Raw genomic sequence first — 72089 nt, 5'->3', positions numbered from 1 at the left:
GCGTCTGGAGTGTTGTGCAGAAAGGTTATGGCTACGGATCGTAGGATGTCATACTGCCCCGGACATTCACCATCTGTGATTTCTTGTTCTACCCAATAACACCCCACACTACAATGCCTTAAGTTGTCGCTGTTTAAGTCTCGTGCAAATTCAGTCAGTATAATGCCACTCCCCCTGTCTCTGGCGGACCAAATGCGGCCATCATTTTCAAACAAACAGAATACGGATTCGTCTAAAAACACCATGTGATGCCATTCCTGTCCCCAATGACGTCTTTCCATTCGCCATTGCCATCTTGGATGTTCCCTCGCAGAGAGGAGAAGACATTGTGCTCCAGATTTTTTTTCCACTGGCACTCTAAGCAACGTCTTTTTTTCGAGTTTCCATAAAGCTCTATAAAGTGAATAACAAATTTATCTTGGAGATTGTTATTTGCATGGCCTGAATGTTACTGCGTGTCCAACCAGGGGCCGCGACTAAACCAAGAGAACTTCCAGCGTAGATCATTTCAGAGCTGCCGTAAATGTTGCATTCCTTCTGAAATTGTTTTGAATGACTGAGGCTTCTCAAAGACCTCTGCACGCTGAGTGACAACACCACTTGATTGCTCCCTCGGTAACATCCTGTCCAAGGTGAACGTGGAAACTCGCGAATTTTTATGGCCGCCGACCCTGTTCACAAAGGGCGTTTACAACACTGTCGTACCACGCTGGCTGGGAGATCTAGATATCTATCGCTCCCGTGGCCTCTGCTGTGGTAAGAGGCGCCTTACAGGTTGGTCCATGTAGGCCGATCAAACACATTGAAAAATGCTATTTGAAGAAGAGCCACCATAAAACCCCACATGCATTAACAACGTGCACGCTTCCATCAATGCGTGCTCATGCTGATAACGCCCTGCTATCTCACAGACACGGTGTTTTGATCAAAAAATCAACATTAAATTGTACCCCTGAATGCGTAGAATAGTGAGCGACTCGTCCTCTCAAGATCCGGATCCTCGTCAGCTCTGGTGCGACAGTGGAACAGTGTAACACATCATAAACTATCGGGGTGACTGTCCATCGCTCTATACTATGGCTTGGATTACGTGCGCATCATTCACTTCCTTGCTTACCTTTGACGAATGTCTAGAGTAGAAAACAAGCAGCCCGTTTAGTCATTTAACAGTAAATCTTGGAGTGTACGTTGGGGGCTTGAAAGCAACATGCACCTATTAGGTAAAGGAACATCTTGAAGCACTTACTGTGGACAGAATGCTGGGCCCAAGAATTTCACAGCGGACACACAGTGCGTTTGGTCGGCCTACATGGACCAACCTGTAAGGCGCCTCTTACCATAGCTGAGGTCAGGGGGGCGAGAGAAATCTAGATCTCCCAACCAACGTGGTACGACAGTGTTGTAAACGCCTTTCGTGAACAGGTTCGGTGACCATAAAAAGAAAGCGAATTTCCATGTTCACCTTGGACAGGATGTTACCGACGGAGCCATCAGGTGGTGTTGTCACTCGGCGTGCAGAGTTCTTTGAGAAGCCTCAGAAATTCAAAACCATTTTAGAGGGAACGCAACATTTACGGCAGCTCTGAAATGATCTACGTTGGAACTTCCCTTGGTTTAGTCATGGCCCCTGGTTGAACACGTAGTAACGTTCAGGCCATCCAAATAACTATGTCCATGATAAATTTATTCGCTTTAGAGCTTTATGGGAACTCCAAGTAACACGCTGCCTAGAGCGGCGGCGAAAAAAAAAAAAAAAAAATCGGGAGCACAACGTCTCCTCCTCTATACGTGGGAATTTGCGAGTCAAGGATTGGCTGCTTCTCCTGAAAACAGAAGAATATTATTAACTGTTATTAGGATTGGCTGATGAGTAGAGCAGATGAGTTAGAGGAAGATAAGTAGCTCATGGAAGCCTTGTGGGGGCATTTGCAGGGGTGCTTTCGTGGAGTATACCGAGGTTTGATGGAACGAGAGGAAAGGAGATACATGGTCTTCCGATTCAGACTGGAGTGGGTCTTCTGATTCACTCTCCAGTCTGGAGAGGATACTGTTAGGAGTGATGTGCACATGGGACACTTGTCCAGAACTTCACAGTAACACTGCCCTTGACTGGGGAGCCTGTGCTAATTACTTAGGTGTACCGACAGTTTATACCTCAGTCATCTAGGACAACTGACTGACTGAGAGCTATCTTATTCGTGACAGGTTTGTCACTCTGACATTTGATGTCCAGTATAAGCCAGAATGGCGAACGGTAGTGTCACACGCTGGAACCTGCCGAGATTTCAGAGCTCCATTAGAGAGTAATCGCGATTTGTCTAAGAGATCGCCAGCCACGACTCTGCACATTTCGTGTTCACGATAGCGAATTACAGGTGCTGCACATCGCTGCTCTGCAGACGCTTGAATCACGGTGGAGACAGCGCTGCACATTGAGAAAAGGGGCCCTGTATAACTTCTGTGTAGAATAAGTCCATCAAGGTCTATTCAGTGGTAGATAATTTTAGATTGCGTCATCGATATTTTGAGCCAGAGTAAATAGCTTAATCAGACAAACCTTAGTCTTTGTCAACGACCGCCACACAGGGTTCTCAACAAATAAAATGGCTCTAAGCACTATGGGACTTAACATCTGTGGTCATGAGTCCCCTAGAACTTAGAACTACTTAAACCTAACTAACCTAAGGACATCACACACATCCATGCCCGAGGCAGGATTCGAACCTGCGACCGCAGCGGTCACGCGGTTCCTCAGGGTTCTTAACAGTTCGTTGCATGTTGCCATCTTATTATGTTTTACTTTTTCCATTACGCTTAACATGTATTTTTGTCCAATTTTTAATCAATTATACTTGCGCCTTTACTTTAATGAAAGATCAATCCCGTGTCGGTATATCAATCATCCATAAGCAATTGACAAAAAGAATGACAAGGCCATCATTTCATAAATACAATTTCAGCATTCAAGTTCATTTAGATTCTGATAACTGTGGTAACCTCTAATGCAGCCTGTCAACAAACAACAGAGTTAAGGCCGGCGGGGTTGCCGAGCGGTTCTAGGCGCTACAGTCTGGAACCGTGCGATCGCTACGGTCGCAGGTTCGAATCTTGCCTCGGGCATGGATGTGTGTGTCGTCCTAAGGTTAGTTAGGTTTAAGTAGTTCTAAGTTCTAGGGGACTGATGACCTCAGAAGTTAAGTCCCATAGTGCTCAGCGGCAACAGAGGTAAAGGGCAAAATCAATTTACTGATCCATTATCTTCGGTTTATAGCGACAACGAGAGTCGCAGGCATATTTTACCGGTAGTGGTGTTGCGCCGGAATCGATGTTGACCTTGAACCCGTGGGCCGGAACGGCTCAAATTCTGATCGTGTCTGCAGAACATACTAATGTGCTTGCCCTGCGAATATGAACGTCCTGTCTTTAGTCGTTCAAGGTGTCCTGTTTTTTCTCTGAACATGAGTGTAGCTACCCGGTATGTGTGTCTTGCTGCAAATGAACTATCTGCAAGATTTAAAGTTAAACGTCGCCAGAATGCGGTTTCACGAAATATTGTTACCTCCGTGCGTCGTAACACCTGATCGGCATGCGGTGTAGACATTGGTGTTGAGGTGATTACGGTAAGCACATGAAACCTATCCTGAGTATAAATAACTTAACACCGATGCAATTTTCCGTGTTTATTCCTGATTTGGACCTGTCACAATTACGGTGGTACACCGAAAATGCTTCTCCATTTTATATAACAGGGTTTAAGATGACGTTTCTATGGTACTTAACCCGATTACGGTAAGTGCATGAAACCTCCCCTGAGTATAAACAACTTCACAACGATGCACTTTTCCAGGATTATTCTAGCCTTGGACCTGTCACAATTGCAATGGTACAAAGAAAATGCTTCACCATTTCATACAACATGGTCTAGTCCGACGTTTCTATGGCACTGAGGCGATTACGGCAAGCGCACGAAACCTCTCCCTAGCATAAATAACTTGATAGCAATGCTATTTTCCATGTTCATTCTAGCCTTAGACCCTTCACAATCACGATGGTATACAGAAATTGCTTCGCCATTTTCTACAACAATGTTTAAGCCGGCGTTTCTATGGTACTGAGGCGATTACGGTAAATGCATGAAAGCTCTCCTCATTAGACGTCGCTGTAAGAGGCGGAGTAAGAGCTTTCGTATGTGTGTATCTCTGCATCCTTTCACCTCTCTTAACGGCTATGCATAAATACTATTTTATTTTATTGTTTGGTGCATATCTGTTGCAAAGTACTCGAATTAGGTAACTTATACTTAAGTCCGCGAGTAATTAATATTAAAAATCGGTCCTTCAATTTTCCATGTTCACGTATTAATATTATGATGCACTGCACAATACAATTTTTCGAAACGACGTAATTGTCTCCCTATGCGATACAGAACTTTGAAACGTGACTAGTATCTGCCTTCCACGTTGCTGTGTAACGGTGCGAAAGCATGCCACCCTGCAGCGTCACCCTCGGGCTAGGCGACGGTTCAGACAGCAAGGTGTGGAGACATACGAAAAGAAGACCAATGCTGACAAGTTCATTGGAGGTGTAAGGCCGGTTTAGGATTTCACTATGGCACCAGATTTCATCACGATTATCCCAAACGTCACCTGGACGTGTCTCACGATGGGGAGGTCGTCTCAGGCCCTCTTACCCACATTTGAAACCTCCTCTTGAGACCTCTGCGACAGAGGTCACAACTTCGACGCCCAGCGTTGAAATTACTCGGCGTTATTAGGTGGCCGAGGAAAATACAGTATTTTAGACACAACGTCGTTTGAACGGTCCTTAGTGGTTCCTTCCTGTATACCAGAGCAAGAAATGCGCACGCACTACACTCCAAAGGGGCGCCATCATGTTCACTGTGACTGCAGGCCCACGATGTCCTTCAAGATGGACTGGATCGTCCGGAGATGTCAGCGTGTCAGAGGTTATCACGAACGCCGTGCTACTGCTTATCGCACAGCAAGTTGTCGTTTGCGACCGCGAAATGTGTGAGGGTCAAGGGAAATGGGTGGTTTCATTGACGCCCTGTATACCACCCCCTGAGCCACCTTCTTCTCGATAGGGGCGTGTCTGAAATGTTTTCCTCGGCCATGCATTAATAAAACTGCATGATCTGAAGGCTGGGCGTCGGGATTCTTACCTCCATTGCAGAGGCGTCAAGAGAAGGGCTACAATGTGGGTAGGAACGGGTGTGCCAGACTTCCAATTGTGTGACGTGTGCAGATTAGAGATGGGCCGTGATGGGTCGTTCGCGAACTAACGGGTCCAAAGGAACGGTTCATCAAGATGAACGGGGCGAGCGAGGAACGAATTCTAAGGAACGGCGTTTCATAGTTCACTTCGTACGCGGCTTTCTGCTTATAGTTCCCGGGAACGGGAAACGGTCGGTCTCGTTCTCGCAACGGCACGTCGGCCGGCCTCGTTCCAGCCTCGGTCCCGTTCCCCTCTGTCTCGGTCTCGTTCCAGCCTCGGTCCCGTTCCCCTCTGTCTCGGCCTCGTTCCAGCCTCGGTCCCGTTCCCGCCTGTCTCGGTCTCGGTCTCGCTCGGTAGGACTCGTCCTTCTTCGCGTGGCCACTCGTCGCAGTTCCACTGCCGACTGTTCATAGTTCAGTATCAAGTTGTTGCTCGTTTCATGCGGTGCGCGCGCCCATTCTAGGTCTGTTTCAATCCTTTTTTGAACTCTGAACTTCTGGTTCTTTTTGTATTATATTCACCGTCCGTGACCGGTAATTAAAATGTATTTTATAATTACGTAAATTACATAAAAATTACATGGAATGTAACACATACATCTTTTCAGGTAACAAAACGGCATATCAGCTTGCTTCACTATTTCGATAAACAGCAGAAGAAATACTTGTCAAAAGGTAAGGTTTTTTTGTTATTAGGCATGCAGACAACGTCGGCACGGCACATACGAGTGGCCATTTTGGGTCTTTTTTTTATCCAAGGTAAAACACCATCGTCATTATTATGGAAAGCAGACCGACTTACAATCGAATGAGGCCCGCACTCCATAATCGAATGTTTGGTGTCACATTTTGTAAAGAGAATATGATAACTTCTACAATATTATTTCAGTGGTACAGGGTGGCGAACGAAAAATCGGCCCTAATTACTAGACTGCTCTTTGTCGCCGACCAATCGTCATCTATTGTTTCGAAGTTGTTGTTTGCATTAGCTTATTTGTTATTTCTCCACTGCCTAATTATTATATGTTTATCTATTCTGCTCGTAGCGTAATTTGCCAGCAGTCTGTACTCGAGGCCGCTTTTTCGTGTGCGACCTTATATTATTTCACAGCGATCAGATCAGCCACATAACGCTACATTTGGGTAAACGAAAGGTTTTGCAGAATCTCGAAAATTACATGTGTGTGAGAATTCTGTTATGAATAAAAACTCTACTCTCCAGCGGGGGAGGCAAGTGCCCCCTCTTGGCGCCTTCCACCTTCAGTCTCTATGCCGTGAAGTAGTGCAACGTAACCCTCAGGGTGTGTGTTGGGTTAACTATCAGTAGAACTCTACCCCGTGGGAGGATTACCGTTACTTAACGAGTCCACAGCTTATGCAAGTTACCCTCTATAGCTTTGGCTCAAAATTCGTGTGGTTCACGAAACAATAGGCCCGAGACTCAATACTGGGGTGTTAATGCTTCAACAAGGTGGTTTAATTCACCCAGCAAATTACAAAGGTAAAGGATAACGCATCTATAAAAGCCGCTACAGAAAGCACCTAAACAGAGCTTATTAGGGGGCATCTGATCTTTCAATATTTGTTGATTAGATCAAACATGTGACTAACTAACGGGATTCATTTGTCTCTCATCACTTAGGGAAGATTAATTAATTTCAAATTTTCTGTATTGGGGATTTGAGCTATTTGAAATTTGACTATGGCTTTAAATTATTGATGACAGGTTTGAGCAAAAACTATAGCCAGTTCTATACTGATTGGAATTCATTGTCTAAATGATACCAAGACAATTGTTAACACATTAGTGCTAAGCAAGAACCAAAGTCATACAACTGCAAGGGCATCAGCCCTATTTACTCTCAAAGAAGGTCTCTCTAACAAAATAAGGCTATGGTTATTACCACGCAAATGTGGGAGTGGGGGTGGGAATGGAGTGCTCACCTGGCTTCAGTGTAAGTACATATTCAACCATACAGTCATGCCTAGACCCATGCTTTGCTTTGGTATTATTACTAAGTACTACAACTGAAACGTAGAACAAGTCCAGCTATCGAGAACTCAAGTATACTGGGCAGTACCAACAGGATGCACGATATGCCAACATGAGTTTCATAAGAATATAGCAAGTTGTCTACTTATATTTGGTTTGGCAATTCGGATTCATTTATGTGTTAAGACTACACAGATACACTATCACATTCCAGGACCCAGCATTCGCTATTAAACATTTACTGTTCACACGTAGATAAAATGGGGCACACACGCACATTTACTAAGTACCAAGTGGCTGGGAAATGATGCAACTATCAGGGCCAACAAAACTATACATAAAATCGGGGCTCTTTCAAATAAACAGTACCTTATTATGCATGTTTCACGGTAAACATCATTATAAAGGAAAAGGTAAAGTCGTGGGAGAACACTTATCTAGAACCACGTGGCGGTAAAGTTACGCGAATGTTAATGATAGCAGAATTATCCATTTAAAAAATCGGAAATCTCTCTAATAAACGGTATCGTTCACTGAAGGTTGCGTGGCAGCCACCATTATTCTAAAGCAAAGTGGTTGGAGGAGCTCAATAACGTTTACCTCGTGCCACTTGGCGGGGAGAGTTATGCCAGTCTTAATAGCAGCACAAATTATACCGAAAAGCCGAAATTTCTCTAATAAACTGTATAGTGCACTGAACATTTCGCGTCTGGCTCCATTATTCTAAAGCAAAGTGATTAAAGGAACTCAAGAACATCTACCTATTACCACGTGGTGCCAAAATCACACGAGTATTAATGCCGGCAAAATCGGAGCTCATTACCAGGTAAACAGTTCTTAGCAAGGCAAAATGTTTAAGAGGAGGAATCACGCACATCTACTTGGTCCCAGCTCGCACACGTTGAGAGGCACCCACATGCCTTGCTCATACTGTGGCATCAAGCAGTCAGGCCTGCAAGATGAGTGGTCTGCCAAGCGAGTGGATTCATTCTTATTTATCGAGTAACATGAACTCTAGTACTCACACTTAAGTTACAAGTTATCTTCCTATATGATTAATACGCAACGGAAACATGCATCTGACTATCAGTAATTTACAGAACTCTGACTGTACACTACGCACTGGCAATACCACATTTTCTTTTTGTCTTTTATTTAACGGCTTATGTCAACACGTGGCCACCGCACTGAATATGAATGGCGCACACATCATAAATTCGGGACATTATGACAACATACAATTCGAAGGAAAATTCCACCAATCTTTTTCTTTTCACTATCTTATTTATTCCGATAAATTCTCTAACCTAAACACACAAGTTCTATAACCTACAACAATAACACATGAGAAATTCCGCCCAGTAGGCATGGCTTTACAATGGTGAATCTCTATATTATGGTCTCGTAATTACTTTTAACGCTACAGCGCACTTTCTGGATAGGATGGTGGATGTTTTATTATACCTCACGCTTCGACTCCCACAATCACCATCACTAAACTTTCCTCCAGACCGAGCGGTACCGAAGGAACAAGCATAACCCACTAATCTTTTGAAACTACCTCGCTACTCTCCCATGCAAACCACACATACCCAAATTACATGACATACACCACACTACAACATGAAATACTACACAGAGAATAGTCACAACATTATCACTTTCAGCTTTCCCACTTCAATTAGTATTTATCCCAGTTTCACACGACACTGCCCCACCTTGTAATTCTACTTTCCTACTATGAACTCTGGAGATATTTGCACGTCTTCCTGTGCACTGCCAGCCAAGTGGCGTTGCTGGATAGACGGCCGACTCACCTTGCTTCTCTCTCAGAGTTTGAATCAAGCGTCACACGGAATCATATCACGCAAAGTAATATTAAGAACATCACACACGCGAGTCCTCAACTGATACCATGGACGAGTACTTCTCTTTATCCTTTGTCTCATACACAGATTGAGACTCACACAGTACTCACCACGTGGAAGTACTCGTCTCTAATTTCAAGTCCTGCACACGCCATTTCTTAAATATTTCAACTTATGGTACACATGCTATTTCTTAAATATTTCAACTTATTGTACACACGCTAGTAATTCAGCTTAACTTAAGCACACGGAAGTATTTCAACTTATTGCTACACGTGGTTTCATTGTGACCGTTGGTCACTTCTGAAGATTACTACAATCCCTTTAATATTACCTGCCTGACATTTAATTCTCCCCACAAAAGTTCCTGAAATAGAGAATTATTATTTCAAACTACTCTTAAATATTCCACATGCATACCATGTCTCCACTCTTTCGTCATTACGGAGCACAACTAAAACAGGTCTTAACAACACAAGATCCAGCGACAGAGTGCTGAAACATTTCCGTTCTCTAGGTCCTCTCCCATCTCTGTCGAGGTGGGGGAAGCACCTTGCTATCGTATTGGTCAGCCACATTTCAGGCGCTCAAAGCTCTGGTAAATTTCATCTCTTTGGTCCCACCAAAAGTGGCCAAAGGATCGACTCAAAGATGATCATATATTCACATTCACTATCTGCGGTTAACAGACGACCATACATTCATTCATTTCACAGATCTCACCAAACTGGATGTAGGGATTTACTTTGTGGGAGTGCACATGTGATCAATTAAATAAATAAATTGTCATTCTTTCCCACAGTGGTATCCGGCTTCGCTGTATTAATTGAAATTGAGTTATTTTACAAAAAAAATGTGTTCTTCTGACAAAAATAATGAATTATGTTGTACCTATTTTCAATGTCGGGCGGTACTGTACCCTTTCAACATGGCTAAGTTGGAGTAACTCAAAGCATGGAAAATCCACGATATCTTGACACACCAGATTAACTCGACCGTTCATTGCAGTCGTGCACTACCGTTTAATTATTCATTTCGGTCTCATATTGATAAATCTGACCTGTTTTCTTACAAATGGACATTGATCCCGTTTCGCGCCAAAATGAGCCCGCGCACATTTCCTAATATCAAATTTGATTTTAGGCACGTATTTATAATCACGGAACTAATTTACTGGCGAAACTGTACTGAAGCTAATTGAACATCTATGCGATAACCGATCTATAATGCCATGACCGTTACTCCAACTGGTCACATGGCGGGAAACTGTGTACACAAACAAAACATCGAAAAAATCATGAGAATCCACGAAAACCTTACTATACAGAAGAGAGCACACAAAAGGCATGAAATGAAATAACTATCTTCACACATAGACCCAAAATACGACCGTGAGCTTAGGGCCCATGGTCCATGCTTATGCAAGGCACAAACCCAAAGTTCTTACGGAAATTTAAAGCAAATAGCGAAAATAAATTCCCTTATGGGGGCTCGCCGGTAATGTTACACCTGCTTCCACCACCCTGACCTTAATCAGCAGCAGTTTTGAAACATTCCAATACCTTACATCATACTACCGTAAAGTGCAGAACTCCAACTTCTGCGTCTGTACAGCACCGCTGCCCAGGAACAAGTGCTATTCCAGCCGAATTCGCCTAACCGTTCCGCTTACAAACGTGGTGGGGGTGGCGCGCCAACCTGACAGCCAATTCGCGCGCCTACGTGTCATCTTTGCCCTGAGCTGCAAACTTGGTCTCTGCTAAACTTGTTCACGCTTGGGGGTTGGTACTACTCTACCACAGAACGAACATTCATGCAGTGCTACAATATCTGCCTAAAGCTTTCTGCTAGTTCACACACTCCCTCATTTATACCGTCCAGGCCGCACAAAGGAAAGGAAAATGGGAAACGTGGTACACAACCGAAAAAAATTCAATAAATAACACTGTTTAGTCCATTCTCTCCTTTTGGACACCAGATGAGGTATTACCTGCAACAGAAGAAACTCTTGGTAATAATTTCCGCGTGCTAGAAATTTAATAAAACATTGGAACGGTACAACAAGTTCCGTTCCACCAGTTCCCAAGGATGAACGAGTTTGCCCACCTCTAGTGCAGGACTGTATTGAAATTTGGTACCAATGTGACATCAATAATGCATCCCTCGAGCCACAGTAACCGCTGAGTACTTTTCTTTCTTTTTTTAAAGGATGATGTCTCATGACATCACGCATTTGTCCCATTACAGGCGGCTGGGTTTCGAAAAAGTGACAGAGTGAGGCGGCGCGGTGGTTGGCTCACCGGACTCGTGTTCAGGAGGACGACGGCTTAAACCCGCGTCCGGCCATCCTGATTTAGATCTTCCGTGATTTCCCTAAATCGCTGCAGGCAAATGCCGGGATGGTTCCTTTGAAAGTGCATTGCCGATTTCCTTCCCCATCCTTCACACCATCCGAGCTTGAGTTTCGCCTCTAATGACCTAGATGTCGACGGGACGTTAAACCCAATCGTCCTTCTTTCCTTCCTTCGAAAAAGTGACCTTTCAATTGTGTTGCGCACAGTAGATAACCGATCGCTTGTAATGGAAAATTAGACTAGAATCGTAGTACTGAGTGACACTGTCCCTTAACTTCTGATCACAGTGTAGTTGTTATTCCTTATATTCGCACACTCGGCACGAATATGCCGGTCCGCGCACGCAGCTTCTAACAACCCTACCACAACAAAGGTAACATTTAATTATGATTGTAGTGTTGCTCACAACAACAAAGTTATATTATGTGGCAGGTGTCATTAGAGCACAGTTAATAAAGTCATTTCTTGAAATAATGGATAAGCTAGGCACTCATCTTCTCGTGTTTCCCACGCTGGTCTCGTTGTGAACTCATGGCTCAATCGTCGAAAATCTAGGTAGTGATGATTCCTAGCTCGGATGCAAAGAGGCCTAGGTGTTATTCTGGCTTATTCAAAAGTTTTATAGATGAGTTTCCTAAACCATTCTTGAAGATTAAATTTTTACAAGTTAGAACAATGGTGATGTAAAAAAGTAATCAGCACTCCGAATTTAAATTACACTTCTTTTTTATTACTTTTGTTCACTTCACAGTATAAAACATACTTGAAAATATCTTCCTCACTGTTGAAGTTCACATTTCACAAACTGACTACAATTTGCGTCTTTTCAACATGACGACCAAGACTTGACTCTCTAATAACCGCTTACGCGCCCATAAATCAGAGATACAAATACGTCAAAGATCACAGTGACAAAAAAAAGAATACACATAAGAATAATATCATTACAATATAAACATATCGATGTATCAAAGTACCTCTACATTAATGAAACCAAATCTGAATGTTGTCTCAGAAATGTTGAAAGGGTACAGTACCGCCCGACATTGAAAATGGGTACAACATATTTTTTGTAATAATAACTCAATTTCACTTAATACACCGAAGCCAGATACCAGTGTAGGAAAGAATAACAAAAATTTATTTATTTAATTGATCACATGTGCACTCCCACAAAATAAATCCCTACATCCAATTTGGTGAGATCTGCGAAATGAATGAATGTATGGTCGTCTGCTAACCACAGATAGTGAATGTGCAATATATGATCATCTTTGAGACGGTCCTTTGGTCATCTTTGGTGGAACCAAAGTGATGAAATTTACCTGAGCTTTGAGCGCCTGAAATGTGGCTGACCAATGGGTAGCTTGGTCTTCCCCCACCTCGACAGAGGTGCGAGATGACCTAAAGAACGGCCATGTTTCATCACTGTGCCGCTGGATCTAGTGTTGGTAAGACCTGTCTTAGGTGTGCTCCGTAAAGACGAAAGAGTGGAGACATGGTATGCATGTGAAATACTTAAGAGTAGTTTGGAGTAATAATTTCTCTATTTCAGGAACTTTTGTGGGGAGGTAATATTAAGGGGAGCGTAGTAATCTTCGGAACTGACCACCGGTCACAATGAAACCACGTGTAGCAATAAGTTGAAATACTTCCGAGTGCTTAAGTTAAGCTGAATTACTAGCGTGTGTATTATAAGTTGGAAGTATTTAAGAAATGGCGTGTGCAGGACTTGAAATTAGAGACGAGTACTTCCACGTGGCGAGTACTGCGTGAGTCTCCATCTGCATATGAGACAAATGATAAAAAGTAGTACTCGTCCATGGTATCAGTTGAGGACTCGCGTGTGTGATGAATATCTTCTCAATATTACTTTGCTTGTTATGTTTCCGTGTGACGGTTGATTCAAACTATAATACTCTGAGAGAGAAGCAAGGTGAGTCAACCGTCTATCCAGCAACGCCACTTGGCTTACATTGCACAGGAAGACGTGCATATATCCTCCAGAGTTCATAGTAGGAAAGAAAAGTTACGAAGTGGGGCAGTGTCGTGTGAAACTGGGATAAATACTAATTGAAGTGGGAAAGCAAAAAGTGATGTGATTATAACGTTGTGACTATTCTTTGTATTGTATGTTGCCAGTGTGATGTATTTCATGAAATTTAAGTATGTGTGGTTGGCATGGGAGAGTAACAAGATAGTTTCAGAGGCAGCGGGTTATGCATGTTCGTTTTTGTACCACTCGGTCTGGAGGAAATTTTCGTGATGATGGGTGTGAGAGTCGAAGTGTGAGATATAGAAAAAGATCCACCATCCTATCCAGAAAGTGCACTATAGCGTTAAATAATTACGAGACCATAAGATAGAGACTCACCAATGTAAAGCCATGCCCACTGGGCGGAATTTCTCACGTGTTGATCAAAGCCGATGGGTAAGAAAGAAAATGTGGTATTGCCAGTTCGCAGTGAACAGTCAGAGTTGTGTAAATTACTAATAGTCGGAAGTGCGTTTCCGTTTCCGTTGCGTAATATTCAAACAGGAGAATAACTTGTAACGTAATTGTGAGTACTAGAGTTCATGTTACTCGATAAATAAGAATGAGTCCACTCGCTTGGCAGACCACTCATCTTGCAGGCCTGACTGCTGGATGCCACAGTATGAGCAAGGCATGTGGGTGCCTCTCAATACGTTAACTACTTTACAGAAACACAGTAGAATATTGGTGGTATCGAGAGGTTGCGGTGAGGTGCCGCAACGGTTACGTAATTTAAGTACCATTAGCAGCTGCAGCCACTGGCTAGCCGCGTCTCGGTCGTAGTCGTTTACGCACCTCCGGTTGCTGCTGCCTACTGCTCTTCGTCCTCTCGCCGGCCTCCTTCCCTCGACCTTCCCGCTCGCCGTCGCTTACTCTCGGCTCGGCGGGCGAACTTTTTTAATAAGAGCAAGTTTGTGGGGCCTGCGGCTGCGGCGGTAAGTTGCTGCGGAAAGCGGAAGACACAGCCCGGCGCCAACTCCACCGTGGCGCGGAGTGGCTTAGCTGGCCGGCCCCCGCTACCTACCCGCGATAAGGCGGCTCACTCGACGGGCAGGAAGCCCGCGGGCCGCGGGGCGACGCTAGGGAAGGCGCCCCCACACTCTGCCCACTAGCCAGGTGGAGAGCTGGCGGCTAGATTAGCGTAACGGCTTCCCAGGGTAAAAGATGGCCAGACATCCCGCGCACGTCACTGCTCACTTCTTACAAAGGAACCTCCCCATCGCACCCCCCTCAGATTTAGTTGTAAGTTGGCACAGTGGATAGGCCTTGAAAAACTGAACACAGATGAATCGAGAAAACAGGAAGAAGTTGTGTAGACCTATGAAAAAAATAAGCAAAATATACAAACTGAGTAGTCCATGTGCAAGATAGGCAACATCAAGGACAGTGTGAGCTTAGGAGCGCCGTCGTCCCGTGGTTACCGTGATCATCTGCGGAACGAGAGGTCCATGGTTCAAATCATCCCTCAAGTGAAAAGTTTAATTTTTTATTTTCAGTCAATTATTATCTGTCTGTCCGTCGATGCGAGGTAAGTGCGCCGTAGTATGTGTGCTCAAGAAAACCTAAATCGGGCAAGGTAGAAGAATCTTTTTACCCATTCGCCAAGTGTGCAAGTTAGGTGGGTCGACAACATATTCCTGTCATGTGACGCACATGCAGTCACTAATGTCGTATAGAATATATCTGACGTGTTTTTCTGTGAAGGAATCGGTTGACCTATGACCTTGTGATCAAATGTTTTCGGTTCCCATTGGAGAGGTACGTCCTTTCGTCTACTAATCGCACGGTTTTGCGGTGCGGTCGCAAAACACACACACTAAACTTATTACAGTGAACAGAGACGTCAATGAACGAACGGACAGACCATAACTTTGCGAAAATAAGGAAAGTAATCTTTTCACTCGATGGAAGACTTGAATCAAGGACGTCTCGTTCCGCATATTCTCACGCTAACCACGGGACCACGGCGCTCCTAAGCTCAGACTAACCTTGATGTTGCCTGTCTTGCGTATGGACTACTCAGTTAGTATATTTTGCTTATTTTTTTCATAGTTCCACACAACTTCTTCCTGTTTACTCGATTGATTTGTGTTCAGTTTTTCAAGGCCTATCCACTGTGCGAACGTGTAACTAAATCTGAGGGGGGTGCGATGGGGAGGTTCCCTTGTTAGACCGAGAAAGCAGGTAAGCATCGATTCCAACCGCACAGCTAAACGAAGACAACTTACTGGCTCACAATCCACACAGAAGATCAAAAAGAGTCACTCCAGGCCAAAATAACTTCGAGTCTCAGGAAGAATGTGACTCAAGAAAGAATTATTTACCCATATAACACGAACAGTGGCAAACATACAGAAAATCAAATATTTGAAACAAAAAATTGCAAACAAACTGTATGTAGTCATCGAGGGTTAAAGCAAATTCCAACGCAATGTTCTCACAGATTACTTAGGGTCATGTGGTCTTCAGAGTCTAGTTATGATTACCTCAGTTATCTTTCTTTTCACTAAACACATTCACAGCAGTGAAAAAGCCATCCCTGGTATATGAAGAATGCTGCATTATATGATCACAGATTTCAATCTAATCGCAAATCTGGATAGATATCCTGAGCAGAATTACACTGCCAGGAAAAAAAAGTGAAATACCCAGCAAACGAGGATCAGATGCCAATGTGACTTGGTACACGTAGCTATACGCACCATTGGTGTGTGCCTAAATTAGCAGAGTCGGAATTCTCTGATACAGGCAGAACGGCCACCAGAGGGCAGTAATGTCGTTTCGAGGCCTGGTACTGAACGTAAGAGGAGAGAACAGCGTAAAATGTTGAATGGCCACTGTGAATGATACGGAGGTGTTACGTACACATGTGAGACAGTGTTATCAGAACCTGGTAGAGTTTGAAAGGGGCCCCTTTGTGGGTCTTAATATGTCTGGCTATTCGAATCGTGGAGTGTCCAGGTTCGTACAGCACTCGGGTAGCCCAATATTGTGTCCAGATTCGTGGGACATTTGGTTGTGACAGTGGCCCCATATTGTGTACATATTCTTTGGGCATTGGTCTGTGACAGTGGTCTGATGTGTTTAGATTCGTGGGGAATTCATGAGTGACAGTGGCCTGATGTGTCCAGGTTCTTGTGGCATTCGGGTGAAGCGGTGGCTCAATGTTGTGTTCAGATTCGTGAGACTTACTGGTCCGACAGTGCTCCCATGTTGGACTGCATGTCAACATCAGGGAAAGATACTTGTAGTCATTGTTCCCGTTGATCACATCTGACCACCACAAGGACAGGTGGAAGTATTGTGCATCAAGAACATCGTAACTCCGTTACATCCGTGTTTGCCATCAGAGAACAAATAATAGTCTCCCAGCTACATTCTGTGTCACCCCAATTTTTTTTTTTTTTGGTCATCAGTCTACTGACTGGTTTGATGCGACCCGCCACGAATTCCTTTCCTGTGCCAACCTCTTCATCTCAGAGTAGCACTTGAAATCTACGTCCTCAATTATTTGCTTGACGTATTCCAATCTCTGTCTTCCTCTACAGTTTTTGCCCCCTCTAGTACCATAGAAGTCATTCCCTTATGTCTTAGCAGATGTCCTATCATCCTGTCCCTTCTCCTTATCAGTGTTTTCAACATATTCCTTTCCTCTCCGATTCTACGTAGAACCTTCTCGTTCCTTACCTTATCAGTCCACCTAATTTTCAACATTCGTCTATAGCACCACATTTCAAATGCTTCGATTCTCTTCCGTTCCGGTTTTCCCACAGTCCATGTTTCACTACCATACAATGCTGTACTCCAGACGTACATCCTCAGAAATTTCTTCCTCAAATTAAGGCCGGTATTTGATATTAGTAGACTTCTCTTGGCCAGAAATGCCTTTTTTCCCATAGCGAGTCTGCTTTTGATGTCCTCCTTGCTCTGTCCGTCATTGGTTATTTTACTGCCTAGCTAACAGAATTCCTTAACTTCATTAACTTCGTGACCATCAATCCTGATGTTAAGTTTCTCTACTACTTCTCATTACCTTCGTCTTTCTCCGATTTACTCTCAAACCATACTGTGTACTCATTAGACTGTTCATTCCATTCAGCAGATCATTTAATTCTTCTTCACTTTCACTCAGGATAGCAATGTCATCAGCGAATCGTATCATTGATATCCTTTCACCTAGTATTTTAATTCCACTCCTGAACCTTTCTTTTATTTCCATCATTGCTTCCTCGATGTACAGATTGAAGAGTAGGGGCGAAAGGCTACAGCCTTGTCTTACACCCTTCTTAATACGAGCACTTCGTTCTTGATCGTCCACTCTTATTATTGCCTCTTAGTTGTTGTACATATTGTATATGACCCGTCTCTCCCTATAGCTTACCCCTACTTTTTTCAGAATCTCGAACAGCTTGCACCATTTTATATTGTCGAACGCTTTTTCCAGGTCGACAAATCCTATGAATGTGTCTTGATTTTTCTTTAGCCTTGCTTCCATTATTAGCCGTAACGTCAGAATCGCCTCTCTCATCCCTTTACTTTTCCTGAAGCCAAACTGATCGTCACCTAGCGCATTCTCAATTTTCTTTTCCATTCTTCTGTATATTATTCTTATAAGCAGCTTCGATGCATGAGCTGTTAAGCTGATTGTGCGATAATTCTCGTACTTGTCAGCTCTTGCCGTCTTCGGAATTGTGTGGATGATGCTTTTCCGAAAGTCAGATGGTATGTCGCCAGACTCATATATTCTACACACCAACGTGAATAGTCGTTTTGTTGCCTCTTCCCCCAATGAATTTAGAAATTCTGATGGAATATTATCTATCCCTTCTGCCTTATTTGACCGTAAGTCCTCCAAAGCTCTTTTAAATTCCGATTCTAATACTGGATCCCCTATCTCTTCTAAATCAACTCTTGTATCTTCTTCTGTCACATCAGAGAAATCTTTACCCTCATTGAGGCTTTCAATGTATTCTTTCCACCTATCTGCTCTCTCCTCTGCATTTAACAGTGGAATTCCCGTTGCACTGTTAATGTTACCACCGTTGCTTTTAATGTCACCAAAGGTTGTTTTGACTTTCCTGTATGCTGAGTCTGTCCTTCCGACAATCATATCTTCTTCGATGTCTTCACATTTTTCCTGCAGCCATTTCGTCCTAGCTTTCCTGCACTTCCTATTTATTTCATTCCTCAGCGATTTATATTTCTGTATTCCTGATATTCCCGGAACATGTTTGTACTTCCTCCTTTCATCAATCAACTGAAGTATTTCTTCTGTTACCAATGGTTTCTTCGCAGCTACCTTCTTTGTACCTATGTTTTCCTTCCCAACTTCTGTGACGGCCGCTTTTAGAGATGTCCATTCCTCTTCAACTGTACTGCCTACTGCGCTATTCCTTATTGCTGTATCTATAGCGTTAGAGAACTTCAAACGTATCTCGTCATTCTTTAGTACTTCCGTATCCCACTTCTTTGCGGATTGATTCTTCCTGACTAATGTCTTGAACTTCAGCCTACTCTTCATCACTACTATATTGTGATCTGAGTCTATATCTGCTCCTGGGTACGCCTTACAATCCAGTATCTGATTTCGGAATCTCTGTCTGACCATGATGTAATCTAATTGAAATCTTCCCGTATCTCCCGGCCTTTTCCTCCTCTTGTGATTCTTGAACAGGGTATTCGCTATTACTAGCTGAAACTTGTTACAGAACTCAATTAATCTTTCTCCTCTTTCATTCCTTGTCCGAAGCCCATATTCTCCTGTAACCTTTTCTTCTACTCCTTCCCCTACAACTGCATTCCAGTCGCCCATGACTATTAGATTTTCGTCCCCCTTTACATACTGCATTACACACTTTCTCTATCTGTTCATCTTCAGCTTGTGACGTCGGCATGTATACCTGAACTATCGTTGTCGGTGTTGGTCTGCTGTCGATTCTGATTAGAACAAACCGGTGACTGAACTGTTCACAGTAACACACCCTCTGCCCTACCTTCCTATTCATAACGAATCCTACACCTGTTATACCATTTTCTGCTGCTGTTGATGTTATCCGATACTCATCTGACCAGAAATCCTTGTCTTCCTTCCACTTCACTTCACTGAGCCCAACTATATCTAGATTGAGCCTTTGCATTTCCCTTTTCAGATTTTCTAGTTTCCCTACCACGTTCAAGCTTCTGACATTCCACGCCCCGACTCGTAGAACGTTATCCTTTCGTTGATTATTCAATCTTTTTCTCATGGTAACCTCCCCCTTGGCACTCCCCTCCCGGAGATCCGAATGGGGGACTATTCCGGAATATTTTGGCAATGGAGAGATCATCATGACACTTCTTCAAATACAGGCCACATGTCCTGTGGATACACGTTCCGTGTCTTTAATGCAGTGGTTTCCTTTGCCTTCTGCATCCTCATGTCGTTGATCATTGCTGATTCTTCCGCCTCTAGGGGCAATGTCCCACCCCTAGGACAAGAGAGTGCCCTGAACCTCTATCCGCTCCTCCGCCCTCTTTGACAAGGCCGTTGGCAGAATGAGGCTGACTTCTTATGCCGGAAGTCTTCGGCCGCCAATGCTGATTATTTATCAAAATTTTGGCAGTGGCGGGGATCGAACGCGGGACCGAAGACGTTTTGATTATGAACCAAAGACGCTACCCCTAGACCACGGGTATAATCAACCCATAACTCCATTAAAGACCAGTAGGTGCCGGGTTAGAGATTATCGTTCCATCTGTTGGTCGCAAGTAACTCCACAACATAAATGGTTGCATGTCATGTGGGGCTTTGACAGGTAAGTAAGTATGGACTGCTGGCTAACGGCGTCACAATGTGTTCAGCGATGAATTACGTTTCTGCACCAGACGACCATCGTGGGCGAGAATGGTGACGACCTGTGGAAAAGTCTCACTCTTCTAATGATTTGCAAAGGTACCGTGTTGTTACTCACGGCGTCAAGGTGTGGGGAACCATCAGGCAAGATTTCAGGTCACGGCTGGTACTTAGCGATCAAGCTCTCATGTCACAGCAGAGCATCATGGTCATCCCGCATCCTTATGTGTTACCCCTGAAACGCTCGTCCATACGTGTAATGTGTCTGTATGAGCAGTCTGTGTGATATTGACGTATTCCTGTGGCCAGAAAAATCCCCAGATCTGTACTGGCGGAACACGTATTGTATGGGACGAGATCGAGTGTGAACTCCATCCTGGTGTCAGTATCTACGATCTCATAGACAACAGTTACAATAGTTGTATGTCAGCTTGCATATCAATTCTTAGGTATGCTGCCAAGTCCATTGTAAATTTCACTGGATTTTGTAATCATGGAAATAACATCATAGGCCCTTTCAACTTGCGAAACCTCATTTCGTTTCCTCATCTACTTCTGGTGGAAATTGGAAATTTGTGATAAGGTCTTATCAGACCAAATTCCACAGATCATCGGCCCTTAAGCCTAACACAACTTAATGTAACTTAAACTAACTTATGCAATGGACAACACACACACCCATTCCCCAGGGGGGACTCGTCTCGAACCTCCAATGATGATGGGGGGGGGGGGGGGTGCCGAACGGACCGTGACGACAAGGCGCTTAAGACCTTGTGGCCACCCAGTGCGACACTTCCGGTGCTTCACATTTTTGTCAGGCAGTTGGTATTGAAACGTCCCCTTAGAAAAATCATTGAATTATTGTGCTGGTAAACCCCTTACGATATTTGATTTTCAAACAGCTGAGCAGAACTGAACGTACTCAGACATTTCGCTCTTTACTTATTTTGATCAACACTAAACTGACACACAATATTTTTAGTGCAACGCAATCTGAATTTCAAAAATCCCTACAAAAGAATGGCCCTGACTAACAATAACCTATACCTTTCATGAATCACTTACATCACGAAAATCTTCATTACTCGAACTACTGCAATACAGCGAGCGCCAATACTGCCAGCTAAATAAAAGATTCTAACTATTGAAGTCACTAACTACTGATAGGCATAGTTAGCAAATGAAAGATTTTGATGAAGAACACACAATGTATTTACCCTAATAGTGTACAAAAGTATATATATATATATATATATATATATATATATATATATATATATATATATATATCAGTTCATGATATCCAATATTACAAATTTACTCTTTCTGATGGACACACGTCCAGATCATCCGCTCTCAAAACTCCGCCATCTCACTCCCCACATCCACCATTGCTGGCGTCTCACCTCCAACTGCGCAATGCTATGAGCTGTTAACAGCCAACTGCCCAACACTACAATAGCCACGGACTGCACACAGCACAGCCAGTAATTTTCATACAGAGCGCTAGGTGACGTTACCAACATAAAAACCTAAAGAGCCTACTTACATTGCCCCCATGCTCCCCTAAAAAATTTTACAAATTGTTTTGGGCAGTGGCCAATACATATTTGAAAAAAAAATTTATATTTACAATAACAAAGAAATGAAATGCACAGACTTATTGATACACTGTTCGTCAAAAGCAAAAATTGTTCTCATAAAGACAGTTCTGATCATTCATCACAGTATAATTTCATTGCACAAAGTCTGATCAGTAAATGAAAATGCACACAGAAGTAGTGGATTTCCATGCAGTCTTGAAGAAGTAGTGTTGTCCTTCCAACGGAAAGACAGTGCTGACTCTTGACATGCAGACAGGTAATGGGCCACAAGAGAGCAAACCTACCGCAGACTCAGTCGACGTTTTGAAGAATATTGGTATGTAGGTCATCTCAGAGCAGACCCACTGTAGTCCTTGTAGAAATTATGGTATTGGTGGGCCATAAAAGGTGCAGACCCACTGCAGTCCTTGTAGAAACGGCCAGCAGCCATCTGTTGCGACTGTGCAGGTGCACAATCACCATCGAAGAGTCTTGTGGGCAATATAGCAAGTCCATAAACCACCACTTGTGCACTCACAAACTGTTTGGTATGTCCTCAGAACCAGCAATGCTGTTAACCAGGCCCTTGCTGAATTATCAACACACGTGCAAACACTAACAGACCCAACTTCTCATCTATTGTGCATATACTATGACCAACAGAAACGTGTGCAGTGATATGTAACTTAATTTGAAGAACTGGTGTCTATACAATTATAAATTTATAGCATAAGAATACAATTACAAAGGTAAAAAATACATCATTAAAGAACATAACAATACAGATAACATTTGTAGTAATACGGGCTTTACAAAAGAATAGAAATAAACATATATATCAGTGTTACAGGAATTATGATGTAAGTAAATACATAAAAGATCAGAATAGCTTTGGAAACATCAACTTCACACGTGAGCATTAAAACAAAACAGAATAAATAATGTCTAAACATCTTTACAAAATAAATAACATAGTATTAATGCAAACTATATTTGAGGATAACAGTATTCCTCATCATAGTGAATGTAGCTGAGTATTAGAAAAATTCTACAACAGAAATCTTATTAGCTAAACACATAAAGACAGGAAAAACACAAATACACAAGGGTACACGAACACATAGCGGAATAACACAAAAGGAAAGGAATTGTTTTCAGTGAGATGTCTGGTACTGCAGTCCAACCCAAAATTTCATTCCATAGATCTTTTCTCTTATTTCAACATTTGTTTCCACAAAAAACAAAACAAAAATCCATCCAAGCACGCTTTCTGTATTCTATTCATATCCACTTTGAATGTAGTTATTCTCCACTGTACACTACTTTTTTGGCCAAACCATTTTCTTATAGCTTCTCAATGCATTTCTTCCAATTCACCACAACTCGTTCTCTTATATAGCCTACCCGATCTTAAGCTAACTTAAATCTTCTGAGCTCAGATATATATACTAAGGGACGACGCAATGCAGTAACACACAACAAATTAACACAAACAGCAATGACAAAAAATTGCAAACTGGCAAAGCAAGCAGCAATATATCCAAATTAGCAAAGCAAATGCAACATTACCACTAATATGAGCCAATGTGCAGCAAAAACAAAAATAAATCAGTAGTAAAACTGGCTTAATACAATGTAAAATTCAGTCGAACTATGCCTGGCAAACAACAGCAGCAAATGCTATAACTTATACCTAAACATGACAAAGCTCAGGCAGACAAAATATTACAGTAAATATACGAAATCTCTAATAACTATGTCACATCTTAACACTAGAGTGATGCATCACCTTGACTTACTCTACGAAACAAGTTACCCAGTCATTGACAAAAATTATGTATGCAATTCCTGTGAAGGGAAATGTCTATTTGTGCGCTCTTTTCTAAGAAAGTACATCATGATATTAGTACATCTATTAAATTTTATTTTAACCAATGCTGCAGTGCAACTAGAAACTAGATATTAAACAAAATGAGCAAATAAATACATAAAGAAAGTGGTAAAAATTCATTCACTAGCCATATGGCATTTTTATAAGACAGTGAAAAAATCTGTCAACTAGCAAGACAATAGCCATGAAATGTTTCTCATCGTTTCATTAGTCATTTCAGTAAATATCAGAAAGTGTCGTATTTGCGATGCTTTCTACAAAGGAATGTCAATATCGAGGTTAATGGTCTCCTCTTTTTTTTCTCCACCTAATGGCTTTTTCTCCAGGTATGGCACAGCTGGGCGCCCAAGACATGTTACGTGAAGGTCACATAACGTTATTACCAAAATATTTACGACAACAGTGACAGTCTCATATAAAAACTTTCACAGGTCGAGAATTTGCTTTACAAATGTGTAGAAACGAAATTCTATAAATATAAGTGTCCAAAAAATTATTGCCGGCATTGTGATACATTCATGGATTTGCACAGATTTCATAACTCTTAAAGCATGATTCTTGGTTTCCAACATCCTTTTTGCACAAGTCAGAGTCCTTAACCACTACTCATTATTCCTTACCTTATTACACATATACATATTCGTCGACACTTCTTCAATATTTCATCATAATAAATACGTAGCACAATGAAATTCCTCAAATAGCATCAGCTTATTGATCATAAACATACCTCAACAGCATAATACACATCGTCATCGTAATAATAACATCATAACACCTCAGTCAAATCTAAAAAACGTCGTAGCTTTCTGCAATAATTTCAAAACCTAAAAAAAATCCTCTACTCATTTCAATAGTGTCATCTACCTCAAACATACTTTAAAAATCATGATCCCATACCAAATACGTCATTCAAAGCTCTCATAGTATCGCAATGGTTCCGGAAAAATATGAACAGTTCAAAAAGTACAGACAAAATACAATTTCATAAGTATGAAGTTATCCAACTGTGTAATTACGTAAACATACGTCACTGATGTAGTAAAATAAATGTTTCTCTCTCCCAGTTAAATGATCAGATAGCTGTGTAATTCTGTGTCAGAGAAATATGGTGCCGATGTGTAAAGTTGTATAAGCAAATACCATACTAGTTAGGGCTCCTTGTGCTTGCCATACACATGGTACACAAAGTAAGCGTGTACCCCCCTGAGGATTAATGTAATTATACCCTCAGGTGTTGCAGATTACAGAAATGGAATGAAATGTATCACGGAAAACCTTAGTATCTTTGTAATTCAAAAATCTTTAAAAATAAATGTTTTAACTACAAATTAATCACTCAAATACGTGTACTGTAGCGCTAATTTGTGCGTCTTGTTGTAAGATAATCTCTGTGGAAGCGTCGTAGTTCTCGTCCTCTGAAAGCTAAGTTCTGCAGAGGTCAATGTCCTTACCTCATGATAAACAAAAGTGAAATGCTTTGCGTATAGATATCTTAGTTATTACGCTTATTGCCGTGATGAAGAAAGTACTGTGCTGTAATGTATTGTTGTGCTACGGAAAATGCTGTCTCAGTGTAGCTATACCACAAAGTTACTACTAAAACATATTTTACTTTCCAGAATAATACAGAAAAACTGTGCAGATGTAAAACAGATACACCGCAAAAGCAACAATGTAAATTGTGTCACACATTAGTAGCGTCATGATATAACTGTGTAGCTGTCAAAGAAACCAAGTGCTAAGTCATCTTTAATCTCACAGAATGTTCTTCAAATAAAGAATATCTTTTCAAGTAAACAAAAATGTTGCATTAAAATCTAATTAGCAGTATATGTTCTAAGTATGTAAGGCATATATTCATTACGTAATCGTGCAACTAACAAGCAAGAATGTACACACAACAACACTGTGTCGTCTGTTCACTATAACAATGGATTTGTAATTTCTGTTTAAATAAGTTCTCTTGGTTCTTGAACGGATATTTAATTTGAAACACTGTTGCATGTTAACAGATTCGAAGTCTGACAAAGCATACTAGTAATGCAAAGTGAAAAATTTTGTAGCAAAGACTAAGTTAAGAAGCAGATTATCTCTCAATAAACGGTTTTACATGTGAAATGTGCTGTAATCCTTTACTCTTCCTAGTCCGCAGAGTTTTAACTTCAATGCAATTATCATGTGGTATATGTCGGTAAAGAATGCTAAAATTCTTCTCAAGGTTAGCGTCTACGTTACTTTTCTCTGAGCCAGCCGGAGCACGTGGCTGCCTGCGGTGTGAGTCATTGTCTGTCTCTTTGTTGGCGCACGTCGTTATTGGGATTAGGAGAACTAACTTCTACAAATTCACCTTGTCGAGAGGCCCCTGACCTGTTTGAATCCCGCCAGTTCTGATGAAATTCAAGTCTGTCGTTTTGTCGGTAGTTACATAGTTTCTTTTTTGTCAGTCATGTGGTGGAGAATTTCTCCCGGGATTGTAACTGCGCGGAGGACCGTTGTGTCTGAAGTTATTCTGTCTCCCTTGATAATAATTGTTTTGGTTCCTATATTGTCTGATTCTATGGTTGTCTCTGTGGTATTCATTACTGCGGACTGTAATTATTACTACTGTGCCAACGGTTGTCATATGGCTGGTGTCTGTTTTGGTCACGATTTATGTTGTAAGAATAGCCTTGTCGTGTCCAGTTATTATTTCTGTCATTGCGGAATTGTGATGAATGCGAACTGTAATTGTGGTGCTCCTGTTTCCGCGTCCCGCGATTGTTCAGTGTCCAATTCTTGTAAGAGTCCCTGAAAAGCTTCAATGTCGTCTTTGCAAAATAATGTGTCGTAAATTTTCAGGCAAATTGATTAAGCAAATGCGGATGAGTTCTGAGGGGCTGTATGGGTTTGACAGGTACTGATTCTTGTGCAATATGTCTTCAAAATATTTCACAAGACTGGAAAATTCAGATTGTTCGATATGTTTCATCATTTTGATGCTATGTTTTCTCGGTCTTGTGTAGCTTGAGACCAAGATGCTGAGAGGAAGGCATGATAAAATTCTTCACTGTGACAATCGTGAGTGACCGATCGCATTCTTACAGCTGGTTCATTCTTTAAGTAGCCACACATAAATTTTAATCTGTGCTCTAATGACCAGTTGGGAGGAAAACAATGAGACAATTGATGACGCCACGCTTGTGGATGAATGTCGTTGCCAGAATTCTTAAATGTTTTGAATTTACATGTAGTAATGAACAGCTTATAGTTAAAATCATCGTGTCGGCGAGTCGCATGTCGGTCATTGTTACGTCTTGTCGGCGGTTCCATCTCAAAATTCGGTGTACCTTGCCAATTTCTTTCGTAATTTCCGAAATGCCCTGTGTTATTATTTTGTGGCTTTTCCATATTTCTCAGTCCCTCTTCCCATGTTGGAGCGCGAGTGTCCACTGAAATATGTAATTCTCGTATTACTTGTGCCAACTGATCTTGTACTTTGCAGATTCCTCTTTTGTGTTGCGTATTAATTTGATTCTGGTTTTGTTTGAATTTCTTAATTTGTTCATACTCTTCTGTGTCAGTGAAGGCTACCGGTCTTCTGTCATTCAGATCATCTACATCTACATCTACATTGATACTCCGCAAGCCACCCAACGGTGTGTGGCGGAGGGCACTTTACGTGCCACTGTCATTACCTCCCTTTCCTGTTCCAGTCGCGTATGGTTCGCGGGAAGAACGACTGTCTGAAAGCCTCCGTGCGAGCTCTAATCTCTCTAATTTTACATTCGTGATCTCCTCGGGAGGTATAAGTAGGGGGAAGCAATATATTCGATACCTCATCCAGAAACGCACCCTCTCGAAACCTGGCGAGCAAGCTACACCACGATGCAGAGCGCCTCTCTTGCAGAGTCTGCCACTTGAGTTTATTAAACATCTCCGTAACGCTATCACGGTTACCAAATAACCCGGTGACGAAACGCGCCGCTCTTCTTTGGATCTTCTCTATCTCCTCCGTCAACCCGACCTGGTACGGATCCCACACTGATGAGCAATACTCAAGTATAGGTCGAACGAGTGTTTTGTAAGCCACCTCCTTTGTTGATGGACTACATTTTCTAAGCACTCTCCCAATGAATCTCAACCTGGTACCCGCCTTACCAACAATTAATTTTATATGATCATTCCACTTCAAATCGTTCCGTACGCACACTCCCAGATATATTACAGAAGTAACTGCTACCAGTGTTTGTCCCGCTATCATATAATCATACAATAAAGGATCCTTCTTTCTATGTATTCGCAATACATTACATTTGTCTATGTTAAGGGTCAGTTGCCACTCCCTGCACCAAGTGCCTATCCGCTGCAGATCTTCCTGTATTTCGCTACAATTTTCTAATGCAGCAACTTCTCTGTATACTACAGCATCATCCGCGAAAAGCCGCATGGAACTTCCGACACTATCTACTAGGTCATTTATATATGTTGTGAAAAGCAATGGTCCCATAACACTCCCCTGTGGCACGCCAGAGGTTACTTTAACGTCTGTAGACGTCTCTCCATTGATAACAACATGCTGGGTTCTGTTTGCTAAAAACTCTTCAATCCAGCCACGCAGCTGGTCTGATATTCCGTAGGCTCTTACTTTGTTTATCAGGCGACAGTGCGGAACTGTATCGAACGCCTTCCGGAAGTCAAGAAAAATAGCATCTACCTGGGAGCCTGTATCTAATATTTTCTGGGTCTCATGAACAAATAAGGCGAGTTGGGTCTCACACGATCGCTGTTTCCGGAATCCATGTTGATTCCTACATAGTAGATTCTGGGTTTCCTGAAATGACATGATACGCGAGCAAAAAACATGTTCTAAAATTCTACAAGAGATCGACGTAAGAGATATAGGTCTATAGTTTTGCGCATCTGCTCGACGACCCTTCTTGAAGACTGGGACTATCTGTGCTCTTTTCCAATCATTTGGAACCCTCCGTTCCTCTAGAGACTTGCGGTACACGGCTGTTAGAAGGGGGGCAAGTTCTTTCGCGTACTCTGTGTAGAATCGAATTGGTATCCCGTCAGGTCCAGTGGACTTTCCTCTATTGAGTGATTCCAGTTGCTTTTCTATTCCTTGGACACTTATTTCGATGTCAGCCATTTTTTCGTTTGTGCGAGGATTTAGAGAAGGAACTGCAGTGCGGTCTTCCTCTGTGAAACAGCTTTGGAAAAAGGTGTTTAGTATTTCAGCTTTGCGCGTGTCATCCTCTGTTTCAATGCCATCATCATCCCGTAGTGTCTGGATATGCTGTTTCGAGCCACTTACTGATTTAACGTAAGACCAGAACTTCCTAGGATTTTCTGTCAAGTCGGTACATAGAATTTTACTTTCGAATTCAATGAACGCTTCACGCATAGCCCTCCTTACGCTAACTTTGACATCATTTAGCTTCTGTTTGTCTGAGAGGTTTTGGCTGCGTTTAAACTTGGAGTGGAGCTCTCTTTGCTTTCGCAGTAGTTTCCTAACTTTGTTGTTGTACCACGGTGGATTTTTCCCGTCCCTCACAGTTTTACTCGGCACGTACCTGTCTAAAACGCATTTTACGATTGCCTTGAACTTTTTCCATAAACACTCAACATTGTCAGTGTCGGAACAGAAATTTTCGTTTTGATCTGTTAGGTAGTCTGAAATCTGCCTTCTATTACTCTTGCTAAACAGATAAACCTTCCTCCCTTTTTTTATATTCCTATTAACTTCCATATTCAGGGATGCTGCAACGGCCTTATGATCACTGATTCCCTGTTCTGTACATACAGAGTCGAAAAGTTCGGGTTTGTTTGTTATCAGTAGGTCCAAGATGTTATCTCCACGAGTCGGTTCTCTGTTTGATTGCTCGAGGTAATTTTCGGATAGTGCACTCAGTATAATGTCACTCGATGCTCTGTCCCTACCACCCGTCCTAAACATCTGAGTGTCCCAGTCTATATCTGGTAAATTGAAATCTCCACCTAAGACTATAACATGCTGAGAAAATTTATGTGAAATGTATTCCAAATTTTCTCTCAGTTGTTCTGCCACTAATGCTGCTGAGTCGGGAGGTCGGTAAAAGGAGCCAATCATTAACCTAGTTCGGTTGTTTAGTGTAACCTCCACCCATAATAATTCACAGGAACTATCCACTTCTACTTCACTACAGGATAAACTACTACTAACAGCGACGAACACTCCACCACCGGTTGCATGCAATCTATCCTTTCTAAACACCGTCTGTACCTTTGTAAAAATTTCGGCAGAATTTATCTCTGGCTTAAGCCAGCTTTCTGTACCTATAACGATTTCAGCGTCGGTGCTTTCTATCAGCGCTTGAAGTTCCGGTACTTTGCCAGCGCAGCTTCGACAGTTGACAATTACAATACCGATTGCTGCTTGGTCCCCGCATGTCCTGACTTTGCCCCGCACCCGTTGAGGCTGTTGCCCTTTCTGTACTTGCCCAAGGCCATCTAACCTAAAAAACCGCCCAGCCCACGCCACACAACCCCTGCTACCCGTGTAGCCGCTTGTTGCGTGTAGTGGACTCCTGACCTATCCAGCGGAACCCGAAACCCCACCACCCTATGGCGCAAGTCGAGGAATCTGCAGCCCACACGGTCGCAGAACCGTCTCAGCCTCTGATTCAGACCCTCCTCTCGGCTCTGTACCAAAGGTCCGCAGTCAGTCCTGTCGACGATGCTGCAGATGGTGAGCTCTGCTTTCATCCCGCTAGCGAGACTGGCAGTCTTCACCAAATCAGATAGCCGCCGGAAGCCAGAGAGGATTTCCTCCGATCCATAGCGACACACATCATTGGTGCCGACATGAGCGACCACCTGCAGATGGGTGCACCCTGTACCCTTCATGGCATCCGGAAGGACCCTTTCCACATCAGGAATGACTCCTCCCGGTATGCACACGGAGTGCACATTGGTTTTCTTCCCCTCTCTTGCTGCCATTTCCCTAAGGGGCCCCATTACGCGCCTGACGTTGGAGCTCCCAACTACCAGTAAGCCCACCCTCTGTGACTGCCCGGATCTTGCAGACGAAGGGGCAACCTCTGGAACAGGACAAGCAGCCATGTCAGGCCGAAGATCAGTATCAGCCTGAGACAGAGCCTGAAACCGGTTCGTCAGACAAACTGGAGAGGCTTTCCGTTCTGCCCTCCAGAATGTCTTTCGCCCCCTGCCACACCTTGAAACGACCTCCCACTCTACCACAGGTGAGGGATCAGCCTCAATGCGGGCAGTATCCCGGGCAACCACAGTCGTAGTCCGATCAGGGGATGCGTGGGACGAGCTGGCCGTCCCCGACAAACCCCCATCCGGACCCCCACAGTGATGCCCATTGGCAACAGCCTCAAGCTGTGTGACCGAAGCCAACACTGCCTGAAGCTGGGAGCGAAGGGATGCCAACTCAGCCTGCATCCGAATACAGCAGTTGCAGTCCCTATCCATGCTAAAAACTGTTTTGCAAAGAACGTCTGAACTAATCTACAGAGAGCGCAAACAAATCGACAAAATTTAAACGGTTATTAAAATACAAGATTGCCTAGTAAATGCAGTAATGCTGCTACTTGCGCACTGCTGACACTGCTCGGCGGCGGAAGGAGACTACGCGAATTTACACTATTCAGGTACTAAAACGCGATGCTACAACTCTCAAATACTATAATACGCCCGAAATTTATGAATTAAACAATGCAAGTACCAAAAACACGCAAAGAAATTAAGAATTAAACTATGTAACAAATGAGTGAGCTAGGAGTATACGACTTGCTGCTTCAGCTGCTTATCCAACGGCGGCAGGGAGCACACTCCCTTTGTAGATAAGTTAGTGAACTGATCCGAAAGTTCGGCTACTTTCTCCGATAGTGAACTTATTTCCTCAGTGTGTTTTTCTGAACCAAGTTTCAGAGTGTCCATTTGTGTTGAAATCGTATCTACTGTGTCCTTTAAGTTTTCCTGAGTTTTTGCAAGTTGCGTAACCAAATCGGTAGATGCAACTGAGTCAGTTTTAGCTTGCAAGGTGTATTGATTTTCATGAACAATAGTTTGCAGTTCTTTTATGGCCGCTTCGTGATTCTGTAATGCATTTTCATGACGCGAAAATATAGGTTGGAAATGCTCATAAATTTGTGTTTTTATGTCATTACAGACTTTTTGACATTTCGATTCAATTTTAAGTAACTCAGCAGTTAAACCTTCACGTGTTTGTTCAAGTGTGGTGTCTAGCTTTTGAAGCTGTTGCTGTGACTGATTTTGATTTTGTTCCATTGCCTCTAACTTTTGAATATTTTGTCCCATTTGTTTGTGATTTTGTTCAGGTGTTGTGCCTAACTTTTTGTAGCCTTTGTCCCATTTGTTGCATTAACTGTAATAACAATGCATTGGGTCTGAAACATGTTCCTCAGTGCTATTCGGCAGTGCATTTGAACCTTCAATATTCGCATTTTGAAAAGCAGAAAATGTGTCTTGACTTATTTGAGAAAACGGTGAGGACGTAAAACCTGAATCTACAGTATTTGCAAGATTGTGTCCTGTCATTTCGGAATCCTGAGGCGAGTTTTTGCCGACCGATCGATCGATAATGCTTCCCTGTTCAGTATTTGTTTCACTGTCTACGCTATTATTTGCGGCCCACTCCATTTCCCTATGCACAATTACCAAATTACTACTTTGAATGTCTGTTAATTCATTACATAGTGGTGTTGATAAGCTACGCTCGTCGTCACTATTATTTCTCAGTTTACTTAGGATCCTTGTATTACGTTTTTCACACGCCATTATAGTCGCAATATTTCTTTATGTATCTTTGGAACACCATAAATTCTAGGAGAGACTGGCACTCTAGGAATAAGACCCTTGGCTGTGTCAGTTTCTCGAGTCCTTAATCAAGGCCTGTATCCCTCCACTGCCACAAACTATTAAAATAAAGTTCCCTCTCCTTCTTCCTTAAGTGATCAACGAAACGAACTACCTTTTTAAAATTACGACATAATAGCATGCTCAGTGACACAACAAAATATAAGGAACACTGCATAACTACAACACACCAGTAGACCCAGAAGAAGGCCGCTGCAACCATAATTGAAACGTTGGTTTTTCTCCAGCAGCAGTAGTTTTATACAATATGACATGGTACTGCACCCATAAAACTTTAATGTCGAATGATCATAATGTTTAACAAACATTCCAACATCAAAATTAAAATTAATGTTTATTAATTCAAATGGAATAATTATAGGAACATTGGAAGCAATTGCTTTTTCCTTATCTTCAATGATTTGATTATTAAATCTTAAAATTTGGCCAAGACAATCTTCTTTATCCAGAAATAAATTAATATCACTTTCAAGAGAAACACTATTTAAAATTATACCTTCTGTAAGGGATATGTAAGGTTTTTCCCAGTGCAGAAGAATTTCTAAATTTTTTTAACTATATTGACTCACAACAATTGTTATCATTTCTCCATTAGTGTATAATTTATTATTTTTTGATGCAATATTTGGATTTCAAAAAACTGAATAAGACCTTATAAGCATCTTTTACTGGAACAGTTAATCTTCTTTTTAAAAATATATGAAGTATCTCTCAGTGGAAACAATCTACTTATTTACAGGAATAAAAATTCTGTAAATAAATGACATATTGGGAATCAAAAACAAGAATTCCTGAGAAAACTAAAAAATAGGACAGTAAAATCTTACAAAATTCTATTTGATGTTCAATAAAAAACCAAGTGGTTGCAGAAAAACGACATTAAAGATTGATAACTATATTCTAGCTCCAGGATGCTTAAACTGGAAAAAATTAATCGTTTGTCTGTTCATTCTAAAAGATAAAATCAACCAAAATATCAAGAATTTATAAAAGTATAGGAAACAATTGAATATGAAAATTAATAGAAAAACTGAAACTTTTATTCAAAATAATATTTAAATTGTTCCATTAGATGAATGTGAAAATAATTCAGTTGTAGGTTTTGATGATTTTATTCTTGAAAATCAGAATAGTTTTACTAGAGTCAGACATAAAGGAAGAGATTGATTTTACTTAGCTATAACTTATTAAAAATACCAAAAAAAATTAATTAGAGATAATCACATTTGTTTTAAATATTTCCAGACAAGATGACACAAATTTAAATCATATATATCATGATTTTGTTGGAGTGATTTTAAATTTATCGATTTTAAAGAACTGTGTGGTAAATGTTGCAATTAAAAATGAATTTGGCTTTATAACGATAGATATGAAAAGAAAAATTAATAATGGTAAATACAGAGAAAAGATTAAGACTTTTTAAACATTAAATGTTAAATATAAAGACAGTGAATGTAAAAACACTTAAGATAAATGATGTACATAAAATAAAGAATGATTATTGTAATCCTTAATAAATGGTTTCAAAATGTGTCTCAGAAGGAGTCAGAAAAGCTAAACGACATAGAAAAGTATAAACTCTTTTACAAAAAGAAATTAAAAATTGGAGAAAACAACCAACAACAGATTAAGAAAAAATTAAAATAGATCAACCAGTTATTGATGCAACGGAACAAGTTAAACAAGATATCGAAGGTTTAGGGTATAATGTTTGAAAGCTAGTGTAGAAAATAGAGAAATTGAAAAACAAAGGGTCCTTATAATGAACATTACTTAGAATAATTTAATGAGATTCCAAAAATTAAACAATGTGATAGTGATAAATGAGATTATAGATTAAGTGATTCAGAATTGCATGTTTTATTGGATAAATATGAAGAAGGAGTTAACGGTAGAAAAAAATTGAAAGACAAAGACGTTAAAAAGATAAAGTGGAAGAATGTTAATGCTTATCAATCACTATGAATACACTGTATGGAGATCTGTTGGTGCTTTTAAATATATATTTAAATATCCAGTTGCTTTCAATTATTGTAAACTGAAACTTGGTGAAAAAGAATATAAAGGTATGGCTGGATTAATGAATCTTTTAACCAAAAAAAATTACTCTTGATGATTTAGGTAAAGAATTTGAGTCTTTTGGTTTGGAAAAGAATAAAAAATATTGACAGATTTACTTACAGTCATTTGTGTCTATTTGTTTTAAAGCCATTATGTATGAATTACAACTTTAATGATATTTTAAATTTAATAAACAGACAATTTCGGAAACAACATTAAACTCTATGGCAATTTACAAATATCAAAAGTTTTCAATAATTCAAATGAAAAATTAATAATGAACGAATTTCAAAACTTGGAGATTTTCAATCAAAAATCAAAGGTATTGAATCATCAATAGCCACAAAAATTCATGAAGAATTAACACTGAATTTGGAAAAATAAAACTTGCATTTCAAACAGGATTTGAAGATATTCAATCAAGAGTAGACTCAAAATACATAATGCAATTAAACAATTTCAGAAGGAATAAATGATGTTTTTAAACTAACTGGTGGTTACATTTGTTTTAAAGGTAGGAGACTGTGATTGTAAATGAGCCAACTGCTGTGAAAGATGGAGTGCACATACAACATTTGGTTAATGAATTATAGAATGTTATTACAAAACCTGAATACAAAGGTTTTTAATGCAGTTGCATAATTATATGAGCAAAAAGGATTTCAGTTGCGGAAAAAGTCCAAACAGACATAGATTCAGCAGGCCACTGAACTACAGAGCGTGACACGAGTCTCGTTTTCAATGTAGCTGTGGAAAGTTCTATAGTGACACAATGATGGAGTTATGTACAATGCGCCAGACGGAAGGATTCATGAACAAATTTTCAAACATTCTGACCCTACTTTGAAAGGAGTTTTACAAATTATCGAACATCAGGACTCGCCTGATAATGCCATCAAAAACTTTGAGGTACTTCCCATCTGCAGTGTTACAGATAGTGGCCTTGCGACCGATCGCTGTATGTGAATGGGCCACCATTGTATCATTAATGAAAACTATTAGTCTACTGGAATTAAAGTTTCCGGGTACGTAGGTAAGGCCAGTGGCGACTCCTCCTATACAGAGTCGAAGTTTGCTGTCCCCACCAAAATTTGAATTTACAGGCGAGGGAAAGGGGTAGGGGCAGGATGACTAATTAGCTACATGGCAACAGTGATTAACGCTTAATGAGAGTAGATCATTGTACGGTAAGATAATTTGTGCCAGAAGACGAATACCACGTTCGTGTTCGTGATGGAACGAAAGATCCCTAAAACTGAACCAGTGGACGTCAATAACGAGATGAAAGAAACCGACCGCGTGTCTTTGCCTCTTGCACCCGTTGGCGAGCCAGACGGCCTTTGGCCGTTTGTGCAGCAGTTCTGCAAGCGACATGAAGGTGGGAGCTCTGCGAGTGGTTCTTGCTCTGGCGGTGTTTTGTAGCGCCAGGAAAAAGCAAACCGACAGACCACGAGAACGCCCGACTCCCCAGGGCTCTACGCGCTGTATCGGCCGCACACTCCGCATCGCATCCCCGCTGGCGAGCCCCTGGGGAGGGGCCGAGCTATTTGCAGAGGAGAGCCAGCCGCCGAGAACAAACACGCCGCTAATCGCCGCGTCGCACACCACTTTTAATGTGGGACGTCCGGGAGATAAACGTGGAAGCGCGGATGAAGAACGCGAGAGCAGCGACAAGAGGCGGCTGGCTCAGGAAATCTTTGTTTGACCAGCGGAGCGGCGCGTAGGCGAGTAAGCAACACTGTGTGTGTGTGTGTGTGTGTGTGTGTGTTTGTGTGCCGTTTGGACAGAGGCGGACGCGTGTGGGCGGCAGATAAGTCTGTCGTCCGAAGCGTGAAGCTAGCGAGCGGCATGCTCCTCCAGATACGGTGCGAGGCTTCGACACACTGCAGTCGTAGCGAGTCTTCTCCGTCGTTACTCTTTCCTCCGTCAACAAAAGTAGGTTTCAGCCGTGGCTGTGGGAATGATAAGCCCCCTTGTAGTGTAAGAATACTCTGTGATCGGTCAAGTGTTGGGTAGTTTCAGTTAATACGAGCATAAGTAATGGTAATTCACATGGTCCAGTCACATAATGAAACCACCGCCTATGTTCGACGTCAGCGTTCAATAACTATTCCTGACGGCAGGTGGCAGCACCAGCAGTGGAGGGTATATAATTGTGTCGGTGGGGAGAGGGGGGGGGGAGGGGGATGTGGAGAACAGTCGAGTCTTTATTGTAATGCGAAACCACCTCGTACATATGCAATATTTGAATCCCGACTTTGGTAAGAAATTTAGGGGCCTTCGTCAAGAGTTTCCAGACGCGTTAACCACTAAAATGGGATTAAGATCCTTGACTGAATATTACATAGAAATCGGCCATAACATATCCGTGCACAAACCCCCTTACTACTTTCTTAGTTCCAAACTCAAGTGCAGATAGCAATCCTGTAGCCGATATTTGGGAGTTAAACAAAAAACTTGTCTTACACCCATCCCACTCTCACATTTGCAACAGTGCTTTGGATGGTTTAGAGGCATTCGCTTTTTTACGACATTTGATTTAAACTGATAATCATATACATCTGCCTCTACATGTGTACTCTGCAAGTAACGATACGGTGCGTGGCAGAGGGTACGTCGTTTTCCTGCCTGCTCCACTCGCAAATAGACGGAGGGAAAACGATTACCTATATGCCTCCATACAAGCCTTAAATTCTCTTATATTCATGGTTCTTACGCAAAATGTACATTCACGGCAACAGGATCGTTCTGCAGTCAGATTCAAATCCAGTTCTATAATTCTTTGAGTAGTGATCCTCGAAAAGAACGTCGCCTTAGCTCCAGGCATTCCCTTTTGCTTTTCCGAAGCGTATGCAAAATGTCTTGCTTCACAATAATCACAATGATGCAAAACACTCGAGCAGTACTTAAGAATGGCTCACACTAGTGTCTTACGCGCAATCTCCTTTACAAGTGTACCACATTTTCCTAAGACTCTCCTAATACGCGGAAGTCAACCATTTACATTCCGCACTATACTCCTTATACGTCTGTTCTATTCCATTTCACTTTGCAACACCATGCCTAGATATTTTATCCGTTTGACTTTGTCAAGTAGCTCACTACTAATGCTGTATCCAAGCGGTACTGGATCCCATTAGCAAATAATTTCAGGAGGTTGACAGCTTTTATTTGGAATTTAATTGAATTCATCCAACAGCTTTCAACCTGCCCACTGAGGCAACAGTTTCGTCACAACATTTGGATAAGATATTCTCTGATATTGAATTTAAGTTCTGTGTATCGTTATCTTGATGATTTAGTTATTCGCAGTAGCAGTTGGCAAGAACACTTAGAGCATCTGAGACAGATTTTTAGGCGATTGAGAGAGATAAAACTGACAATGAACCCAGAAAGCAAAGTTTGTGGAATTTCTAAGACACATAGCTCGCCCAGAAGGAATAATTACAGATCCAAATAAATTTAAGGCTGTAAGAATGTTAAAGCAGTGGCAAGGTTTATGTGGATGGCAAATATCTTTAAAAAATTTATTCCTGGATTTGCTCATAAGCCTGCTCCACTGAATCTATTGACGAAATAATGTCAAATATTTGAGTGGAGCAATTCGCAGGAAACAGTGTTTGAAGCACTGAATAACGCTTTGACTACAGTACCTGTGTTAGCGTTTCCTGACGTCAAAAAGATTTGTACAGTGCAGGCAGATGTATCCACGTTGGGCCTGGCTAAAGTTTTATTCCAGGAACACCAGGAAAGGTCAAGAGGACTTAGTGATCTACCTAGTGGGTGCCATTCTTTTAATGTGAGCACAAAATTTAAGTCTTCGTTTTCTCATGTGACCATGTATGTGTACTCTTCTGTTTCCTCATTACTTCTCCATCAGTAATTTTGGAGTCTAATATTTTCCTAATAATTTTTCTTTCTTTCTTTCGAATTTCTTCAAATTCCCTCCTTATATTTAGAATTAAAGTTTGTGCTCCGTAAAGACATTCAGGTTTGACTACAGTGCTGTAATGCCTGAGTTTACTGGATTTAGAAAAGATTTATTGTTATAAATATTTTGTGTTAATCTGATGCCATCTCTTGACAGCGATCTTCGTTTGTAACTTTTTCCAGACCGTTTTCTTGTATGATTTCCCCAAGTATTTAAATTGAGAAATCCTTTTTATTTTTCCATATTTTCTATTCAAATATTTTGGCGCTTGTTTGTTGCGTGTCATATAGTTCGTTTTTTCGAATGATATTTGTAGTACCTACTCTTTCCGCAACTTCTTTAAGAATTTGAGTTTGTTTTTGAGCCTTGGTAATACAGCTAATGAAAATTGCCAGATCATCTGCAAAGGCGAGGCAATTTACTCTAATATTACTTTTGCTTAACTTGTTCAAATTATTATATGGTACCTGACGTTTTGCCGGCCGGTGTGGCCATGCGGTTCTAGGCGCTTCAGTCTGGAACGCGTGACCGCTATGGTCGCAGGTTCGAATCCTGCCTCGGGCATGGATGTGTGTGATGTCCTTAGGTTAGTTCGGTTTAAGTAGTTCTAAGTTCTAGGGGACTGATGATCTCAGAAGTTAAGTCCCATAGTGCTCAGAGCCATTGGAACCATTTTTTTGAACCTGACGTTTTGTCGAAATGAGGTTATGTTTTAATAACTGTTTCTTGATGAGCACTTCACATTAGCTGTGCTGGTATTGAATCATCTGCGTACTGATTACCATTTTGCACTCTAATATTAACAGAGGAAAAATTTATTAATGAAGATTGTCTATACGTTAATACTATTTGTGTATTTGAAAAAAAAGTGTAATTAAAAACTGCAGGCCGTATCTAAATCAGTACTGTTCACCACCTCATTTCCTTTTGGCATTTTGATTTATATTTTGTCGCCCGCTTCAAGGGAAGAGGGGTAGGTAGGCTGAACATGTACACCGTCTGCAACTCTTTACATCCTTGTGTTACTGTGTTAAACCTTTAACGTAAGAGTATACATATTAATGAGTGGATTATGACAGCATTTCAAATTTTTTATTTCATATGAAATTCTGAAAATCAAATATTTGTTGTCCCTGCAGGTTGCTAGACGGGCAACTGTGCACCATCGCAGCCGTTCAGTGAAGTACATAGATAGACTGCCGAAGTATCTGCTGAGATGGGCAACCCCGGAGTGACGACCTCGGAAGTGAAGGCCGCGCCCAGGTAGAGGGAGGCCCTCCCTGTTAGGAGGGGTGTCGCTTGCAGAGACCCGTGCGCACGTGGCGCCGCACACCTCAGTCAGATCGGCCGCTGACTCAGCACTCTGGCGCTTGCGGGGTCTCCCGCTGCCGAGGCGGGTAATTACCGCCCAAGGCGCAACGCGCCCCTGACCTCTCAGCTTTCCGTGTCCTGGGCAGGCTCACAGACGCAAAACGTCACGACGCCAGTCAAGTGTGGCGCTGCAGTCCGCTAGCTGAGAAACTGACCCCGTTTCGTGAATTCATCGCTAGGTGGAGTCGTCTGGTCGTAATCACACCTCGAAACACCTACGTAATTAAAATTTTTCTTTTGTTTGCCTTGTCTGCAGTCCTTCCACACAATGAATTCCTCGCGCCACAGTACGGCAGCACGCCCCTAGAGGACAAAAGAAAATGACTCAGCCCTCTTATAAATGATACTCCCTGCAGTAATCTGTTTTTTTTTTTTTTTTTTTTTTTTTTTTTTTTTTTTTTTTTTTTTTTTTTTTTGCCATAGAAGTGGAAAAGCGCTGTAACACTCCAAATTGACTTCTTGGATACATACAGCTACCATCCAACCATAATGTTACAAAGTGGTCAAGGGGAGCAGACGCTGCCATTGAGGTGAAAGTAGTGTAAAGTGCGTCACCATTACTCTACATCTACGTCTACATCTACATCCATACTCCGCAAGTCACCTGACGGTGTGTGGCGGAGGGTATTTTGAATACCTCTATCGGCTCTCCCTTCTATTCCAGTCTCGTACTGTTCGTGGAAAGAAGGATTGTCGGTATGCCTCTGTGTGGGCTCTAATCTCTCTGATTTTATCCTCATGGTCTCTTCGCGAGATATACGTAGGAGGGAGCAATATACTGATTGACTCCTCGGTGGAGGTATGTTCTCGAAACTTCAACAAAAGCCCGTATCGAGCTACTGAGCGTCTCTCTTGCAGAGCAGAGTATTCCACTGATCTATCATCTCTGTAACGCTTTCGCGATTACTAAATGATCCTGTAACGAAGCGCGCTACTCTCCGTTGGATCTTTTCCATCTCTTCTATCTGGTACGGATCTCACACCGGTGAGCAGTATTCAAGCAGTGGGCGAACAAGTGTACTTTAACCTACTTCCTTCGTTTTCGGATTGCATTTCCTTAGCATTCTTCCAATGAATCTCAGTCTGGCGTCCGCTTTACTGACAATTAATTTTATATGGTCATTCCATTTTAAATCACACCTAACGCCTACTCCCAGATAATGTATGGAATTAACTGCTTCCAGTTGCTGACCTGCTATATTGTAGCTAAATGACATTTCTTTGTTTCTTTCTTTCTTTCTTTGTATTCGCAGCACGTTACACTTGTCTACTTTGAGATTCAATTGCCATTCCCTGCACCATGCGGCAGTTCACTGCAGATCCTCCTGCATTTCAGTACAATTTTCCATTGTTACAACCTCTCGATATACTACAGCAACATCCACAGAATGCCTCGGTGAACTTCCGATGTTATCCACAAGGTCATTTATATATATTATGATAGCAACGGTCCTACGACACTCCCCTGTGGCACACCTGAAATCACTCTTACTTCGGAAGAATTCTCTCCATTGATAATGACATGCTGTGTTCTGTTATCTAGGAACTCTTCAATCCTATCACACAATTGATCTAATAGACCATATGCTCTTACTTTCTTCATTAAACGACTGTGGGGAACTGTATCAAAAGCCTTGCGGAAGTCAAGAAACACCACATCTACCATGGAAACCCGTGTCTGTGGCCCTCTGATTCTCGTGGACGAATAACGCGAGCTAGGTTTCACGCGATCGTCTTTTTCGAAACCCATGCTGATTTCTACAGAGTAGATTTCTAGTCTTCAGAAAAGTCATTATACTCGAACATAATACGTGTTCCCAAATTCTACAACTGATCGACGTTAGAGACATAGGTCTATAGTTCTGCACATCTGTTCGACGTCCGTTCTTGAAAACGGGGATGACCTGTGCGCTTTTCCAATCTTTTGGAACGCTACGCTCTTCTAGAGCCCTACGGTACACCGCTGCAAGAAGATGCATATTACTTCGCGTACTCTGTGTAAAATCGAGCTGGTATCCCATCAGGTCCAGCGGCCTTTCCGCTTTTGAGCGATTTTAATTGTTTTTCTATCCCTCTGTCATCTATTTCGATATGTACGGACTGGTGCTCATACAGGGGTGCACTACAATCAAGACGAAAGTAGAAACTTGAAGTTTGGTCATTTATCAGTCGCGTATTGAATGTGACAAAACCCTCCGCGATCGCTCACACCCATTCAAAGGCCCGAGGTAGCAAATGTCTGGAGCAAGTGGTAGCAGATGTCGACGATCTGAAAAGACACATGAAATTGACTTATTTGAGACGTTTATTGGGCGTAACGAGCACATATTGAGACGGAACTAGTGGTTCCGCCTCATTTCTGTGTCACATTGTACCCTGCGACAGCGATTTTATATGACGCATTAGTCATTCTGCTACAGTGAGCCATTGCAAAGGGATGGACGCCGCTTTGTTAATTTGTTTAACTATTTCAATATGTACGTCCTTTCTTCTATCCTTACTATGTTGCTGTAAACTACAGTAAGAGTTGTTGTTTTGGTTGTGGGTTTGTGTGCAAAGCAGCTGTCGGACAGAGATGCATACTTTACTTAGATTTTTGTGCCAATCTGACTCCCGCGGGGAACTGCCATAGATCCGCCTGTAGCAGTAGTCTTCGGGGGTTGGTAGGACCGCCCTGACCTCCCCTTTCAGTCTGGCTGAAGGGTGGACGGAAGCTCTGACGATCTCCGTCATGCAGATTGCAGATGTTGAAGAGGATGAAGTATACTGTTGTTAAGGTTTCTAATTCGTTCTTTTTCAGCAAAATTATAGTCAGGATTATGTGGTGACTACCATTTGTAGTTATTTTACAGATAAAATTCTTTGTAGCATGGTCCTCACCCAGTTTGTTCCATATAACCAAGTGGTCGTCACTGTACAACAAAAGATAGTGAAGATTAGATTTCTGGTTAGACATTTTGCGTGTAATTGAGTGAGATACTTAAGAAAATTGGCGTGCGAAATTCTTTCCCAATTTTTTATTTCTGGACTACTAGTCATTATCTCCACATTGTCGCGTGAACAGTTCTGTAAGAAGACTTGAACATCTGTATCCTAAATTAGGTTCAGATGGGAAATGCGCGTGAAGTTTAATTTTGTAATGAAACCGAGAACGGTCCACGTGGGTGAAAAATATAAGAGCCACTGATTTCCCCGGAGTACTGAAGCAGCTTATATCACTTTCGGACCACACTGTATACAATTAGGCTCCTATCAGAGTATGCTGTATAGTTCCATACTTAATCATATAGAATCGTTCGCTCGACGAAAGATCGGCACCCTAAGACTGGAAAGTTGAACAGGTCGTACCAATATTCTAAAACGGTAGTAGGAGTAATCCACTGAATTACAAGCCCATATCATTGACGTTGATATGCAGCAGGATTTTGAGACATATATTGTGTTCGTTCATTATGAGTTATCTCGAAGAAAACGGTCTATGGACACAAAGTCAAAACGGATTTAGAAAGCATCGTTCATGTGAAACACAACTAGCTCATTACTCACACGAACAGTTGAATACTATTGACAAGGGATTTCGAATTGATTCCGTATTTCTAGGCTTCCATAAGGCTTTAGACACTGTACGACAGAAGAGGCTTGTAATGAAATTGCGAGCTTATGGAATATTGTCTCAGGTATGTGACTCCATTTGTGATTTGTGTGAGAGAAGTCACAATTAGTTGTAATTGATGGAAAGTCATCGAGTAAAGCAGTAGTGATTTCTGGCGTTTCCCAAGTAGTGTTATACTCCCTTTGCAGATCCTTATCTATATAAACGATATAGGAGACAATGTGAGCAGACGTATTAGGCTTTTTGCAGATGACGCTGTCGTTTATTGACTAGTAATTCATCGGAAGATCAAAACAAATTACAAACGATTTAGAAAAGATATCTGTATTGTGCAAAAATTGTCAATTGCCCCTTTATAACGAAAAGTGTGAGATCATCCACATGAGTGCTAAAAGTAATCCGTTAAACTTCGGTTACACGATAAATCAACCAAAGGCCACAAATTGAACGAAATACCTAGGAATTACAAATACGAACAAGTTAAATTGGTTGGAACACAGAGAAAATGTTGTGGGGACCGCTAACAAAGTCGGCGTTTTATATGCAGTACAGTTAGAAGATGTAGCAAAGCTACTAGAGACACTGCCAACACCACGCTTGTTCGTCCTCTGTTAGAATACTGCTGCGCGGTTTGAGATCCATACCAAATAGGTTTGACGGAGTACATCGAGAAAGTTCAAAGAAGTGTAGCACGTTTTGTATTATCGCGAAATAGGGGAGAGGGTATCACTGAAATGATACAGGATTTTGGATGCTCATCATTAAAACAAAGGAGTTTTTCGCTGCAGCGGAAACTTCTCACGAAATTTTAATCACCAACTTTCTCCTATGAATGCGAAAATATTTTGTTGACACCGATTTTCATAGGGAGAAACGACCATCATAATAAAATAAGGGAAATCAGAGCTCACACGGAGATATATACATACTGTAATCAAAAGTATCCGAACACCTGGCTGAAAATGACCTGCAAGTTCGTGGCGCCCTCCATCGGTAATGCTGGAATTCAGCATGGTGTTGGCCCACTCTTAGCCTTGATGACAGCTTCCACTCTCGCAGGCACACGTTCAGTCAGGTGCAGGAAAATTCCTTGGGGAATGGCAGTCCATTCTTCAGCGAATGCTGCACTGAGGAGAGGTATCGATGTCGGTCGGTCAGTCCTTGCACGAAGTCGGCGTTCCAAAACATCCCAAAGGTGTTCTGTGGGATTCAGGTCAGAACTCTGTGCAGGCCAGTCCATTACAGGGATGTTATTGTAGTGTTACCACTCCACCAAAGCCCGTGCATTATGAACAGGTGCTCGATCATGTGAAAGATGCAGTCACAATCCCCGAATTGCTCTTCAACAGTGGGAAGCAAGAAGTTGCTTAAAACATCAATGTAGGGCGGTGATGTGATAGTACCACGCAAAACAACAAGGGGTTCAAGTCCCTTCCGTGAAAAACACGACCACACCATAACACCACCGCCCCCGAAATTTACTGTTGGGTCTACACACGCTGGCAGATGAAGTTCACAGGAATTTGCCACACCCACATCCTGCCATCGGACCGCCACATTGTGTACCGTGATTGTAACTCCACACAACTTTTTCTACTGGTCTATCGTACAGTGTTTACGTTCCTTACACCAAGCGAGCCGTCGATTGGCATTTACCGACGTGATGTGTGGTTCCTGAGCAACCACTCGATCATGAAATCCAAGTTTTATCATCTCCCGCCCAACTGCCGTTGTACTTGCAGTGGATCTTGATGTCAGTCAATACATGAGGTCGGCCTGTACGCTTTTATGCAGCACGTGTCGCTTCACGTTCCCACTTCACTATCACATCGGGGACAGTGGACATAGGGATGTGTAGGCGTGTGGAAATATCGCGTACAGACGCATGACACAAGTGACACCCAATTACCTGACCACGTTCGAAGTCCGTGAGTTCCGCGGAGCGCCACATTCTGCTATCTGGCGAAGTCTAATGACTACCGAGGTCGCTGATATGGAGTACCTGGCAGTAGGTGGCAGCACAATACACCTAATATGAAAAACGTGTGTTTTTGGCGGTGTCCGGATACGTTTGATCACATAGTGTAGGTGTTCCTTTTTTCCGCGCACAATAAGAGATTGGAATACTAGAGAATTAGTGTGAAGGTGGTTCGATGAACACTCTGCCAGGCACTTAACTGTGATTTGCAGATTATACATGTAGATGATGTATATGTCGATCCCGAGAGAATGGAGCAAAGCAAGCAGTGGAATCACAAGAATTCAAGGCAACCGATAAACATGAGGCACCGACCGTCATCGGTTGTGATGACGCATAGTGTTTGTTGCGACTGCCTCGGTGTGGTTCCAAAAGGTGCTGCTCGTCATGGTAGACCGTGAACGAAACACATTAGCGAAACCTCCTTACGACGCTGTCGAGTAGAGGCGCTGTGGGGAGCTGTCCAGTGGAAGAAATGAAGATTATTTAAATAACCCCAAGAAATTGCATATTCGAAACTCAAACAGCACTGCGCTGTCCGCAACGTAAATAATACGTATACCGTTTTCGTACATGTTGTTGTTGTTGTGGTCTTGAGTCCTGAGAGTGGTTTGATGCAGCTCTCCATGCTACTCTATCCTGTGCAAGCTTCATCATCTCCCAGTACCTACTGCAACCTACATCATTCTGAATCTGCTTAGTGTATTCATCTCTTGGTCTCCCTCTACGATTTTCACCCTCCACGCTGCCCTCCAGTACTAAACTGGTGATTCCTCGATGCCTCAGAACATGTCCTACCAACCGATCCCTTCTTCTAGTCAAGTTGTGCCACATATTTCTCTCCAATTCTATTCAGTACCGCCTCATTAGTTATGTGATCTACCCATCTAATCTTCAGCATTCTTCTGTAGCACACATTTCGAAAGCTTCTATTCTCTTCTTGTCTAAGCTATTTATCGTCCACGTTTCACTTCCATACATGGCTACACTCCATTCAAATACTTTCAGAAACGACTTCCTGACATTAAAATCTATACTCGATGTTAACAAATTTTTCTTCTTCAGAAACGCTTTCCTTGCCATTGCCAGTCTACATTTTATATCCTCTCTACTTCGACCATCATCAGTTATTTTGCTCCCCAAATAGCAAAACTCATTTACTACTTTAAGTGTCTCATTTCCTAATCTAATTCCCTCAGCATCACCCTACTTAATTCGACTACATTCCCTTATCCTCGTTTTGCTTTTGCTGATGTTCATCTTATACCCTCCTTTCAAGACACTGTCCATTCCGTTCAGCTGCTCTTCCAAGTCCTTTGCGGTCTCTGACAGAATTACAATGTCATCGGTGAACCTCAAAGTTTTTATTTTTCTCCATGGATTTTAATACCTACTCCGAACTTTTCGTTTGTTTCCTTTATTGGTTGCTCAATATACAGATTGAATAACATCGGGGATAGGCTACAGCCCTGTCTCACTCCCTTCCCAACCACTGCTCCCCTTTCATGTCCCTCGACTCTTACAACTGCCATCTGGTTTCTGTACAAATTGTAAATAGCCTTTCGCTCCCTGTATTTTACCCCTGCCACCTGTATTCCAATCAGCATTCTCAAAAGCTTTCTCTAAGTCTACAAATGCTAGAAACGTAGGTTTGCCTTTGGTTCAAATGGCTCTGAGCACTATGGGACTCAACTGCTGTGGTCATCAGTCCCCTAGAACTTAGAACTACTTAAACCTAACTAACCTAAGGACGTCACACACACCCATGCCCGAGGCAGGATTCGAACCTGCAACCGTAGCAGCAGCGCGGCTCCGGACTGGAGCGCCTAGAACCGCACGGCCACCGCGGCCGGCGGTTTGCCTTTCCTTAATCTTTCTTCTAAGATAAGTCGTAGGGTCAGTATTGCCTCACGTGTTCCAACATTTCTACGGAATCCAAACCGATCTTCCCCGAGGTCGGCTTCTATCAGTTTTTCCACTCGTCTGCAAAGAATTCGCGTTAGTATTTTGCTGCTGTGACTTATTAAACTGATAGTTCGGTAATTTTCACAACTGTGAACAACTGCTTTCTTTGGCATTAGAATTATTATATTCATCTTGAAGTCTGAGAGTATTTCGCCTGTCTCATACATCTTGCTCACCAGATGATAGAGTTTTGTCAGGACTGGCTCTCCCAAGGCTGTCAGTAGTTCTAGTGGAATGTTGTCTACTCCGGGGGCCCTGTTTCGGCTCAGGTCTTTCATTGCTCTGTCAAACTCTTCACGCAGTATCGTATCTCCCATTTCATCTTCATCTACATCCTCTTCCGTTTCCATAATATTGTCCTCAAGTACATCGCCCTTGTGTAGACCCGCTGTATACTCCTTCCACCTTTCTGCTTTCCCTTCTTTGCTTAGAACTGGGTTTCCATCTTGATATTCATACAAGTGGCTCTCTTTTCTCCAAAGGTCTCTTTAATTTTCCTGTAGGCAGTATCTAACTTACCCCTAGTGAGATAAGCCTCTACATCCTTACATTTGCCCTCTAGCCATGCCTGCTTAGCCGTATTACACTTCCGGTCGATCTCATTTTTTTGACGTTTGTATTCCTTTTTGCCTGCTTCATTTACTGTGTTTTTATATTTTCTCCTTTCATCAATTAAATTCAATATTTCTTCTGTTACCCAAGGATATCTACTAGCCCTCGTCTGTTTACCTACTTGATCCTCTGTTGCCTTCACTACTTCATCCCTCAGAGCTACCCATTCATCTTCTACTGTATTTCTTTCCCCCCATTCCTATCAATTGTTCTCTTATGCTCTCCCTGAAACTCTGTGCAACCTCTGGTTTAGTCAGCTCATCCAGGTCCCATCTCCTTAAATTGCCACCCTTTTGCAGTTTATTCAGTTTTAATCTACAGTTCATAACCAATAGATTGTGGTCAGAATCCACATCTGCCCCTGGAAATGTCTTACAATTTAAAACCTGGTTCCTAAATCTCTGTTTTACCGTCATATAATCTATCTGATACCTTTTAGTGTCTCCATGATTCTTGAACGGAGTTTTAGCTATGATTAAGTTATGCTCTGCGCAAAATTCTACTAGGCGGCTTCCTCTTTCATTTCTTAGCCCCAATCCATATTCACCGACTATGTTTCCTTCTCTCCCTTTTCCTATTCTCGAATTCCAGTCACCCATGACTATTAAATTTTCGTTTCCCTTTATTACCTGAATAATTTCTTTTATCTCATCATACTTTTCATCAATTTCTTCGTGCCCGCATCTCGTGGTCGTGCGGTAGCGTTCTCGCTTCCCACGCCCGGGTTCCCGGGTTCGATTCCCGGCGGGTCAGGGATTTTCTCTGCCTCGTGATGGCTGGGTGTTGTGTGATGTCCTTAGGTTAGTTAGGTTTAAGTAGTTCTAAGTTCTAGGGGACTGATGACCTAAGATGTTAAGTCCCATAGTGCTCAGAGCCATTCGAACCATTTTTTTTTTTTTGAATTTCTTCGTCATCTGCAGAGCTAGTTGGCATATAAACTTGTAATACTGTAGTAGGTGCGGGCTTCCTGTCTATCTTGGCCACAATAATGCGTTCACTATGCTGTTTGTAGTAGCTTACCCGTACTCCTATCATTTTATTCATTATTAAACCTACTCCTGCATTACCCCAATTTGATTTTGTATTTGTAACCCTGTATTCACCTGACCAAAAGTCTTGTTCCTCCTGCCACCGAACTTCACTAATTCCCACTATATCTAACTTAAACATATCCATTTCCCTTTTTAAATTTTCTAACCTACCTGCCCGATTAAGGGATCTGACATTCCACGCTCCGATCCGTAGAACGCCAGTATTCTTTCTCCCGATAACGACGTCCTCTTGAGTAGTCCCCGCCCGGAGATCCGAATGAGGGACTATTTTACCTCCGGAATATTTTACCCAAGAGGACGCCATCATCATTTAACCATACAGTAAAGCTGCATGCCCTCGGGAAAAATTACGGCTGTAGTTTCCCCTTGCTTTCAGCCGTTCGCAGTACCAGAACAGCAAGGCCATTTTGGTTAGTGTTACAAGGCCAGATCAGTCAATCATCCAGACTGTTGCCCCTGCAACTACTGAAAAGGCTGCTGCCCCTCTTCAGGAACCACACGTTTGTCTGGCCTCAGCAGATACCCCTCCGTTGTTGTTGCACCTACGTTACGGCCATCTGTATCGCTGAGGCACGCAAGCCTCCCCACCAACGGCAAGGTCCATGGTTCATGGGGGGAGGGGGGGATAGTGTTTAGAAATATTAATCCATAAACTAAGCGGTAACTAACCGGACTGCAAGGCTCGAAGTAGTTCTGTGGCTTTCAGACGAGGCTTGCTCAGATAGGTAAAATCTCTCTCTCTTTCTATCCAAGTCTTTTCTGTCGTCTATCATCATATCTTTTTAAAATCTTATAATTCCTTTTTTTTTCAATTTCTAATGTATTTTTAATTTGTTACTTCTTCCATTGTAGCCTCTGAAAAGAAAATTGCTGTTTGTATTATGGAATATGTTTCGCAATATACATGAAAAGTTGTAAAATGAATGATATGTAAGGTAACGGGTCTCTAAATGAGCAATAAATTAAATCAAGGCAAATATCCAGTGTGGTGATGTCGCCGCACGACATCGTAGCAGCTAATTTTTACAGTACATAATCACCCACTCTGCTTCCTGAGAACCAGTTTTTTTTTTCCATCACACATGTTTTCCTGACATCGGACCCACTGACTTCTTTCAGTTTCTTGTTTGAGAGACCATTGCGTGGCAAGCATTTCCACGATGACGATGAGATGATTTTCAAGGCGGAACGTTTCCTGAACTGCCAGAATGAAGGCTTTTGAAATCAAGATTTCTACCCTGTCACACGTAAAGGAAAAACACAGGGTGACACAGAATATCAGGAATATTTTAAATAAGTAGTGGCAGCCATGGGCAGGTGGCAGCACTGCGACTTCGTGACAGTTAGAGAGTAAACAGTCCGCCATTTCAGTAATCGTGGATCAATGGAACAGACAACAGCGTGCGTTATCCATAAAAATGTTTTATGAAAACAATGGTAGTTTGGTAGCGGCGCATAGGAGGTGTCATCGTTTTTATGATTTAGTACGTCATGATGCCGTTCCATCGAAACACGCGATAAAATGTTAGTTAATAAGTTTGAAGAGACTGGGTTTGCCCTCAAGAAGAAAACAACAACACGACCAAGAAGTGTGCGTTCTCCAGCGAACATTGATGTTGTACACGAATCTGTCTTACAGAGCCCACGGCGTTCAATTCGTAAACAAGCAGCAGTGGTTGGAATGTCCCGGGATAGTGTTCGCAGAATTCTTCATCTTGATTTAAAATTTCATCCGTACAAACTACTGATGGTGCAACAACTGAAGGAGAACGATTACCGGTTACGATTAGGATTCTGTCAACAAATGATAACAAAAATAAACAATGACGATGAATTTCTAAACAAGTTGTGAATATCAGATGAGACACATTTTCATCTCACAGGTTATGTGAAAGAAACAGAAGTACCGTTACTGGGCAAACAAAGATACTAGTGACGTTCATGAGCGCCCTTTACACGCTAGTAAAGTGATAGTATGGTGTGGTGTTTCATCACATTTGATTATCGGACCGTAATTTTTCGCTAATAAAGAGGGAAACACAATAACTGTCAATGCTGATCGTTATTTGGAGATGTTACGAACTTTCGTTACACCTGCTTTGAACAACTTTCCAAACGATCAAGAAGCCTTGTTTCAACAGGACGGAGCGACATCAAACGCTGCACGGCAGTCAATGGCATATGTGCGAGAATTGTTTGGCAACCGTGTGATCTCACGATTCCGTAACATCCCCTGGCCTCCTAGATCCCCAGATTTATCCGTTTGTGATGTTATCTTGTCGGGCTACCTACCAAAGTCAACACGACTATACCAAGAAACCTGGATGAGTTAAAACAGAGAATTCAGTATCCCAGCTGAGACGTTGCAGCGTTCAGTGAAGAATCTCAACAGCAGATTTCACGAATGTATGCGCACAGGAGGATGCCATCTAAAGAACGTAGTTTTTAAAAAATGATAAATGCCATCAATTTTTTGTAAATGGCAAAGTTGTAAGGTTTCAATTACTACGAATGCAATTACTTTCCTTCCTCACTTCTAGTTTTATTGGGTTGTGGACATGTTCCCGTTTTCCTGCGTCACCCTGTATGACGCATTGAAAGGTGAATATGTACGGAAACTTGATTTTTTCGAGGCGATTGCTGAAACTTTACGATGTAACTTTAGCTTAAACAAATGGTTCGTATCTGAATGATAGGAGATATGTATAGGATGGCTCACGAAATATTTCTACTTGCTGTAGACGCCGAAATCGCAGAAGATCAGTTTTGGTGTCAGAGAAATGTAGCGACACGCCTGGCAATGCTGTCTCTGTGATGTATCTTATAAGATACGTTGAGAAGGACAAACCTACGTTCACAGTATTTGCAGTGTAGGAGGAAAGAATTAACAATATTGACTGGAAAACAATCTTTAAAATTTTGAATGCGCCACTTATAAAATACAGGGAGCCAAAAGTTGTCAACAACTTGCACAAAAACCAGACTTCAGTTCTTTGAGTGAAAGGATATGAGAGAGAAGCAGTATTTGGGAAGATAGTAAGACATGTTTGTAGTCTGTCCTCAATCTTATTTGGCTTGCACTCTGATTTAACGATAAAAGAAATCAAGGAGAAATTTGAAAAGGAATTTAAAGCTCTGGAGATGAAGAAAAATCTTTGAAATCTGCCGATGACTGTAATTCAGTCACTGAAGGACTTGGAAGAACAGCTGATGGTGTTGAAAAGATGTTAAAGATAAACATCAACAATAATAAAGCAAAAGAAACGGAATGTAGTCGAATTAAATAAGGCAAGGATGAGGGAATTAGCGTGGGGAATGGAACACTAAAAGTTGTATAAGAGTTTTGCTGTTTGGGGAAAAGTAACTGGTGATGGCCGAAGTACAGAGGATATGACAGACCTGAGTAATAGTAAGGACTAGTTAAGGGGATGGTATCTTAAGGTATCAAGGAAATGTCAATTTGTAAATCGAAGGAAACGTTAGGAGTAAAGACAAAGGCTTGACTACGGTAAGTACGCTATGTGATCAAAAGTATCCGGACACCTGGCTGAAAATGATTTACAAGTTCGTGTCACCCTCCATCGGTAATGCTGGAATTCAATATGGTGTTGGCCCACCCTTGGCCCTGATGACAACTTCCACTCTCGCAGACATACGTTGAATCAGGTGCTGGAAGGTTTCTTGCGGAGTGGCAGCCCATTCTTAACGGAGTGCTGCACTGAGGACAGGTATCGATGTCGGTCGGTGAAGCCTGGCACGAAGGCGGCGTTCCAAAGCATACCAGAGGTGTTCTATAGGATTCACGTCAGGACTCTGTTCGGGCCAGTCCATTACAGGGATGTTATTGTCGTGTAACCACTCCGCCACAGACCGTGCATTATGAACAGGTGCTCGATCGTGTTGAAAGACGCAGTCGCCATGCCCGAATTGCTTTTCAACAGTGGTAAGCAAGAAGGTGCTTACAACATCAATGTAGGCCCGTGCAGTGATAGTGACACGCCAAACAACTAGTGATGCAAGCCCCCTCCGTGAAAAGCACGACCACACCGTAACACCACCGCCTCCAAATTTTACTTTTGGCACTAAACACGATGGCAGATGACGTTCACCGGGCATTCGCCATACCACCATCCTGCCACAGGATCGCCACATTGTGTACCCCGATTCGTCACTCCACACAACGTTTTTCCACTGTTCAATCGTCCAATGTTTACGCACCTTACACCAGGAGATGCATCGTTTGGCATTTACCGGCGTGATGTGTGGCTTATGAGCAGCCACTCGACAATGAAATCCAAGTTTTCTCACTTCCCGCCTAACTGTCATAATACTTGCAGTGGATCCTGATGCAGTCGGGAATTCCTGTGTGATGGTCTTCTTAGATGTCTGCTTATTACACATTACGACCCTCTTGGGCAACTGGGTCTTTGTCGGTCAAAAGATAAAGTCCGCCTGTACAGTTTTGTGCAGTACGTGTCCCTTCACGTTTCCACTTCACTATCACATCGGAAACAGTAGACCTAGGGATGTTTAGGAGTGTGGAAATCTGGCCTACAGACGTATGACACAAGTGACACCCAATCACCTGCCCACGTTCGAAGTCCATGAGTTCCACGGAGCCGCGTGGAATGGCCGTGCGCTTTGAGGCGTCATGTCACGGACTGCGCGGCCCCTCCCCCCGGAGGTTCGACTCCTGCCTCTTAAGTTAGTTTAAGTAGTGTGTAAGTCTACAGACCGATGACCTAAGCAGTTTGGTCCCTTAGAAATTCACGCACATTTGAACAGTTTCGCTGGGCGCCCCATCTGCTCTCTCACGACGTCTAATGGTCGCTGATATGGAGTACCTAGCAGTAGATGGCAGCACAATGCACATAATATCAAAAACTTTTTTGGGGGTGTTTCCGGATACTTTTGATCACATAGTGTAGATTCGGTTCAAATGGATGTAGGTTGCTGCAGCTAACCAGATACGAAGAGGCTTGTACAGGATGCAGTGCCATGGAGAGCTGTGACAGAGTAATCTTCGTAGTGATGAGCGCAAATTTGCTTGCGCCGATCTGGTCCTTTTGTCTTGTCTGACCAACACATTACAACCAAGTCAGTATCACCTCAGAGGGCCCCTGTCATATCCATGCACAGATGAAGCCATCAGCTTTGTCTCCAAAACCCCTGATGTCGATGAGACGATTAAAACCGTATATAATCTGAAGCTATAACCATGATTGAACTGTGTGTTTGTGGGGTTGTGTGTGTGGGGGGGGGGGGGGAGGGGGGGGGGTTATGTGCTGTCAAGTGTGTGTGTGGTGTGTGTTGGGCGTTTGTTCGAGTGATGAGTTCCACAAAATAAAAACAAGGTTTAGCGATACAAGATCACGAATATGTATGTTAGTAAGGTGCAAAACGTAGCGCTGATAGTTTCAGAAATGCGTCGAATTCACAATTATTTACACTGGGTTAGAAGCACGCCTCAGATACACGTCAAAGTCATCAGTGACTTCAAGCTTTTTCAAAAGTAAATGTAGTAGACTGGACTCGCATTCGGGAGGATGACGGTTCAGACCTGCGTCCGCCCATCCTGATTTTGGTTTTCCGAGAATTCGCTACAACGTTTCAGGCAAATGCCAGGATGGTTCCTTTGAAAGCGATTTCGTTCCCCATCCTTCCCTAACCCGGTGGGATCGATGACCTCGCTGTTTGGTCTCCTCCCCCAAGTCAACCAACCAACCAACTAAAAAAAACGTGGTGTACTCAAATCGTCAGCGATTTTTGGCTTTTTCAAAAATTAGAGTAGGTTTACTTCGAGGGTTTAAGCTACAAAATCTTCACATACATAGAACCACATCAAAGAATTGAGGAAAATACAGGGAAGTTTCAAGAGGGGATTAAAGCGCAGAGTGAAAGGATATCAATGATAAGATTTGCCAATGACCTGCTGAATGGATTGAAGAACGTAATTAGTACAGAACATGAAATGTGAGTAAACAGAAAAAAGACTTAAAGAAATGGGAGTAGTAAAACTGCCAGTGAGTTCAGCTATAAACTTCGCATTAAAATTGGTGACAACGCTATGTACCTAGTGGACGAATTCTGCTACCTTGGAAGAAAAATAACACACCATGAACGAAGCAAGTAGCACATCAAAAGCAGACTGGCGCAGGCAAAGAGGGCATTCCTGACGCAGAGCAGTTCAGTAATATCAAACGTCAGCCTTAATTTGAGCAAGAAACTAGCAGGAATATACGTCTGCAGCTCATAATTTTATAGAAGTGAGTCATGTAATGTGGAATAACCTATCATCCAGACTCTTCTTTTAGTCTGTGTTTTTCACATGTTCCTTTCTTCACCGGTTCCTCATTTCTTCCCTTATCAGTCATCCTCATTTCTTATCTACATCTACATCCATACTCCGCAAGCCACCTGACGGTGTGTGGCGGAGGATACCTTGAGCACCGCTATCGGTTCTCCCTTCTATTCTTGTCTCGTATTGTTCGTGGAAAGAAAGATTGTCGGTATGCCTCTTTGTGAGGTCTAGTCTCTGATTTCATCCTCATGGTCTCTTCGCGAGATATACGTAGGAGGGAGCAATATACTGATTGACTCCTCGGTGAAGGTATGTTCTCGAAACTTCAATAAAAGCCAGTACCGAGCTACTGAGCGTCTCTCCTGCAGAGTCTTCCACTGGAGTTTACCTATCATCTCCGTAACGCTTTCGCGATTACTAAATGATCCTGTACCGAAGCGCGCTGCTCTCCGTTGGATCTTCTCTATCTCTTCAATCAACCCTATCTGTTACGGATCCCACACTGGTGAGTACTATTCAAGCAGTGACCGAACAAGTGTACTGTAACCTACTTCCTTTGTTTTCGGATTGCATTTCCTTAGGATTCTTCCAATGAATCTCAGTCTGGCATCTGCTTTACCGACGGTTAATTTTATATGGTCATTCCATTTTAAATCACTCCTAATGCCTACTCCCAGATAATTTATGGAATTAACTGCTTCAAGTTGCTGACCTGCTATATTGTAGCTAAATGATAAAGGATCTTTCTTTCTATGTATTCGCAGTACATTGTCTACATTTGAGATTTAAGTGCCATTCTCTGCACCATGCGTCAATTCGTTGCAGATCCTCCTGCATTTCAGTACAATTTTCCATTGTTACAACCTCTCGATATAATACAGCATCATCCGCAAAAAGCCTCAGTGAACTTACGATGTTATCCACAAGGTCATTTATGTATATTGTGAATAGCAACGGTCCTACGACACTCCCCTGCGGCACACCTGAAATCACTCTTTCTTCGGAAGACTTCTCTCCATCGAGAATGACATGCTGCGTTCTGTTATCTAGGAACTCTTCAATCCAATCACACAATTGGTCTGATAGTCCATATGCTGTAACTTTGTTCATTAAACGACTGTGGGGAACTGTATCGAACGCCTTGCGGAAGTCAAGAAACACGGCATCTACCTGGGAACCCGTGTCTATGGCCCTCTGACTCTCGTGGACGAATAGCGCGAAGTGGGTTTCACACGATCGTCTTTTTCGAAACCCATGCTTATTCCTACAGAGTAGATTTCTAGTCTTCAGAATAGTCATTATACTCGAACATAATACGTGTTCCCAAATTCTACAACTGATCGACGTTAGAGACATAGGTCTATAGTTCTGCACATCTGTTCGACGTCCCTTCTTGAAAACGGGGATGACCTGTGCCCTTTTCCAATCCTTTCGAACGCTACGCTCTTCTAGAGACCTATGGTACACCGCTGCAAGAAGGGGGGCAACTTCCTTCGCGTACTCTGTGTAAAATCGAACTGGTATCCCATCAGGTCCAGCGGCCTTTCATTTTTTGAGCGATTTTAATTGTTTTTCTATCCCTCTGTCATCTATTTCGATATCTACCATTTTGTCATCTCTGCCACAATCTAGAGAAGGAACTACAGTGCAGTCTTCCTCTGTGAATCAGCTTTGGAAAAAGACATTTATTATTTCGGCCTTTAGTCTGTCATCCTCTGTTTCGGTACCATTTTGGTCACAGAGTGTCTGGGCATTTTGTTTTGATCCACATACCGCTTTGACATAAGACCAAAATTTCTTAGGATTTTCTGCCGAGTCAGTGCATAGAACTTTACTTTCCAATTCATTGAACGCCTCTCGCATAGCCCTCCTCACACTGCATTTTGCTTCGCGTAATTTTTGTTTGTCTGCAAGGCTTTGGCTATGTTTATGTTCGCTGTGAAGTTTCCTTTTCTTCCGCAGCAGTTTTCTAACTCGGTTGTTGTACCACGGTGGCTCTTTTCCTTCTGTTACGATCGTGCTTGGCACGTACTCACCTAATGCATATTGTACGATGGTTTAGAACTTTGTCCTCTGATCCTCAACACTATCTGTACTTATAAGTCAACCTCATTTTTAATTCTTCTACAGCAGCGCGTAGAAGAATTGCTGTAGAAGAACTGAAAATGAGGTGGGCTGATACGATAAGGAATGAGGTTTCCCACAGAAACGGCGAAGGAAAGAACATATAGAAAACACAGACTAAAAGAAGGAACATGATGATCGGACATGTTGTAAGGCATCAGGGAATAACTTACGTGGTACTAGAAGGAGTTGCAGAGGGTAAAAAAAGTGTAAGGACAGAAGTCAGATATTGGAATATGATCGGCAAGGCCTTGTTATTTGAAGATCACTGGCGCTGCCCACCATGTGGGGATCCGGCTGACCACCGGAGCTTATAAGACTAGTATAATACAGAGTCTCTGTACTGAGGCCGGAGAACCACCAGTCACCATCCAGGGGCAGCTCCCCATGGTGCGTCGCGCCTGCAAGTTCCTCGCAGCTCCAATTTCGCCCGTATTCCATAGTGTTTCTCGCCCGCCTCTGGAATGCCTTTTCTCCAACCATCCACGAGCCAAAATGCTGTTTGGCATCCGCATGTAGCGTATGCTGGGGTCACTCGGTGTGAAATAAGTACAACCTCGAATCCGGGGTTTGAACCGTCTACCACACTGGTTACTGCAAAGGAGTAGAGTGATTTTATATTTTGTGCAGTACAGCATAGCTTGCACACCTACTGTTCTTAATGAGATATTTTCTGATATTTTGTCTAAGCACTTCAACTATGTAGCTGTCTCTACGGGTTGGTCGAAACAGGGGGCCTTCAGTTGTTTGTTGTTTTCTCGGATTGAGTTCTCAAATCCCTACTGTCTGAAGACTTCACTGTCTTCGACGCAGAATTGTATGTGACCTTGAGGGCACTGGAGCAGATGAGACGTGCTTCCAGTGCTAAATTTCTTGTCTAGTACGATTCTCTGAATGCCCTTCACTCAATACAACGTTTGTACCCAGCTCATAAAGTTGTCCAGAATATCCAGGTTGCCCTCATCCAGATACAAAGGCTGGGAAAGGAAATATCTTTCTGCTGTGTACCAAGGCACATGGGTATTGCAGGGAAGGAAATGGCGGATCTAGCTGACAAAGAGACATGTCGTAATCCCCAGTTATTTCAGTGTGCCATCCCCCTGCATTCTATAGTCTCGCTGTTGAGATGCCGAGTCTTGGGTCGGTGTGAGGATGAGTGGCTGGAAGTGAGAAGCAGACAGCAGGCGTCGTCTAGTAAAGCTCACAATGCAGGTACAGCTGCCCATGCAGCCTCAACACGATACCACAGTTCATCAAGAGTAGTGACTGGCGTATTGTGACGAGCCAGTTGCTCGGGCACCATTGACCAGACGCTTTCAATTGGTGAGAGATCTGGAGAATGTGCTGGCCAGGGCAGCGGTCGAACATTTTCCGTGTCCAGAAAGGTCCGTACGGGACCTCCAACATGCGGTCGTGCATTATCCTGCTGAAATGTAGGGTTTTGCAGGGATCGAATGAAGGGTAGAGCCACGGTCGTAACCCATCTGAAATGTAACGTCCACTGTTCAGAGTGCCGTCATTGCGAACAAGAGGTGACCGAAACGTGTAACCAATACCACCCCATATCATCACGCAGGGTGATTCGCCAGTATGGCGATGACGAATACACGCTTCCAACGTGCGTTCACCGCGATGTCGTCAAACACGGATGCGAACATTATGGTGCTGTAAACAGAACCTGGATTCATCCCAAAAAATGACGTTTTGCCATTCGTGCACCCAGGTTCGTCGTTGAGTACACCATCGCAGGCGCTCCTGTCTGTGATGCAGCGTCAAGAGTAACCGCAACCATAGTCTCCGAGCTGACAGTCCATGCCGCTGCAAACGTCGTCGAACTGTTCGTGCAGATGGTTGTTGTCTTGCAAACGTCCCCATCTGTTGACACAGGGATCGAGACGTGGCTGCACGATCCATGCGGATAAGATGCCTGTCATCTCGACTGCTAGTGATACGAGGCCGTTGGGATCCAGTACGGCGTTCCGTATTACCCTCCTGAACCCACCGATTCCATATTCTGCTAACAGTCATTGGATCTCGACCAACGCGAGCAGCAATGTCGCTATACGATAAACCGGAGTCGCGATAGGCTACAATCCGTCCTATATCAAAGTCGGAAACGTGATGGTACGCATTTCTCCTCCTTACACGAGGGATCACAACAACGTTTCACCAGGCAATGCCGGTCAACTGCTGTTTGTGTATGAGAAATCGGTTGGAAACTTTCCTCATGTCAGCACGTTGTAGGTGTCGCCGCCAGCGCCAACCTTGTGTGAATGCTCTGAAAAGCTAATCGTTTGCATATCACAGCATCTTCTTCCTGTCGCTTAAATTTCGCGTCTGTAGCACGTCATCTTCGTGGTGTAGCAATTTTAATGGCCGGTAGTGTACATTCGAGGCGGTCAACACTGGTTTACCGTGAGTGTGGCTCCTGTGTTGGACTAGGTGTTCTGTGCGGACGCCTCGCAGCTCAACACCGCGTCTCCGCCTTCTGGAAGACAGTGCTCGGAGAGGCGCGAATGGACGTCTCATTGAAGAGGAGCGCTGAAGTGTGAGCCTGGCAAAGGAACGAACATTCCTCTGCAGGCGTTGACGCTGAAAGGAACAGGACACACTGTAAGCCGACTGGAGGTCACGGTGGGTGGCGGTGGTGAGAAGGTGACATCTCGTCTGGGGAGTGATCCCTCGAGATAGGAAACTGAGGCGGACGCCGCGACATTGTGCCGCCGTCAAAAGGCAGGCATTCCGCGGGCTTTTCCGCGCCGCTGCCCGCGTTTCAAAGGAGAGGGCGACCGCCTGGAAGGCTTGCAGAAGCTGGGCAGAGTGGCTGCACGTCAGCGGCGGCCAGCAGGGTGGCCGGCTGGGGGGGGGGGGGGGGGGGGAGGGAGGGGAGTTGAAGCTCAGGCGCCCCGTCTAAGTAGGCTACTGCTGACATCACCGAACGAGGCGGGGAACGCACTGGACGAGCATTCTGGAGGAGGCTGGTTCAGAGCCCCGTACGGGAAGCCAAATCTGTACAGCATGTTTGAAAACAGTATCGCATATTGCTGCAGTAGACAGTATTGGTCAAAAGCAGAACAAACGTTTCCTCAGTTATATGCCCGGAAGCTAAAACCTGTTCAGATATGGGCTGTTTTCTTCAGACGAGTAATGTGTTGTATTCTACATCTACATCTACATTTATACTGCGCAAGCCACCCAACGGTGTGTGGCGGAGGGCACTTTACGTGCCACTGTCATTACCTCCCTTTCCTGTTCCAGTCGCGTATGGTTCGCGGGAAGAACGACTGCCTGAAAGCCTCCGTGCGCGCTCTAATCTCTCTAATTTTACATTCGTGATCTCCTCGGGAGGTATAAGTAGGGGGAAGCAATATATTCGACACCTCATCCAGAAACGCACCCTCTCGAAACCTGGCGAGCAATCTACACCGCGATGCAGAGCGCCTCTCTTGCAGAGTGTTTTGTAAGCCACCTTCTTTGTTGATGGACTACATTTTCTAAGCACTCTCCCAATGAATCTCAACCTGGTACCCGCCTTACCAACAATTAATTTTATATTATCATTCCACTTCAAATCGTTCCGCACGCATACTCCCAGATATTTTACAGAAGTAACTGCTACCAGTGTTTGTTCCGCTATCATATAATCATACAATAAAGGATCCTTCTTTCTATGTATTCGCAATACATTACATTTGTCTATGTTAAGGGGCAGTTGCCACTCCCTGCACCAAGTGCCTATCCGCTGCAGATCTTCCTACATTTCGTTACAATTTTCTAATGCTGCAACTTCTCTGTATACTACAGCATCATCCGCGAAAAGCCGCATGGAACTTCCGACACTATCTACTAGGTCATTTATATATATTGTGAAAAGCAATGGTCCCATAACACTCACATGTGGCACGCCAGAGGTTACTTTAACGTCTGTAGACGTCTCTCCATTGATAACAACATGCTGTGTTCTGTTTGCTAAAAACTCTTCAATCCGGCCACACAGCTGGTCTGATATTCCGTAGGCTCTTACTTTGTTTATCAGGCGACAGTGCGGAACTGTATCGAACGCCTTCCGGAAGTCAAGGAAAATAGCATCTACCTGGGAGCCTGTATCTAATATTTTCTGGGTCTCATGAAGAAATAAAGCGAGTTGGGTCTCACACGATCGCTGTTTCCGGAATCCAAGTTGATTCCTACAGAGTAGATTCTGGGTTTCCAAAAACGACATGATACTCGAGCAAAAAACATGTTCTAAAATTCTACAACAGATCGACGTCAGAGATATAGGTCTATAGTTTTGTGCATCTGCTCGACGACCCTTCTTGAAGACTGGGACTACCTGTGCTCTTTTCCAATCATTTGGAACCCTCCGTTCCTCTAGAGACTTGCGGTACACGGCTGTTAGAAGGGGGGCAAGTTCTTTCGCGTACTCTGTGTAGAATCGAATTGGTATCCCGTCAGGTCCAGTGGACTTTCCTCTATTGAGTGATTCCAGTTGCTTTTCTATTCCTTGGACACTTATTTCGATGTCAGCCATTTTTTCGTTTGTGCGAGGATTTAGAGAAGGAACTGCAGTGCGGTCATCCTCTGTGAAACAGCTTTGGAAAAAGGTGTTTAGTATTTCAGCTTTACGCGTGTCATCCTCTGTTTCAATGCCATCATCATCCCGGAGTGTCTGGATATGCTGTTTCGAGCCACTTACTGATTTAACGTAAGACCAGAACTTCCTAGGATTTTCTGTCAAATCGGTACATAGAATTTTACTTTCGAATTCACTGAACGCTTCACGCATAGCCCTCCTTACGCTAACTTTGACATCGTTTAGCTTCTGTTTGTCTGAGAGGTTTTGGCTGCGTTTAAACTTGGAGTGAAGCTCTCTTTGCTTTCGCAGTAGTTTCCTAACTTTGTTGTTGTACCACGGTGGATTTTTCCCGTCCCTCACAGTTTTACTTGGCACGTACCTGTCTAAAACGCATTTTACGATTGCCTTGAACTTTTTCCATAAACACTCAACATTGTCAGTGTCGGAACAGAAATTTTCGTTTTGATCTGTTAGGTAGTCTGAAATCTGCCTTCTATTACTCTTGCTAAACAGATAAACCTTCCTCCCTTTTTTTATATTCCTACTAACTTCCATATTCAGGGATGCTGCAACGGCCTTATGATCACTGATTCCCTGTTCTGTACATACAGAGTCGAAAAGTTCGGGTCTGTTTGTTATCAGTAGGTCCAAGATGTTATCTCCACGAGTCAGTTCTCTGTTTAATTGCTTGAGGTAATTTTCGGATAGTGCACTCAGTATAATGTCACTCGATGCTCTGTCCCTACCACCCGTCCTAAACATCTGAGTGTCCCAGTCTATATCTGGTAAATTGAAATCTCCACCTAAGACTATAACATGCTGAGAAAATTTATGTGAAATGTATTCCAAATTTTCTCTCAGTTGTTCTGCCACTAATGCTGCTGAGTCGGGAGGTCGGTAAAAGGAGCCAATTATTAACCTAGCTCGGTTGTTGAGTGTAACCTCCACCCATAATAATTCGCAGGAACTATCCACTTCTACTTCACTACAGGATAAACTACTACTAACAGCGACGAACACTCCACCACCAGTTGCATGCAATCTATCCTTTCTAAACACCGTCTGTACCTTTGTAAAAATTTCGGCAGAATTTACCTCTGGCTTAAGCCAGTTTTCTGTACCTATAACGATTTCAGCTTCGGTGCTTTCTATCAGCGCTTGAAGTTCCGGTACTTTACCAACGCAGCTTCGACAGTTGACAATTACAATACCGATTGCTGCTTGGTCCCCGCATGTCCTGACTTTGCCCCGCACCCGTTGAGGCTGTTGCCCTTTCTGTACTTGCCCAAGGCCATCTAACCTAAAAAACCGCCCAGCCCACACCACACAACCCCTGCTACCCGTGTAGCCGCTTGTTGCGTGTAGTGGACTCCTGACCTATCCAGCGGAACCCGAAACCCCACCACCCTATGGCGCAAGTCGAGGAATCTGCAGCCCTCACGGTCGCAGAACCGTCTCAGCCTCTGATTCAGACCCTCCACTCGGCTCTGTACCAAAGGTCCGCAGTCAGTCCTGTCGACGATGCTGCGGATGGTGAGCTCTGCTTTCATCCCGCTAGCTAGACTGGCAGTCTTCACCAAATCAGATAGCCGCCGGAAGCCAGAGAGGATTTCCTCCGATCCATAGCGACACACATCATTGGTGCCGACATGAGCGACCACCTGCAGATGGGTGCACCATGTACCCTTCATGGCATCCGGAAGGACCCTTTCCACATCTGGAATGACTCCCCCCGGTAACACACGGAGTGCACATTGGTTTTCTTCCCCTCTCTTGCTGCCATATCCCTAAGGGGCCCCATTACGCGCCTGACGTTGGAGCTCCCAACTACCAGTAAGCCCACCCTCTGCGACCGCCCGGATCTTGCAGACTGAGGGGCAACCTCTAGAACAGGACAAGCAGCCATGTCAGGCCGAAGATCAGTATCAGCCTCAGACAGAGCCTGAAACCGGTTCGTCAGACAAACTGGAGAGGCCTTCCGTTCAGCCCTCCGGAATGTCTTTCGCCCCCTGCCACACCTGGTATAAGCATAGTAAATTACCACAATACGCACGTGTGGGCAGATCGTTGAGGTGAGGCATCAGCATAGCTTCAGCGTCAATGTCTGGTGAGAAGTTGTGTGTGTCTGGATCATACTGTGTGTCACCGACCTCTCCACCATGAACTACCAACGGTATTTGACATACAGAAGAGTGTCAGTCTTGCAGAAAGATATCGATTGTGGTTTATGCATGACGGGAACCGCCCTATTCTCTGATGATAATACAGCAGGACCTCACAGCAACGTTTCATGGGTAGATAGATTGGTCGACGTGGTCGTGTAGCATGGCCTCACTGTTCACAGGATGCGTATACGTCGGTTTTCTGGCTATAGGGAATTTAAGAAAATTTGTGGTGAATTCCTATGGGATCAAACTGCTTAGGTCATCGGTCCCTAGGCCTGCACTACTTATTCTAGCTTAAACTAATTTTAATCTAAAGGCAACGCACACACCCATGCCCGAGGGAGGACTCGAACCTCTGACGGGGGGAGCCGCGCGGACCGTGGCAAGGGCGTTGAAGGCCACTGGCGTATGTACAATCCATCGACAATATGCAGACGTTACGTGAGCATGTGATCTATGACCGTGTCTCAATACGACTGGAGCCACATGTATTTGAGGGAATGGGTGAGTGACTGCGAGGAAGGTCTAAGTATTTTGTCAGGATGTATGCTAACCACTTGCGGCACTCTCTATAATGTGTACTTATCTGTAACTCAGAGACAGGAATGAGAAGAAATAGTACGCCGGATCCAAATAGGTATTGGTTTTCGGACGTATAATTACAGGACCATCTAATTTTGTGAAATACTACGTGCTGTAGGAATATCATACTTTCTGTTTTGTGCCTCAATCGGTGGAAGTGAAACGTGGACTATAAATACTCGTAGTTTAGACAAGATGAGAATAGAAGCCTTCTAAATGTGGTGCTACAGAACAATGCCGAAAATTAGATGGGTAGATCACGTAACTAATGAGGAGGTACTGAACAGAATTTGGGAGAAGAGGAATTTGTTGCACAACTTGAGTAGAAGAAGGATCAGTTGGTAGGACATGTTTTGAGGCATCAAAGGATCACCAATTTAGCATTGGAGGGCAGCGTGGAGAGTAAAAATCGTAGAGAGAGACCAACGGATGAATACACTAAGCAGATTCACAAGGATGTAGGTTGCAGTAGTTACTTGGAGATGAAGAAGCTTGCACAAGGTAGAGTAGCATGGAGAGCTGCTTCGTACCAGTCTCTGGACTGGCCACAACAGCACCTCAATCGGTTCGTATTCCGTCAAAAACCGCAGGAAGGTGTGAAAACGGTGCCTTGCCACCTAGTGGTAGCCAACTGCAGCGTCACGCAGCCGCCAGCATCACAGTTCCTTCCCGAACCGCCCATTCTGCGTATAAACATTCATAACATTCTTCCCTTGTGGCACGTACGACATCTGTAATGTTCCAAAGCGAAGAAATACTGGAAATTGACGCAGGACTTTACTTAAATTGTTTGGTAGAGGTTCTGATATGACGTAAAACATACGTTGAAGCATTTCACAGTTCAACATTTGCATAACAACAGTAGCCCCTTGCCCGGCTGTACCTTCTCTCTCTCTCTCTCTCTCTCTCTCTCTCTCTCTCTCTCTCTCTCTCTCTGCAGACTACTGTCACATCGTAACAGCAGACGAGAGCAGACGAAGTCAACGCATCGCCAATTACCAGTTAGCAGAGGATGTTAATATAATTTGTAACGGTTCTTTATTTACTTGACCATTACGGCTCTCCAACCCCAGTTCTCGATACCAGTAATATCGTACAACTTTTCTGCGAAGTAACAGACATATCTTTGTGACAATACTCACATTTGGTTTTATTAATGTATAGGTACGACGATGTATCGATATATTACAGTGATATGGTTCTTGTGTGTATTCATTTCTGTGAAACTGTCATAATCTTTGACTTACTTGTAACCGTTTTGGCGCGAATGCGCACAGAGCAGTATTTGTTTCACTTTGCACAAGATGTTTTTTCGCTTTGTAAAAGAACAGTGAAGTCTTGTGTTTGGTTAAAGTGGAAATTAAATATGTGAAGATTGATACAAAACAGTTTTCTTGATGATGTGACACTTAAGAAGAAGTATATGTGAATTTACAAGAAGTTTAATAAAAATGTGTATCGTGAATACCAAGTCAAAAATTATTTCTACCATACCATTGTTCTGATCTGCGATTGTTTGATCATTAAGAATTTCCTGAAAAACGCATTTGTTAGGTCTTCAAATATTGCTAAAATACAGATCTGGACCTTCTAGCAGTCAAAGTGGAATCACCCTAGAATCAACAAGATGAGCCATAACAACTTCGAAGAAATCTACGTGGGAGCCCATTCAAGGTAAGTGCCAAAATTAATGACTTTTTTACAGTGGCTTCATTATTTCCATTCTGAGGATACCATCCACAGTCAATAACTTTGTTGTTGCCCGATAAACCGAACATATGCTGCGTGAGCAACATTATTAATCTGATTTCTAACCTATTTTGCAAGTGGTGGTATTGTTGGAAACTCCAGAAGTAATAAAATAAATGAAAAATTGCAACGGTGAATGCGAAACTACACTAAAAATTAAAGTCTACATTTAAAATGATATCGGAAGTTTGGAATTCCCAAGAGCGCTATTGTACCGGTGTCGATATCGATAAGAGGCAAAAATCGCCGGGATTATAGATTTCCGGGACGGATGAACTGTCTATATACGTCATTAAGTTTGTACGGAACCCATGTGAAACGCAAGTCCTACTCCGTTTTTTCGACACCTTCAATTTGCCGTGGTTCCCTTAAATTGATTGAGTCCATTGCCGGGATAGCTGCTTTGAAAATCACAAGGCAGATTTCCCTTTCCTCACCAGTATGACACTGTAGTCTATCCATAACAACATTGACGACTGGGCCGGCCGGGGTCTCCGAGCGGTTCTAGGCGCTACTGTGTGGAACCGCGTGGCCACTGCGGTCGCAGGTTCGAATCCTGCCTCCGGCATGGGTGTGTGATGCGTTTAGGTTAGTTAGGTTTAAGTAGTTCTAAGTTCTAGGGGACTGATGACCTCAGCAGTTAAGTCCCGTAGTGCTCAGAGCCATTTGAACCATTGACGACTGGGGAGTCGAAATCTGATTTCCTGTTTCGTTCGTCTGTTACGTACGCTCACTGGACAAAGTATTAGTCACCGCTTTAGAAGAGGACAGTAGTGGCACTGGAGCGCCGTAGACGGTGTAAAGCTGGTACCAGGCTGTCGTCTGACCCCCCGACGCTGACATAAGCCATGGCGGTGTGTGCGTGCCACCTATATGGATGGAGACAACGTGGAGTCAATATGCTCGACGTGTTAACGTAAGCCGGTCGCGGTAGCCGAGCGGTTCTAAGCGCTTCAGTCCAGACCCGCGCGTCTGCTACGGTCGCAGGTTCGACTCCTGCGACGGCCATGGATGTGTGTGACGTCCATAAGTTAGTTAGGTCTACGTAGTTCTAAGTTCTAGGGCATTGATGACCTCGGATGTTAAGTCCCATAGTGCTCAGAGCCATTTGAACCGTGTTAACGTGACAGTATGGCACTATCGTGTCCGGACGTGTCCAAGACCACACCGCGGTCAAGCATTCATCGCCAGTTCTATCTAGTCTGTGTGAGCTTTCGTACGAAAGTCCTTGAAAATAGCAACACCAAACTCAAGTACAGGGAATATTAGTGATTCTATGAGCCTCCTTTCAAGCCCGAAAGGCAAATATTTTTAAATTTCTGTAGTAAATGAAGTGACCCGGACTCCCTCTTACAGGCTGCAGAGTCCAGTACAAGTGATGGTCCACATTTAAACTCAAGTTGTTTGCAGAAGAGTAACAGGTTATTTCTGTGCCGTTTAGGAATAACGGTGCAAGAGATTCGCTCCACCGTGTGGTAATGAGTCTTCTGTGAGCGATTAAGATGGCTTACTTTTGAGATGGGTTTACTTTCAGACCTATGCTCTGCTCCAACTCAGATACATGCTGGATAACTGTGCACAAGTTTGTTGGACTTACATATGAAGGGCTTGTTTATGTTCATTCTGAGATGCAGAGTCCTAAAGTTAATGAGCGCTGAAAAATTTGCAGTTGAGAAACCAGAAATATTCAAGTATACATACTTCAATATTTCTGGTATTTCAAGTGCATATGCTTGAAATAGGCCCTTCATATTTGAGAAGGTCTTCAGTGTATAGACGACACTTGGAGGGCCGGGATGTAGTGGCCGAGCGGTTCTAGGCGCTACAGTCTGGAACCGCGCGACGCTACGGTCGCAGTTTCGAATCCTGCCTCGGAGGTGGATGTGTGTAATGTCTTAGGTTGGTTAGGTTTAAGTAGTTCTAAGTTCTAGGTGACTCATGACCTCAGAAGTTAAGTCCCATAGTGCTCAGAGCCATTTCAATGACACTTGAAGTGGGAGAGAGTAGAGATTATAAACTCATCTTACTGAATGACGTGCCAGCAGGGTCACAAGGTGGCATTAAATCTCGCGGTGAGCGTAGGTAAGAATCTCTTGGCTCATTGGTATAGATCTGTCTTTTTCAGCCTATCTTCTCAGAGAAGCGTAACGGTCATTATTGCTTCGAGTGTTCCTCCATTTCTCCAGAAGCAGAACTGACCTTTCCGGAGACTGGCTTCGTCTGTTTCACCAGTCTTTGGTAAATAGACTGCTTAGCAGTAAAAGCGAAGTACCCAGAAGACCTAATAGGATGCGAGTTTAACTTCACACAGCTTCAGAGACAGCTTCGCTGGAACTGTTAAATGAATTAGGCCCTTCACTCCGAAATCGCGCTGCTGCTACGGTCGCAGGTTCGAATCCTGTCTCGGGCATGGCTGTGTGTGATGTCCTTAGGTTAGTTAGGTTTAAGTTGTTCTAAGTCTAGGGGACTGATGCCCTCAGATGTTAAGTCCCATAGTGCTTAGAGCCATTTGTAAAATGATCAGAGCTGCAATTACCTGTGACAGGTAGAACGACTTCCAGGGTGCGTTAGTGTTGCTGATGTTTAATGTTACTACCAGGCCAGACAGGAGCGTAAAGGGCGTGACCAGCGTCACATGTCGGGTTGTCGCTGTGAAGGACACAGAGAAGCTACGTAGTCGTGTCAGCCAGCATTATAAGCATCTGACAGGATTTGAAGCGGGTCCCTTGGGTTTCCCGTCGACTGGCTGGTCGAATCGTGCAACATCTAGACTGGTAGGGCATTCGGGTGTGACAGTGGCCAGGTGTCAGTTTGCATGAGAAGGTATTACGTCGTTCCTGTCGTTCTGCTGGACCACGACTGACCATCATAAGGGAGGATAGAACTACTGTGCACCAAGCCCATCATAACCCCTTGACATCTGCGGCTGCCCTCAGAGAACAAGTAATACACTCCTGCGACATTCCACGGTTGGGAAATTTGGGGAACCGAACAAGGAAATCGCCGTTCCATCATAGTCTGCCAGTAACAGTACAACTCAAACGGTTGAGTTTGGGGTGGTGCCACGATCGTGAAGCGTGGACTGCTAACCAATGGCATCACATTGCGTTCCGCGATGAAGTGGTGTTCTGCTCTGTCCTCCATGGCCATCGTCGGTGTGGGCCCTTTTTCCCAGCGTTCAGAGGCGCAGCGGTGCTACTACTGGCGTCACAGTGTGGAGGGTTGAAAGGGTACAGTACCGCCCGACATTGAAAATAGGTACAACATTCTTCGTTATTCTTGTCAACAACATATTTATTCTAATAATAACTCAATTTCAATTAATACAGCGAATCCGGATACCAGTGTGGGAAAGAATGACAATTTATTTATGTAATTGATCACATGTGCACTCCCACAAAATAAATCCCTACATCCAGTTTGGTGAGATCTGTGAAACGAATGAATGTATGGTCGTCTGCTAACCGCAGATATCGAATGTGAATATATGATCATCTTTGAGACGGTACTTGGGTCACCTTTGGTGGGACCAAAGAGATGAAATTTACCTGAGCTTTGAGCGTCTGAAATGTGGCTGACCAATACGGTAGCAAGGTGCTCCCCCACTTCGGCTGAGGTGCGAGAGGACCTGAGGACGGCCATGTTTCAGCACTCTGCCGCTGGATCTAGTATTGGTAAGACCTGTCTTAGGTGTGCTCCATAGAGACAAAAGAGTGTAGATATGGTATGCATGTGAAATACTTAAGAGTAGTTTGGAATAATAATTTCTCTATTTCAGGAACTTTTGTGGGGAGAATTAAATGTCAGGCAGGTAATATTAAGGGGATCGTAGTAATCTTCCGAAGTGACCAACAGTCACAATGAAACCACATGTAGCAATAAGTTGAAATACTTCCGAGTGCTTAAGTTAAGCTGAATTACTAGCGTGTGTACTGTAAGTTGGAAATATTTAAGAAATGGCGTGTGCAGGACTTGAAATTAGAGACGAGTACTTCCACGTGGTGAGCACTGTGTGAGTCTCAATCTGTGTATGAGACAAAGGATGAAGAGGTGTACTCGTCCATGGTATCAGTTGAGGACTCGCATGTGTGATGAATATGTTCTTAATATTATTTTGCTTGTTATGTTTCCGTGTGACGCTTGATTCAAACTATAATACTCTGAGAGAGAATCAAGGTGAGTCAGCCGTCTATCCAACAACGCCGCTTGGCTTGCATTGCACAGGAAGACGTGCATATATCCTCCAGAGTTCGTAGTAGGAAAGAAAAGTTACGAAGTGGGGCAGTGTCGCGTGAAACTGGGATGAATACTAATTGAAGTGGGAAAGATGAAAGTGATAATGTTGTGACTATTCCTTGTGTTGTATTCTATCTTGCAGTGTGGTGTATGTCATGTAATTTAAGTATGTGTGGTTTGCATGGGAGAGTAGCAAGGTACACTCCTGGAAATTGAAATAAGAACACAGTGAATTCATTGTCCCAGGAAGGGGAAACTTTATTGACACATTCCTGGGGTCAGATACATCACATGATCACACTGACAGAACCACAGGCACATAGACACAGGCAACAGAGCATGCACAATGTCGGCACTAGTACAGTGTATATCCACATTTCGCAGCAATGCAGGCTGTTTTCTCCCATGGAGACGATCGTAGAGATGCTGGATGTAGTCCTGTGGAACGGCTTGCCATGCCATTTCCACCTGGCGCCTCAGTTGGACCAGCGTTCGTGCTGGACGTGCAGACCGCGTGAGACGACGCTTCATCCAGTCCCAAACATGCTCAATGGGGGACAGATCCGGAGATCTTGCTGGCCAGGGTAGTTGACTTACACCTTCTAGAGCACGTTGGGTGGCACGGGATACATGCGGACGTGCATTGTCCTGTTGGAACAGCAAGTTCCCTTGCCGGTCTAGGAATGGTAGAACGATGGGTTCGATGACGGTTTGGATGTACCGTGCACTATTCAGTGTCCCCTCGACGATCACCAGTGGTGTACGGCCAGTGTAGGAGATCGCTCCCCACACCATGATGCCGGGTGTTGGCCCTGTGTGCCTCGGTCGTATGCAGTCCTGATTCTGGCGCTCACCTGCACGGCGCCAAACACGCATACGACCATCATTGGCACCAAGGCAGAAGCGACTCTCATCGCTGAAGACGACACGTCTCCATTCGTCCCTCCATTCACGCCTGTCGCGACACCACTGGAGGCGGGCTGCACGATGTTGGGGCGTGAGCGGAAGACGGCCTAACGGTGTGCGGGACCGTAGCCCAGCTTCATGGAGACGGTTGCGAATGGTCCTCGCCGATACCCCAGGAGCAACAG

This window comes from Schistocerca serialis, chromosome 9, assembly GCF_023864345.2.
Source record: "Schistocerca serialis cubense isolate TAMUIC-IGC-003099 chromosome 9, iqSchSeri2.2, whole genome shotgun sequence".
In the NCBI taxonomy this organism is placed as follows: domain Eukaryota; kingdom Metazoa; phylum Arthropoda; class Insecta; order Orthoptera; family Acrididae; genus Schistocerca; species Schistocerca serialis.
Note: the sequence above shows the minus strand (reverse complement) of the source record.